This window comes from Amphiprion ocellaris, chromosome 7 (genome assembly GCF_022539595.1).
Source record: "Amphiprion ocellaris isolate individual 3 ecotype Okinawa chromosome 7, ASM2253959v1, whole genome shotgun sequence".
NCBI classification, from domain to species: Eukaryota; Metazoa; Chordata; class Actinopteri; family Pomacentridae; genus Amphiprion; species Amphiprion ocellaris.
The window spans coordinates 35,324,730-35,385,677 of NC_072772.1; the positions used below are offsets into that span (position 1 = coordinate 35,324,730).

Genomic DNA, 60,948 nt, shown 5'->3' on the forward strand with positions numbered 1-60,948 from the left:
CCACGGCTGAAGATGCGCCGGTAACCATGGTAGCAGCCCTGACGTCGGACCACAAACACACCTTGGAGACGAGGAACCTGACTGCGGTGAACCTGAGCGTCCTGATCATTGACAGTTCCTGACGTCACACGTTCCCATAAAGAGCCATAAAGAGGTTAACATTAACAGACACAGCCGGAGGGATTCATGAGGAACTAATCATCACATCTGGACCTTCGGGAGGACAAACACTGATAACGCCGGCGGTTACCGAGGGCGGAGCCTTTTATTCTGGTTTTATTTCACCTCGGCTACGACTTCTGAGGAAATCGTCGTATGAAGCGCGCAGTAAAAGACGTAGAGATTACACGTTGGTTTGCATCATTTTCAGGGAGTTCTATGTTAGTTTGTTGTGCTTTTGGGCTAATTGTGTAATTTATGTGTTTTTGTGCATCTTTGCAGATGTTTTGCATGTGTTGTTGCTAAATTTATGATTGTTTCACATCTTTTTATGGCAGTTCTATATCAAGAACACCAGAACACCAGAAGAACAACAACAACAACTTAACACCATGACTATACCAGAACAACACCAGAAGAACACCAAAAGAACACCTAAACAACACCTAAACAATACCAGAACTACAATCGCAATAACACCAGAAGAACACCTAAACAACACCTTAACAACACCAGAGGAACATCTAAACAATGCCACACCACCAGAACTCCAGAAGCAAACAACATCAGAACACCATAACAACACCATAACAGTACCAGAACAACACCAGAACAACACCTTAACAACAACTAAACAACACCAGAACAATGCCTTAAAAAGAGCTTGACAAGACCAGGACACCTCAACAACACCAGAACAACATCAGCATGTCTCTGTGGTTGTTTTGTGTCTTTTTGTAATTGGGGCCATTTAACACCTGTTTGTGGTTGTTTTATGTGTTTTTATGTCTTTTTTTTGGTACTTTCACATCTATCTTTGTTGGATTTACATTTAGAAATTAATTTTGGCTCATAAAGCTGCATCATTTCTGGATTTATGAGACTAATATTACTGTAGCTAGTGTTTGTTTGCTCTGCTTTGATTTATAGCTAATTTTAGGAAGTTGTGATAAACGTTTCCAGGATATTCTGTGGAAAATGCAGCAGGAGGTCAGAAAAGAAACCATTACTCATGATTCTGTTCTAAATGTGGCGACTCGCTGGCCTTGGAGGAGATGAATGGTGAGTTAGTCTGAGGTAAATGTTTGGGTTTTGCTTTGGACTCGGTTGGAGGAAGGTTAGCTTTAGGTTAGCTGAAGGTTCGTCTCCAGGAAGTGAATATAAGTCAGCGTGTGGAAGCTGGGAGCGGATGTTGTTCAGGTTTCCATATCGCCCGCTCAGGACACAAATAGACTCACACACCTCCCAGATAACGGACACACACACGAGGAAACACACTCGGGGTAAAGTGGGAAGTGATTCAGCTGCTTCCATAAATACCCAGCAGCCCTGGCGGCTGGCAAAAGGAAACCTGTTTTCTTCAAGAGGGTCGCAGGGCATCGCGGAAGCTGCTGGACATAAACAATGGAACGGAAAGGACAGCGATAGTGTGACGGACAGACGGACGGATGGCTGCTGGGTGTGGACCGAACACGGCATCAGAACAACACCTTAACAACACCAGAACTACACCAGAAAAACACCAGAAAAACACCAGAAATACACCAGAAATACACCAGAACTACAACATAACAACACCAGAAATACACCAGAAATACACCAGAAAAACACCAGAAATATACCAGAAAACACCAGAACTACAACATAACAACACCAGAAAAACACCAGAACTACAACGCAACAACACCGGAAAAACACCAGAACTACACCAGAACTACAACCTAACAACACCAGAACAACACCAGAAATACACCAGAACAACAACAACAGAACTACATCAGAACAACAACGTAACAACACCAGAACTAAACCAGAAAAACGCCAGAAATACACCAGAACTACAATATAACAACACCAGAAATACACCAGAAAAACACCAGAACTACAACATAACAACACCAGAACTACAACATAACAACACCAGAAATACACCAGAAAAACACCAGAAATATACCAGAAAACACCAGAACTACAACATAACAACACCAGAACAACACCAAAACTACAACGTAACAACACCAGAACAACACCAGAAATACACCAGAACAACAACAGAACTACATCAGAACAACAACATAACAACACCAGAACAACACCAGAAAAACACCAGAACTACACCAGAACTACAATGTAACATCGCAAGAACACCACCAGAACTACTGCAGAACAACACCAGAACTACAATGTAACAACACCAGTACAACACCAGAACTACAGCATAACATCACAAGAACAACACCAGAACTACTGCAGAACAACACCAGAACTACAACGTAACACCAGAACAACACCAGAACTACAACGTAACACCAGAACAACTCCAGAGCAACATCTTAACAACATCAGAACTACTGCAGAACTACACCAGAACTACAACGTAACACCAGAACAACAACAGAACTACATCAGAACAACACCAAAACTGCTGCAGAACAACCCCAGAGCAGCACCAGAACAAAACCAGAACAACAACGTAACATCACAAGAACAACACCAGAACAACAGTGGAACAACAGCAGAACACAGCACAACACCAGGCAGGACTGCTGTTCATTGATTTTAGTTCAGTCTTCAACACCATAGTCCCACCAAACTCCACACCAAGATGACCATCCTGGGCCTCAACGCCTCTCCGTGGGCCTGGATCTTGGACTCTCTGGGACTCTCTAGGAGCTGACTGTGGACTTTGGGAGGAGACAGCAGAGGAACCAATGGGACACTTGTTGAGAAGGTGTGCAGCTTGAAGTACCTGGGAGGGAACATTTCTGAGGATCAATCATGGACACCACAGCGCCTCTATCAACGCTGACAGCTGAGGAAGTTCAGGGTCTCTCTGAACATCATGAGGACTTTTTACTCTGGAGTGGAAACATCTCCCAGTGATACGGGAGCAGCACTGAGCCCTCAGAAGGTATTGAGATCTACCATGGTTCCAACACTCCCCACCCTCCAGGAGATCCACACTAGGAAGAGCCAACAGGACCATAAAGGATCCTCAACACCCTCACAATGAACTGTTGGAGTGGCTGTGCTCCGGCCGAGTTGGCTGTGTCTCTTTGTGGTTGTTTTGTGTCTCTCTGTGGTTGTTTTGCGTCTCTTTGTGGTTGTTTTGTGTCTCTCTGTGGTTGTTTTGCGTCTCATAGTTTTGATTTTCTGGCCTGTAAGGAAACAGATTGAAAGTTGACGTCTGGAGGTTTGTTTTGACAGTTTTGTTGCTGATTTGATCAAAGCTGAAGAAATAAGTGAGTTCTTCTTGACAGGAGCTTTGTTTATCTGCAGGATGTTGGAGGATCTCAGAGTCTGTCAGACTCAGTGGAACATCCATCAGAAACACTGCAGGTGTGTCATCTACACACACAAACACACACACACACAGACACAAACACACATGTGGACGTGTTCAACATGACATTTAAACATGAGGAGAAATCTCGACCTTAAACCGTCACAAAACACAAACAGGAAGCAGGAAGAGAAGCAGATTAACCAATCAGACGGAGGCTCAGACCTCAGCCTTGACCTTCACCAGGTGTGTGTGTGTGTGTGTGTGTGTGTGTGTGTGTGTGTGTTTCATGACTAATGTGGTTCAGATAATCAGCTGATTTTGTGCGTCTCCTCAAGGAAACAGAACATTTAACTTGAATAACAACAGGAATCATTTCATAACTTTATCATCGACTCATTTTTAAAAACAACAAACAGAACAAGGTATGAAGAATAAAGTATTCATGGGAGTGCAGCCATCAAGTTTACACTGTAAAAAAAGCATGTTTAAAAGCTTTACTCTAGCTTTTTTAATAAAGTTTTGTTATTTTAACTTTAAATCTGTAGATAATGACGCAAAAACTCTAATGACAAAAAACATTTCCAAAATGACTCATAATTTACCCCAAATGATTCAGACAAGGACTCAAATGGCTCAACAAATGCACAGAAAGACTTTAAAAATGTCCAAAATTAGTTAATAATTGCCTAAATTGGCTCAACTGGTCCAAACAAGATTTTTACAAGGTCCAGAATTTACTCAGAATATGAAAAAATTGACTCAAATTTGTTGAAATGGCTCAAAAATAGTCAAAACTGCCAAAAAAAACCCTTCCAAAGTGACTAAAATGTTTAAAAATGACTCTAAAATGTGGCCAAAGTGTCATTTACTGTCCAAAGTGATTTTAAAACATCCAAAATGGAAAAACATTTACAAAATGAGTTACAAACGGCCCAAACTGGATCAAAACTGTCCAAAATGACTTCATAAATGTCCAGGATTTACTCAAAAATGACTCAAAAAATATCCTAAATTACTCAAAGATTGCCCAAAATGATAAAAAAAACTGCCCAAAGTCACTCAGAAACTGTTAAAACCTGACAAAAAAAAATCCTTCCAACGTGACTAAAATGTGTAAAAAAAAAAAAAAATGACCCAAAAACATGTCCAAAGTGTTTTATTTTACTATTGACTTTCAAACATCAAAAATGGCAAAAACATCTGTAAAATGAATTAGAAACATTCCAAACTGGCTTAAATCTGCCCAAAATGACTCCAAAGTGACTTAAATGTGTAAAAATGACTCAAAAATGTGTTGAGTGTCTCATTTATTGTCCAAAATGACTTTAAAACATCCAAAATGTGCTAGAAACAGCCCAAACTGTTTCAAAAGTGTCCAAAATGACAAAAAAAATAATCACCCAAAGTGACTCAAAATTAGTCCCAAATCACCCAAAAAATGTCAAAAACTAAAAGAAAATAACCAAAATAGTTGTTTTTTTTTTTTTGCTGTTTTGTTAAATTTTACATCATTCATAAAAATAAATAAAAACCAACAGGCCAAAACTGTAAATAATGTCCATATGTTTTTAATCAGCTAAGAAATCTTTATTTTACAGTTCTTTACCGACTTTATTGGGGTTTTTTTGTTTTCCTCCATGCATGAAAGTATTTTCTGTAATTTTACTACTTTAAATCTTTTTTCTTGCTTATTATAAGAAGTTGTTGTTTCTTGTTTTAGTCCAGATTTAATCACTTATTCTGTAAATTTTACCAGATTTTATCAGTAATTTAACAAAATATCTAAAATCTGTACAGTCAGTTTGTTTAAAATCCAGTTAAATGTTCAGTTTTGTGTCTCAGAATAAAATCCAGGAGACGATGATGAATCTGGAAACATCTGAATCAATGAACTGAGCGGAACTTTCCGGTTCCTCGTTTCTGCAGGAGGATAAAAGATGACGCGCCGATAATCCACGTCATGTTTACACACAGCAGACGGGAATCTCCTGGAATTTTACTGGAATCTGCAGCTCAGAGTGTGAATGAAAAGAGTCCGACGTCTGTCTGGACAAAGAATCATCTGATGTCTGCAGCAATCACAGAAAATTTTACTTTAACGTCACAAATGTTTATTCACAAAGTTGAAGTTCTGAAATTATTTACTTTACAAAAATTCTTAAAATGTGTGCAAAATGACAAAAATCTGTCAACAAATGATTCAATATCTGACCCAGGTGGCTTGAAAATTGTGAAAAATTGCTCAAAGATTGAATAAAATGACTCAAAATGTGTACAAAATGACAAAAAAAACTTCCAAAGTGACTAAAAATGACTAAAATCACTTTAAAATGTCCAGTATGACAAGAACTTGTGCAAAGTGACTGATAATTTGTCCCAAATGACTCAGAAATAAACCCAGATGGCTCAACAAATGTCCAAAACTACTTTAAAAATGTCCAAAAATGGCAAAAGACTTTTCAAAATGAGCTAGAAACAGCCCAAACTGGCTCAGTTGGTCCAAAAATGACTTTTACAAGGTCCAAAATTTACACAAAATATGTCAACAATGACTCAAAATGTGCACAAAAATGGCAAAAACCTTCCAAAGTCATTTAGAAATGGTTAAAACTGACAAAAAAACTTCCAAAGTGACAAAAATGTGTAAAAATGACTCAAAAATGTCACCTGAGTATTTTATTTATTGTCCAAAATTACTTCAAAACATCCAAATTCGCTCAAAATTCTTGAATCTGACTTCATAAATGCCCAGAACTCACTCAAAAAATGACTAAAAAAAATTTGCCCGGAGTGACTCAAAATTTGTCAAAAATTACCCCAAAATGTCCATAATGACAAATGTCGAAATCTGACCCAAATGGCTTGAAAACTGTCCAAGATTGTCCAAATAAACTTAAAATGACTCTAAAATCACTTTAAAATGTCGAATGTGTCAAAAACTTGTGCAAAGTGACTCACATTTTGTCCCAAATTACACAGAAATCGACCCAGATGGATCAATAAATGTCCAAAATGGCAAAAAATATTCCAAAATGAGCTGGAAATGGTTCAAATTGACTGAACAAGGTTCAGAATTTACCCAGAATATGTCAAAAATGACTCAAAACATGCACAAAATGACAAAAACCTTCCAAAGTCACTCAAAAAACTGACAAAGAACTTCTAAAGTGACAAAAATGTGCAAAAAAAGCCTCAAAAATGTGTCCAAAGTGTTTCATTTATTGTCCAAATATACTTCAAAACATTCAGAATAACAAAACATTTCCACATTGACTTACAGTCCCTCTATAATTACTATGAAATGTCCAATTTGAGAAAAATTTGTCCAAAGTGACTCCGAATTTGTTCCAAATGACTAAGAAATGGACCCAGATGTCTCAACAAATGTCCAAAATGACATTAAAAAGTGTCCAAAATCAGCTAGAAATGGCCGAAATTGGCTCAGTTGGTGCAAAAAGGACTTTTACAAGGTCCAGAATTTACTCAAAATATGTCAAAAATTACTCCAAAATTGTCCAAATGATTCAAAAATGTGTTCAAAGTGTTTTATGTATCGTCCAAAATGACTTAGAAACGTCCAAAATGACTTAGAAACGTCCAAAATGACTTAGAAACGTCCAAAAGGACTTAGAAACGTCCATCTGATCTAGAAACAACCCGAACGGGATCAAAACTGTTCCAATGACTTCATAAATGTCCAGAACTCACTCATGATACGTCGAAAATGACAAATAATAACCTAAAGTGACTCAAATTTGGTCCCAAATCACCCAAAAAATGTCCATGATTTTGATTAAATGTCACAGATTTAAACTTTCAGGTGTTTAGTTCAAAGACCCTTGGAATTCTGAGTTTTTGTCATTTCTTGCTGATAAATTGCAATCTTATTTTATTTACGTTTTTTTAAAGTTAAGCTGAGTTTTGTGGATTTTTGGGTTCAGAAAGTCGAAAAAGTGAGTCTTCAGTAAACAGAAAGGATGAAAGTGATTTTAAACTCCGATTGAAGGAATCCAGCTGCTGATTAAAGTCGTTTTATTGACTCCAAAGTCTGTCAGTTTCTTCTGGTCCACACTCAGCTGTCTGGCAGTGAAACCTGAAACAAGCATGTTTTGCTTCTAAAAATTAAGTCAGAACTCCACTAAATATTCTGTGACTTTAATATTCTACTTTAAAAATGAATATTTGTTCTAAAAATGAATAAATTCAGTCCAAAGTGTTTTTTATCTGCGACTCGGACTTTCTGATCCATTTTACTGCAGCCGACGATCAATAAAACCGAGGCAGGTCCGTTTACTGACCGTTTCCATGGTGACCAGGTATCTGGGATGTCAGCATTCAGCAGTAATAAAACTGGACGTGAGTTTTACTGCAGCACAAACACAACGAGGAGAACACCAAACCCACAAAACGACCAACAAAGGAACACAAAGAGAGAAAAAAATCAACCACAAAGTGACCAAAATAAACACAAATAGAAGCTGATTCATTTCAAAGAGACACAAAACAACAAACACAAGAGACACAAAATGAACAAAAATACATAAAAAATGACCAAAAAAGCAACACAAACATGTGGAAAACCAATGGAAAGACAAAACAACCACAAAGACACATAAAAAATATGACCTAAAGGCACAAAACAACAAAAAAATAGATACAAAACCAATCACAAAGATGCACAAAATGACCAGAAAAAGACAAAAATAGAAGCTAATTCAACACAAACTGAAATAAAACCAACGCTGAGATACACAAAAGGACGACTAGATGCAAAATGGCTGCAAAGAGACACAAAACAAAAAACACAAGAGACACAAAATGAACAAAAATACACAAAAAATGACCAAAAAAGGAACACAAACGCATGGAAAACCAACAGAAAGACAAAACAACCACAAAGACACACAAAAAATATGACCTAAAGGCACAAAACAACAAAAAAATAGATACAAAACCAATCACAAGGACGCACAAAATGACCAGAAAAACACAAAAATTGATGCTAATTTGATGCAAACAACAATAAAACCAACTTTTAGACACACAAAAGGACGACTAGATGCAAAACGAACCAATCAGAGGCAGCGGTTGGAGTGATGTCATCAGTTTGGTTCATCAGAGTTCAGACTAAAGTTCATTTTTCTGTTCAACAGGAAGTTAAAGTGTCAGAATCAGCAGGAGGAGTTTATTCTGCATCATGGAGGAACAGAGTTGATCCATTCATTCATTCTTTTATTTCTCCGTTTATCCATCCAGCAGAGCTTCAGTCCGACTGTCGTCCTGCAGAGACGAATGAAAAGAAGAAAAACTGGACGAGGAAGGAAACGAAGAAAAACTCAGTTTGATTCGTCAACAAGCTTCTGTTTGTTTAAAACGGGGAAAAAAACATCCGGAACAACGTGTTTTTAACCTGTCTTGAACGCAGCGCTGAGAGATGATGGTGGTGTCAGTGAATGCAACACTAATGAGTGACAGTGTCAGTGAACGCAACACTAAAGAGTCATAGTGTCAGTGAATGCAACATTGTAAAGTCACAGTGTCAGTGAACGCAACACTAAAGAGTCACAGTGTCAGTGAACGCAACACTAAAGAGTCATAGTGTCAGTGAATGCAACATTGTAAAGTCACAGTGTCGGTGAACGCAACACTAAAGAGTCACAGTGTCAGTGAATGCAACACTAAAGAGTCTCAGTGTCAGTGAACGCAACACTGAAGAGTCGCAGAGTCTGTGAACGCAACATTAAAGAGTCACAGTGTCAGTGAACGCAACACTAAAGAGTCTCAGTGTCAGTGAATGCAACATTGTAAAGTCACAGTGTCAGTTAACGCAACACTAAAGAGTCACAGTGTCAGTGAATGCAACATTGTAAAGTCACAGTGTCAGTGAACGCAACACTAAAGAGTGTCAGTGAATGCAACACTAAAGAGTCTGTGTCAGTGAACGCAACACTGAAGAGTCACAGAGTCTGTGAACGCAACATTAAAGAGTCACAGTGTCAGTGAACGCAACACTAAAGAGTCACAGTGTCAGTGAATGCAACATTGTAAAGTCACAGTGTCAAGGAACGCAACACTAAAGAGTCACAGTGTCAGTGAGCGCAACATTGTAAAGTCTCTGTCAGTGAATGCAACATTAAAGAGTGTCGGTGAACGCAACACTAAAGAGTCACAGTGTCGGTGAACGCAACACTAAAGAGTCACAGTGTCAGTGAATGCAACACTAAAGAGTCACAGTGTCAGTGAATGCAACATTAAAGAGTCGCAGTGTCAGTGAATGCAACATTAAAGTCACAGTGTCAGTGAATGCAACATTGTAAAATCACAGTGTCAGTGAACGCAACACTAAAGAGTCTCAGTGTCAGTCAACGCAACATTGTAAAGTCACAGTGTCAGTGAACGCAACACTAAAGAGTCTCAGTGTCATGAACGCAACACTAAAGAGTCACAGTGTCAGTGAACGCAACACTAGAGTCATAGTGTCAGTGAACGCAACACTAAAGAGTCTCAGTGTCATGAACGCAACACTAAAGAGTCTCAGTGTCAGTGAACGCAACATTAAAATACTTCCTAAAAGTGATGTTTTATTTTTAATTTGATGTTTTTCTTTTGAAATTTAATTTTTTTTGCTGTTTGTCGATTTCATTTCTGTAACTTTGTCAGTAAAAACAGTTTCATTCACTAAAGATAAGTTATTTTTATTTATTCACGTCGATATTATTGATTTATTTTCATTTTACTGAGATAAACCTCTTTATTCTTCTACAATAAATCAGTTTATTTCATGGAACATTTAATCATTTATTACTTTTTATTCAGTTGACCTTTTATTTTCTTAACTATACATCAGATATTTAGTTTTGTTTGATTTTGTTGTTTTAAATCCATTTTTAACATCCAGTTTCTTATAAAGAACTTTGAGCTGCATCTGATCTGTTACAGAAATGGTTATAAATAAAGTCTGACAGATTTGGTGTGATGAAAATGTTACATCAGAGGGAAAACAAATTGAATGAAACACGAGAAAATCTCTCAGGGATCCAACATTTTGATCCCGATGAAGGAAAACTTGACTTCATAAACGTTTCTGCAATGAGATCTACTGTCTGCAGGAACGTTACGTTGGATTCTTGATTTAAAACATCTCTGAAAGCGACACGAAGCGACTCCACCCGGCAATAAATGGCCACAATCTTCCACCCAGTTAATCAGTGACATTTCCTGCTGCCTCGAACGCATCGTTTCACCGAGTCAAAGTCATTCAGACGCAAAACTGGACTGAAAAGTGCAAAATGACACCAAAGAAGAGTCACAGCAGCAGAAAGCAACCCAAAAATCCAAACTAAAGCAAGAAATGCATCAAAAATTCATCAAAATCTCAGAAACTTCAGGTTTCAAAAGGGAAAATATGTCAAGAAACATCAAGAAAATCACATTTAAACTTGTTTTAGTGTAAAATAAAAGCTAAAAAGTGACCATTCCTTCTAAAATGTAACCTACACATGACCTCTATTGTTGTTCTACGTTTTAATTCTGCTTTTTATCCATTAAAACCATATCTAAAGCTGGACTTCCTGCCTAAAACACCAACATACACGTCATTTTTGCCATTTTCTATGTTTTAAATCCACTTTTTGTCCATTAAAACCACATTTAAAGCTCCATGTCAGCAGAAAACATCAACCTGGACATGATTTTTCTCAATTTCAACCTTTAAAATCCAGTTTTTGTCCATTAAAACCACATTTAAACCATTATTTTAGCAGAAAAGACCAACCTGCACATGATTTTTATTGGTTTTCTACATATAAATGTCACTTTTAATCAATCAAAGCCACATTTAAGGTGATTTCTGCTCCAAACAACAACTGGAACACGACCTCTATCGTTGTTCTACATATTAAACCTGCTGTTTGTCAATAAAAAAAACACATTTAACCAACATAAATGTGATTTTGACCTCAAAAATCCAAACTAAAGCCAGAAATTCATCAAGAAAATCATCAAAATCTCAGAAACTGCAGGTTTTAAAAGGTAAAATATGTCAAAAAACATCAAGATCATTACATTTAAACTTGTTTTAATGGAAAATCAAAGCAAAAAAGTACAAAAATTATGACTCATATTTGAATATCTGTGTAAATAATATATTAACTGAAGAGAAAACTAAACCTCAAAATACTAAAACACAACAAAAAGCTGCCAGAAATCATCAAACCAGTCGATCAATTCACTAAATTCACCATAAATTTGGGTTTTTAGTGGATAATTTCAGTCATTTTTCAGGTTAAAATGCCACAGAGTTCAGTTCCTGCCTCACACTGAGACACTTTCCTCTTCTAACTTTGCTTTTCTTCGCCGGTTTGTTTGCTAAAGTCACCTTCAGTCATTTAACTGAGGAACGATTCGGATTAATCAATAATCAGAGCAGCTGCAGAGAAAATCATTTACAGCTTTGATTCACTTTCAGAGCTCAGAGTCTGCAGGAAATAAAGCAACCTGAGCAGCATTTTAGCCTTTTCTATGTGTTTAAACTGCTTTTTATCCATTAAAACCACATTTAAAGCTGAATTCCTGCAGAAAACACCAACAAACACAACATTTTTTATCCTTTTCTACATTTAAAATCTGCTTTTCTTATCAATAAAACCATATTTAAAGTTGAGTTTCAGCAAAAAGCACCAACCAGCACAGAATATTTATCAGTTAGAGAGTCTTAAATCCACTTTTTATCCATTAAAACCACATTTTAAGCTTTGTGTTGGCTATAAACTCCAGCTTACTCACATGTTAAATCTACTTTTTGTCCATTAAAACCACATTTACAGCTTTAATTCTGCAGAAAACACCAACCTGCTCAGGATTCTTGCCATTTTCTATGTTTTAAATCCATTTGTTATCAGTTAAAACCACGTTTAAAGTTCCACTTCTGTACAAAACTCGAACCTGCAAATGACTTCTATCAATTTCAACGTTTTAAATCCAGTTTTTGTCCAATAACACTACATTTAGACCATTATTTTAGCAGAAAACTTGAACCTGCACATGATTTTTAGTGCTTGTCTACATAGAAATGTCACTTTTAATCAATCAAAGCCACATTTAAGGTGATTTCTGCTCCAAACACCAACTGGAACACGACCTCTATCTTTGTTCTACATATTAAACCTGCTGTTTGTCAATAAAAAAACACATTTAACCAACATAAATGTGACTTTGACCATTCTCTATGCTTTAAATCCACTTATTGTCAATGAAAAAAACATTTAAAGCGCTATTTCTGCAGAAAACTGCAGCCCACACAAGACTTTCATCAGTTTCAATGGTTTAAATCCACTTTTTGTCCATTAAAATCTCATTTAAAGCTTCATGTCAGCAGAAAACATCAACTTGCGCATAATATTTCTCATTTTCTACATTTAAAGTTCACTTTCCATCAATTAAACCAACATTTAAGCTGATTTCTGCTCCAAACACCAACTGACACATGATTTTCTACACCTTAAAGCAACATTTAATCAAATAAAACCACATTTAAAGCTGGATTTCAGCAGAAAACTTCAGCCTCTTCACGGTTTTTATCCTTTTCTATGTTTTAAACCAACTTTCTGTCTTTAAAAATCACATTTAAACTTTTGCTTCTGCACAAAACTGCAGCATAAACGAGATTTTTGATCCATGTCATTGTCTTACATTCTCCTTTGAACCACGTCTGCAGCGTTTTAAATCCTTAAACTGATCAAACTTTTTATTTCCTGTTTTTTTTACTCACTCTTGGGACTCATGGCTGCGGATCAGCGGGACAAACTCAGATCTGAATCCGGGCTGCAGCGTCCGACGGTCGGACTGAGGCTTCAGCAGCTGTCGGTGATCGAAGCGGAGCTCTGGACGGAAACCGGAGGAGCTTTTTACCGAGACCGGGAGACCGGAGCTGCTGCTGCTGCGTTCAGGCGCGGTCGGAAATGTCGACACCAAAGGGAGCGGCGCGTTTAAAGGTCAAAGAGCCGATTCAGGTTGATCAGATAAAAACTGATCTGAGGCCAGAAGTCTGAATTCATTCACAGCTTTATGGAGCGTTTCATCATCTGGACCGTTTTAATTTAGAAATGTGGAAAAAATAAAGTAGAAAATTAATTTTCCGTCTTTATCTCGTGGCTCTGCTGCTCTTAGAGATTAAATCTAGTTTTAAAATAAACTAAAAGCAGCTAAAAGTTTGAACAAGACGCTGAAAAACTGTAGGATATTTTTTAAAAACAGATGTAGAGACGAATGTGCACAAAAAAGACTAAATGTAATTTAACTAAATGTCTGATGGGAAGTTAAAATGATCAGTAAAAGGTAGAATAAGTAATAAAACATTAAAATCAATGTATGAAACACAATAAAAAAATAGATGATGTTAAAACTGTAAAAATGTTTTAGATAATTTATATTAAAATATTAAAATATATATATTCCATTTCTTCAGATTTTTTCTTTTTCTTTTTTGCATTTTTGCACACTGTATATTTTTAATTACTTGTTTGTTTATTTTTTATTATTGCAGGATGTATATTTTAATTACTTTTTTAAAATATTGTTGCACATTGTATTTTTAAAATGAATTATTTTTTATAATTTTTTAAACACTATATATATTTTTTGTATATTTTTAAACACTTTGTATTTTAAATTACTTGTTTGGTTTTTTTGTACATTTTTGCACACTGTATATTTTCTTACTTTTTGCTGCATATTTTTTTTTAACATTTCACACATTTTTTTATATTTCCACAATGTTTTTTATACATTACATTCTAGCATATTTTTTGCTCTCCAGATATTTTTATATGACTTTTTAAATCTTTTTTTCTCACTGTATATTTTTTAATTTGCACTGTACTTTTTTTGCATTTCTGCATATTGTTTATGTTGTTTTATATTTCATTTTTAAAAAACTTTTTTGCAAACTGTGAATATTCTATATTTAATTTGTTTTCATATCTGCACTCTGTATATTTTTATAAATTTTACAACATTTGACTCTAAAGCTACGCTGCTTTTATTACATTTAAATCACCAAAAACATTATTATTTCACAGATATTTGCTGTTATTATACATATATATGTATGTGTTGTATATATCTCTTTCTTTTAACATTTTTGCACAGTCCTATTTAATTACCTTTTGTTGCATACTGTATATTTTATTACTTTAAAAATATATATTTTCTGGAAGCTGGATATATTTAAAATATTACACATTTTTTTAGATTTGCACAATATTTTTATATTATTTTTTCTCACTGTAAAAATAATTGTTATTTAACTGATTTTTACAATTACACAGTTTTACTGTATTTAAATCAGTTTTTAAAAAATCTAATTATTTTATAATTATTTGCTGTTAATTTCATCTTTTATTAAAATTTTTTTTAAAGCTACAGTTTTACACAGTTTTTGACCTTTTTTGTTGCGTCTTTGCTGCCAGATTTTCACCTTTTTTTTAAAAGCGTATTGATCCATATTTTGCAGTAAAGTTTACATTTTGTATCTGAATTCACCTCGTGTTCTACTGAAACAAGAAAATTAAAGGACATTTGTCCAAAATCTGAAAATTTTCAGGTTAATATTTGTGTTGTTTTTAATTTACAAGAACATATTTAACAGTTTTAACATTTAAAACTCAGTATGTTTCTCAGATTGTTCATTTAAGTTCAGCTCATGATTTTAAATCAGAACAGTCTGAGTTTATCAGGTCAGTGTGTGTGTGTGTGTGTGTGTGTGTGTGTGTGTGTGTGTGTGTGTGTGTGTGTGTGTGTGTGTGTGTGTGTGTGTGTGTGTGTGTGTGTTACATTCCTGCCTGGGCTGAGTCACCAGTCGGTCAGCTGGTAAAAACACACAAACCTCACAAAGCGCTGACACACAACAGCCCTCATTAGCTGCTCTCTACACACCAACCAGAAACCACAAAAACCACAAAACTTCCAGAAACTTCGACCTCCTGAGTCACAGCCAAACATATAAAACTGCAGATTCAACATTTCTGCTGAACAGTTTCCAGATCAGACCACTGGGGTGATATTCAAATCCTCAAATATAACTTTATTTAAACACACAGATGCACAAAAACGACCAAAAGTTAAAATTCAGGTTGAGCCAGTAGATGTTTCCAGAAGACACAAAACGCCTACAAAGGCGTTTTGTGTCTTCTGGAAACATGACAACATCTACTGGGTCAAAAATATACACAGAGTAACTCAACAGCCCCAGAACATGATACTGCCACCTCCATGCTTGATGGTAGGTTTGGTGTTCTTGCAGTTAAAGGCCTCAACATCTCTCCTCCAAACATATTTCTGCTCAGTGTGGCCAAATATCTCTTAGTTCAGGGCCTCTTAACTTCTAAAGAGTGATTCCAGTCGACTACAGCTGCTGACTCCTCTGGGCCAATTTAAATAGAACCCATTAGATCCACTCATTAGACTTAAATATGACAGTGGGAAAGTCTGAAGAGCTCAGCAAAGATCTGAAAAAGCTCAAAAGTTGCCTAAGTTGATGCAAGAAATGCCCAAAACTGTCAAAATTGACTCAAAAATGGCTTAAACTGACTGAAGAGATGTCTAAAGGGACATAAATTTTACTCAACAGTTGTCCAAAGTGAGTAAAAACACGTCTAAAATTATTTTAAAATTGCCCAAATTGATGCAAAAACTGTTAAAGTCGACTAAAAATTAATCAAAATTTACTTTCGATCTCAGTCAAGACTATTCCACAGTGGTGGTTCATCAGCTGTAGTCGAGTGGAATCACTCTTTAGAGGTTGACCCACCAGATGTAGTCATATTTCCAGAAGATCTTTAATTCATCTATGAAAGAACCAAACTGCATCAGAGTTCTTTTCACACTGAATTTCAACATCTCTAATGTCCCCATAATTACAGAAACATGCAGTAATTGCATCAGTTTTCCCTCCTGGCTGCTGCTCTCCCTCCAGAGTGAGATCTGATCTGTTATCAGTGAAGACATGAGGGTCCTTTCAGGGTTTCATCCGATCATTCATCACGTCACTGCTGCATCAGGGTCTTACACAACACATCAACATGACCTCTGAGGGGAACATCCAGGAACTTCTCACAGTTTTAAACCACATAAAACACTTTCTGATGTAACTCAGTGTGAAGTTTAACCTCCTGGGGTTCAATAAATCTGCTGCTCCTTCAGAATAAAAGCCCAGGAGAAAGAAAAAGACTGAAATCACATCAATCTTCTGCAATAGGAAACATCTGTTCACAGCTGCAATGACTAGTGCAGGAATATTTACTGGAATTATTAATATTGTGGTTGTTTTCTGTCTTTATGCGTATATTTTGTGATTTTTGGGGATCATTTTTTGGAATTTTATGTCTCTGTGGTCATTTTGTGGTTGTTTTGTGTATTTTTGTGGTTGTTTTGTGATTCTTAGAGTCTACATTGGCTCGTTTGTGTTACTGTTGTACAGTTTTGCATCTTTTTATGGTCATTTTGTGCCTTTTGGAGGTCATTTTTTGGACTTGTTTGTCTTTTTGTGATTTTTTTTGCAGTTTGTGGTCATTTTATATTTCTTTCAAGTCATTTTGTTGCTCTTGTGGTAGTTTTTTGTGTCTTTATGGTTCTTTTGTGTCACTTTGTGTCTCTTTGTGGCTGTTTTGTGTGTCCTTGTGGTTGTTTTGTGTTTCTTAGAGTTCTTAGAGTTAGCTTAGCTTAGCATAAACCCTGCTGAGACAAGCACAACAGAAGATGTGGTATAAAACCCTGCATGTTAAAATGAAACCTGTCAGTTTCTTCAGATCCTCTGAGTTGCAAAACCTCCAGATGTTTGTATGAAGGAAAGTTGTGAGTCAGCAGCTGCAGAATTATTAAAAGATCCTGTTTGGGTCTTTGTTCAGGTCAGTGGGTTAAAAAAGCAGAAGTCTGTACAGTCGGAGGCTTTAATTCGGCTGCTGTCACTGATTTCATGAGGTTTCATTTGCAGAAGGTTCACAGAAAGAATCGAAACTCAGTCAGAGCTCAGATCAGAGGTTTCAGAACTCGAGTTCATGGTTTATCTGCAAAAATACAGAATATTTACCAGTGACAGCTTCATTTTCTAAACACTATGAAGGTGTCACTTCTAACTCTGGCATCATTTTTACAAAATGAACAAGGAAATAATCTGTAGATTCATCAATAAATCCAATCATTTGTTGCTTAACATAGAGATTATTTTCAGAAACTCTGCTGCTTACAGATTATTGCACAGTTAACAATAAAATACAGTCACAGCTTCCTGCATTTACTTTCAGTACTGTTGCACATTTTCCTGATAAAGCATAAATAATTTTACTTCAGTGCAGAACTTTTGATCTCAGTCAAAGAAAATGTCACAAACACGGAAAAATGTGAATGAGATGCAGACACAAAACAACCGAAAACAGAAGCAAAACGACCGAAAATAGAACCAAAATTACCAAAAACAGACACAAAACAACCGAAAACAGAAGCAAAACGACCGAAAATAGAACCAAAATTACCAAAAACAGACACAAAACAACCGAAAACAGAAGCAAAACGACCGAAAATAGAACCAAAATTACCAAAAACAGACACAAAACGACCAAAAAGTGGTGCAAAATAACCAAAAATACACACAAAATGACCAGAAATTGACACAACACAACCACAAAGAGACACAAAACAACCAAAAATAGAAACAAAATGACCAAACAGACACAAAGTGACCAAAAAGTGGTCCAAAATTATCCAAAATACACACAAAATGACCACAAAGAGACACAAAACAACCACAAAGAGACACAAAATGACCACAAAGAGACACAAAACAACCAAAAATAGACACAAAATGACCAAAAACAGACACAAAATGACCAAAAATAGACACAAAGTGACCAAAAAGTGATGCAAAATTATCAAAAATACACACAAAATGACCAGAAATTGACCCAACACAACTACAAGAGACACAAAATGACCATAAAGAGACACAAAACGACCAAAAATAGACACAAAGTTACCAAATATAGACAAAATATGACTAAAAAGAGACACAAAACAACCAAAAAGAGTCACAAAGTTACCAAATATAGACACAAAATGACCAAAAAGAGACCAAAAATTACTAAAAATTGATGCAAAATTACCAAAAATACACACAAAATGACCACAAATAGACACAAAACAACCAAAAAGAGACACAAAACAACCACAAAGAGACACAAAATTACCAAATATAGACACAAAGTGACCAAAAAGAGACACAAAACGACCAAAAAGGGACACAACACAACCAAAAATAGACACAAAATTACCAAAATGAGACACAAAACGGCCAAAAACATACACAAAACAACCAAAACTAGACACAAAATGACCATTAGGTGATGCAACATTACCAAATATAGACACAAAACGACCAAAACAGACACAAAATTACCAAAAAGAGACACAAAACAACCAAAAACAGATACAAAACAACCAAAACTAGACACAAAATGACCATTAAGTGATGCAACATTACCAAATATAGACACAAAGCGACCAAAAAGAGACACAAAACAACCAAAAACAGATACAAAACAACCACAAGGAGACACAAAACAACCAAAAAGAGACAGAGAAAACTAAGAGAAGTTGACGAACAAACAACAACTAACTTCTTAAACATCCAGATGAGAGTAAAACACATTAACTTTAACCCGTTTCATGAGTCATTAGTTTCATAAAGGTGTGTGTTTGGTCACAGAGGAAGTGTGTTATCAGCTCTATCAGAAATATAATCCACATGATGAACGATAAACTAAAACTCTGCTGGTTCAGTAGATTTGTGTTCTGTTGACAGACTTGTTTTTAGGGTTCAGAGGATGGAAGAAGCGCTAAAAGTACTAAAAACTCAACAAAAATACTCCACTGTGAGTACAAAACCTGCATGAAAACCTCCCTGAAGTAAAAGTACAGAAGTATCATTGGACAAATGTACTGAAAGGATGAAAAATGAAAGCTGGTCGACATGTTTGAGCCTTAAAATGCCTTAAAAATGGGTGATTTTATGATAGAAGATGACAAAATATGTAGATTTCATTTTCTTCTGGTGTTTTTGAGTCATAAAAAGACACAAGGAGGTCCATTTGTGGACGTTCTGTGTCTCTTTTTGGTCGTTCTATGTCTGTTTTTGGACGTTTTGTGTCTCTTTTTGGTTGTTTTGTGTCTCTTTTTGGTCGTTCTATGTCTGTTTTTGGACATTTTGTGTCTCTTTTTGGTTGTTTTGTGTCTATAGTTGGTCATTTTATGTCTCTTTTTGATCATTCTGTGTCTGTTTTTGGTCATTTTGTGTCTCCTTTTGGTGAACTTCCAATTCGTTGTGGTTATTTTGTGTATTTTTTATGGTCATTTACACTGTTTATGCCATTTTGCAGTTGTTTGTGACCAAAAGTAGACACAAAACAACCATAAAGATACACAACAAAACACAAAACCACACAGACAGACAAAAAATGACCCAAAATAGAGGCAAAAAGATCTGACAAAATGGACATATTTGTCTCATTTTGTGGCAGCTTTAAGTCACTTTATGGTTCTTTTGCATCTTTGTTGTGGTCATTTTTGTCTCTTTGCTGTTATTTTGTGTGTCTGTTTGTGGTAATTTAAACTTTTAATGACATAAATGACCACAAAAAGGCATAAAACACTTATAATGAGACAAAGGTGACATAAAATAAGAAATTGACATATTTTAAAGTGTACTTTCTGGTCATGTTGTGGTTGTTTTATGTTTCTGTAGTTGTTTTTTTTTTGTCTTTTTGTGATCATATTGTTTCTTTTTGTGATCATTTTGTGTTTCTTTGAGGTTATTTAGTGTCACTTTGTGGTCATTTTATGTCTATTTGAGGTCATTTTGGTCTGATTGTGGTCTGTTTGTAGTGATTTTGTGTCTCTGTTTCTTACAAATGCTCTCCTGATTGTTAGTTTGTCTCCTAAACATCATGTTTCTTAAGGTTTAGTGATGAATAAATGTGTGGCTTTGTTTGTACTCTGCAGGTTAGTTTGTCCATTTCAACCTGCTTACAGCTGAAGGTGAAGCTCATGTAGACCAGATGTTCCAGATGTGTGTCGGATGGTTCAGTGTATTCTGGGTTCATTCTGACTGAATCCTGCAGAACAAACTGATGCTGATGTTGGCCGCAGCGTCACATTTCAGACCCGATCAAATTCTGTCTGTCGGACAACTTTCACCTCATAAATCATCACTTAAACGCAAACCAGCAGAATATTTATTCTTTTACGTCTCCTCAACTGTTTGACCTTTGAATACAATCTGCACAGAGTTTAGAATGCAGCAGTTTGAGACATGAGGAGTTGTGAGTCCATCAGTTTCCCACAACTTCAACACAAGGAGACACAAAATCTGAAATCAGAACTTCTGTGAGCTGAAAGTTTCAGTGAAGAAAGTTCATGAAACAACAACAGAGAAGAGACACAAAACAACAACAAAGAGACACAAAACGACCACAAAGAGACACAAAACAACAACAAAGAGACACAAAACAACCACAAAGAGACACAAAACGACCACAAAGAGACACAAAACGACCAAAAAGACACAAAATGACCACAAAGAGACACAAAACAACAACAAAGAGACACAAAAAAACAACAAAGAGACACAAAACAACCACAAAGAGACACAAAACAACAACGAAGAGACACAAAACAACCACAAAAAGACATTAAACAACAACAAAGAGGCACAAAACAACAACAGACACAAAACAACCACAAAAAGACACAAAACAACCACAATCAGACACTAAACAACCACAAAAAGACACAAAACGACCACAAAGAGACACAAAACAACCACAAAAAGACATTAAACAACAACAAAGAGGCACAAAACAACAACAGACACAAAACAACCACAAAAAGACACAAAACAACCACAATCAGACACTAAACAATCACAAAGAGACACAAAACGACCACAAAGAGACACAAAACGACCAAAAAGACACAAAATGACCACAAAGAGACACAAAACAACAACAAAGAGACACAAAAAAACAACAAAGAGACACAAAACAACCACAAAGAGACACAAAACAACAACAAAGAGACACAAAACAACCACAAAAAGACATTAAACAACAACAAAGAGGCACAAAACAACAACAGACACAAAACAACCACAAAAAGACACAAAACAACCACAATCAGACACTAAACAACAACAAAAAGACACAAAACGACCACAAAGAGACACAAAACAACCACAAAAAGACACAAAACAACAACACAGAGACACAAAACAACCACAAAAAGACATAAAACAACAACACAGAGACACAAAACAACCACAAAAAGACACAAAACAACCACAAAGAGACACAAAACAAACACAAAGAGATACAAAACAACCACAGAGACACAAAACAACCACAAAAAGACACTAAACAACAACAAAGAGACACAAAATAACCACAAAAAGACACAAAACGACCAAAAAGACACAAAACGACCACAAAGAGACACAAAACAACAACAAAGAGACACAAAACAACAACAAAGAGACACAAAACAACCACAAAGAGACACAAAACAACAACAAAGAGACATAAAACAACCACAAAAAGACACTAAACAACAACAAAGAGGCACAAAACAACAACAAATAGACACAAAACAACCACAAAAAGACACAAAACAACCACAATCAGACACTAAACAACAACAAACAGACACAAAACAACCACAAAGAGACACAAAATGATCAATGACCGATGAAATTATGTGAAAACAAAAAACTATATTGAGTTTGTGGAACTAGATCTTCCTTCCCAGTTAAATATTTTTTATTACTTCTTGTTTCTCAATAAACAGAAGTTTTGAAGTTTGTTCCTGAAAAATGTAATTGTTCCAACGAATATTTCTACGATATTTAAAGGGAATTTTTGAGTGTTTCCTGTTTAATTTCCAGAATTACGAACACAAGTTCATTTTATTTTGCTAAACTTTAAAAATAATAAGTTTCTCAAGAAGACGAAGTCATCAAACCCATTTTATTAAATCTCCTCAACTTAATTTTCCAATTAAATCAGCTAACGCAGAAATTTAAGTTGAATTTATTTGCAATATTAAGTCGATGCAACATTATTACGTCAACTCAACCCAGTAAATTAATATTGTTCATTTAAATCAGTAAATTAGAATTTATGTCTTAGAAACAGGGATCTTTAGTTAATTTTTTGGTGGTTTTTTGTATTTTTTACTTTTTAAATTCATGTTTTTTCTTTGAGTTATAGCAAATTTTACATCTAAAGAGTCACTGCATCCAAATTATCACAAAATAATGTTGAAAAAAAATCAAACGAATTCAGCAAAATCAGCACAAATAGACTCTGTTGCCATGAAATTCCACCTTTACACAATAGAGTTTGCAGCTTGAACCGGACCCACGTTCTGCTGAGGAACCTCCCCTTAAATGCCAACAGAACTGGCGAGCATACCCTTAGAACACATGTCAAAGCAGCAGCTCTCACCTTGTTTCTTCTTCTCCTGCTGTAGAATCAAACAGAAATAATCCAGACGGTCTGATCAGAACTCAGTGGAACATCTTTGAGTCCGTTCTGATGCAGGTTCTACTGAGTTCTACTGAGTTCTGCTGGGATTCACTGAGGCCTCATGTTCCTCCAGATGTTCCTCTGCTTCCTCTCTGCTGCAGAATTCTTCCTGCTCCTCCTCTGCTGTGTTATAAGTTGTGTTTACCAGGTTCTGTTGGGTTCTACTGGGTTCTACTGGGTTCTGCTGGTTCTCGGCGCCCTACGTTCTGCTGGTTCCGCCGGTTCCTCGTCCTCTGGCTCCTCGTCAGGCTCTCTGAGAGCTCTGCCGCTTGTTTCCTGTTTGTTTTATTTTCTAGCAGCAACAGGAAATGGTCATCTTTTCCTCTTCCTCCCCCACCAGCTCTCAGACACACAAACCAGTCGGTCTCCAGTTCAACAAACCAGTAAGAATCTGACCAATGGAACTGACCAATAGCAGTTCAGAGTCCGCATAGCCCCGCCCCCTCACTGCTTCCAGGTGAACCAATCAGAACGAGCAGCTGCCTCATGTACACTGGGTTTATTTACTTTCTAGAGCTGCTAAAAACAACAAAAAACAAATGTTCTGTTGTAAGAGTGAACATAGTAGTCTTCATGTACTGTAAGAGTGAACATAGTAGTCTTCATGTACTGTAAGAGTGAACATAGTAGTCTTCATGTAGTGCAAGAGTGAATGCAGTAGTCTTCATGTACTGTAAGAGTGAACATAGTAGTCTTCATGTACTGTAAGAGTGAACGCAGTAGTCGTCATGTACTGTAAGAGTGAACATAGTAGTCTTCATGTACTACAAGAGTGAACATAGTAGTCTTCATGTACTGTAAGAGTGAACGCAGTAGTCTCCATGTACTGTCAGAGTGAACATAGTAGTCTTCATGTACTACAAGAGTGAACGTAGTAGTCTTCATGTACTGTAAGAGTGAACATAGTAGTCTTCATGTACTGTAAGAGTGAACATAGTAGTCTTCATGTACTGTAAGAGTGAACGCAGTAGTCTTCATGTACTGTAAGAGTGAACATAGTAGTCTTCATGTACTGTAAGAGTGAATGCAGTAGTCTTCATGTACTGTAAGAGTGAACATAGTAGTCTTCATGTACTGTAAGAGTGAACGCAGTAGTCGTCATGTACTGTAAGAGTGAACATAGTAGTCTTCATGTACTACAAGAGTGAACATAGTAGTCTTCATGTACTGTAAGAGTGAACGCAGTAGTCTCCATGTACTGTCAGAGTGAACATAGTAGTCTTCATGTACTGTAAGAGTGAATGCAGTAGTCTTCATGTACTGTAAGGGTGAACATAGTAGTCTTCATGTACTGTAAGAGTGAACATAGTAGTCTTCATGTACTGTAACAGTGAATGCAGTAGTCTTCATGTACTGCCAACATCTGGGGAAATGAACACTCAGTTAGTGATAATATCCCCACAATAACAGGAAATCCTTAGTGTTAGCATGCTGTAAGACTAATGTGGCTTACATTAGCTTTGATGGTAGTAGCAGTAGCAGTAGTTGAAATAGTACTAGTAGTAGCTGTAATAGTTGTAGAAGTAATTGCAAAAGTTACAGTAGTTGATGTAATAGTAGTTGTAGTACTAGTAGATGAACCAGTAAGAGTAAGGGTAGTAGTTGAAGTAGCAGTAGTAGTTGTAGTAGTGTGTTAATAGTAGTTGTTGTAGTAGTAGTAGTAGCTGTACTAATAGTTGTCGTAGTAGTCGATGAAAAAGTAATAGTTGTAGTAATAGTAGCTGAAGTAGTATTAGTTGTAGACGATATAATTGTAGGGGTAATTGTAGTAGTAGTAGTAGTAGTAGTTCAAGTAGCAGTAGTAGCAGTAGTAGTAGTAGTTGTAGTTGTAGAAATAGTAGTTGAAGTGGTACTAGTAGCAATCGTAACAGTTGTGGGGGTAATTATAGGAGTAAGAGTAGTAGTAGTAGCAGTAGTAATCATTGTAGTAGTAGTTGTAGTTGAAGTAGTAGCAGTTGTATTAATAATAGTAGTAGTGGTAGCAGCAGTAATGTGACTAACAATAACTTTAATGGCAGTAGAACTAATGGCAGTAATGAGTTAGTAGTAGTAATACGAGCAACAGTAGTAGTAGTAGAAATCATAGTAGTAGCAATTGTTGAAAAAGTTGTAGGAGTAATTGTAGTTGTAATAGTATTACTAGAAACACACTCAGTGCTTTAAATTACAAATACAGAGAGAGTTTTCTTCCTGAATCTAAACAGTATTTAAAGCTGCAGACACTGAAAGAACAGAACTACAACCAGGAGTTATACAGTTGTGTACTTAAAGTAGTTGTAGTAGTAATAATAGTTGTATTAGTGGTAGTTAAAGTAGTGGTAGTTAAAGTAGTTGTAGTAGTAGTAACAGTTGTCGTGGTAGTAGTAGTAGTTTAACACACTCAGTGCTTCGAATCACAGACACAGAGAGAGTTTTCTTTCTGAAACTTGAACTTTATTAACAGAAACTGAGCTCTAAGTCTTTAAACTGAGTTCTATGTTTGGTATTTGAGTTAAAGTGAGATCAGATATTCTGGTTTTTGGACTCGTTTAGTCAGTAAAAAGAAGTTTTAACTTTCAGAATGTATTTATTGAAATGTAAACGTCGTCTCTGGAGTCTCTATTAAAACGTGATGACAGATGTTGGCGTCCTGCAGATTTTCTCTGAAACGGATCCAGAAATATTTCATTCATCGCACAGAAAAGCAGAAAAAAGGAAGAAACCAAGCAGCTGTTTCAACATCTGGATCATATTACTGGAAGGTTCCTCAAAGTCTGAAGAACTTTCATTTCGTCTCTTTGTGGTTTTTGTCTTTCATGTAAATCTGCGGTTATTTTCAGTAATAATATTAAATAAATTAGTCACTTTAGTTGGTCTGAAGTGGGTTTTCCTTTATTAAAATCTAATTATGGTTTAAAAATGAAAAAAGAAATGAGGCACGAAAAAGAAAAAATACAAATAATATTTGTTGCACACAATGAAGGTGAAATGTTATTTTTGTTTTTATTTCTACATTTTTTTGATTATTTACTATATTTTCATTTTCTTTTTCTTTTTGTATTTAATAATGTTTACATTTTTATTTTCTTATTTATATTCTATTTTATTTAATTAATTAATTTTAATTTACTGAATAATAATTTAAAACTTTTTCCTTATTCATATTGTACTTTAATAATTTTTTTTATTAATAGATAATTTACATTTTCATTTTCTTATTTTATTCTATTTTTTAAATACATTTTTGTTTACTTAATAATAATTTGCATCTTTATTTTCTTTATTTATATTCTTTAATTAATTAATAATTTAAAAAATTTATTTACTTTTGTACGGTGGCCGAGAGGTGCAAACCAAATTTACATAATGCAAAACACTTTTACAACCTCCAAGACAAATTTACAAGCGACAAAACACTTTTACAAGTCCAAAAACACTTTTACAAATCCAAATGTAACCGGAAAGGGAATGTCCCAACTCCGGGATTGAACCGGAAGTGACAACGAGGAGCGGCTAATGCACTCTGTCGGTCTGATCTGCGCCATTTAAACACTCTAAAGACCGACCACACGCAAAACAAAACCGCGTCAATCGGTTCATATGTTCCCCACAAAACGGGCAAAACATCACCCGCTCGCTTGGTTCACCATCAACAACAACCAAAAGTTGCATTAGCCGCTCCTCGTTGCCACTTCCGGTTCAATCCCGGAGTTGGGACATTCCCTTTCCGGTTACATTTGGATTTGTAAAAGTGTTTTCGGACTTGTAAAAGTGTTTTTGGACTTGTAAAAGTGTTTTTGGATTTGTAAAAGTGTTTTGTCGCTTGTAAATTTGTCTTGGAGGTTGTAAAAGTGTTTTGCATTATGTAAATTTGGTTTGCACCTCTCGGCCACCGTACTTTTATTATTATCCTAATTTGATTCCAACTTATTTTTTTAGGTTTTATTTTCATTTGTTTTTAATTTATTGTGCACTTCTGTTTTATTTTTTGTTCACCCGACTTATTATCTAAATATTTTGACATGTATTTATAATTATTTGTTTGAATTAGTTTATCAATATCTATCTAGAATTTGGACAATTTTTTATTTATTCATATTTTTTAAATTTTTTGTGTGTTTATTTTTTCACGTGTTTATTTAATGTCCCTTTATTTAAAATGTATCTATTTATGTTCATTTTAAAAAACTTTATATTTTAACATTTAATTCCTTATTTACTATTTTATATTAACTTTTTTCTTTTTACAAATAATTCTGCATTTATGTGTTAAGATTTTTTATTAATTGTTCATTTATTCACTATTTTTGGGAGGATTTTTCAGTAATTTTCCAAACTTTATTTAAAATTTGTCTAAATTTTTTTTTTGACTAATTATTTATGGACTGAATTGATCCATATTTAGGGTTTGATCAGAAGTAATCTGCATGGTGAGTTTATTTAATATATTTAACTGGAGAACATGAAGCTCTTGATTGGCTGGTTGTTGGTGAAATGCATGCTGGGAGTCGTAGTCCTTCAGAAACAGCTTTTTTTTCACATAGTGATGATTTGTCGCCTCCTGGTGGCAGAAAGTCAAACTGCAGGGATTCAAACAAAATAAAGAGAATTTGGAACTCCAAAGTGTTCAAAATTACAGAAATAAATAAAAACATCCTTCCTGTGAGAAATAAATCAAATAAAAATGGCTGACGAAGACCCATAGAAACAGTCCAGATTCAACAAACAATTTATTTACAACAGAAACAGAAATTTTCAGGTTTTCGGACAGAAAATAAAAACGATATTTAGACGTTTAGTGGTTCAGACGTAAGCTTTGGAGCTGCTGCTTTCTGAAGCTGCTGCTGATCTGTAGATGTTCTGACCTCGACCGGAGCTGGAATAATACAAAAACTGCCTGTAAACAAACAAACAAAAAAACAACAAACATGACTTACTCACACATATTACAAACACACAGACACCAGATTTCTACATTAAAAAAAAACGAAAGACAGATTTTATGGTCAAACAGCAGAAAACTGGTTCAACTTTTTTTTTGTACTTCTGAAGACAAACTGAAAACTTTGAACCTTTTCAGACCACTGTTTCACTGTTTCTGAGCCATGCTGCATTTATTTATTCATCCAGGAGCTTTGATTTGAAGATTTGTTTCTACCTGACAGGAGGGCCAGAGTTTATCCTCCTGCAGGAGCAGCAGAGCATCGATCCTCCCAGTAAAGCCAAACTGGAAGCTGCCCAACCCAGATACAAACCAGCACCGAGCTCGAAGCTGCAGGACCAACAATCAGCATCATCGGCATGTATAAATATAAATATATTTACTGTCTATATAAGTAGAGTCTGTGACTGACCGGACGCCTCCATAGAGAGGATCATAGAAATCCTGGATGACTTTGGCAGCGTACCAGGAAACTGCAGTCAGAGTGAAAACACCTGAAGAAGAAAAACAACAGAACAAACATAAGTTAAAGCTAGTCAAGGTTTATGTTGTACTAACTTTGTTCTCTGTTGTAGAGATTCAGGGAAACTAACTCACTAACGTTCCTAAAATGACTCAACAAGAGTCCAAAATACCAAAAACTTGTCAAAAAGGAGTTTTAACAATCGGTCGACATGGTGCAGAAGTGTCCAAAAAAGACTAAATGTGTCCAAAATGACATAAACCTGCCCCAAAGCAGCCAGAAATCACCCAAAGTTGCAGAAAAATGGTGCGAAACACCTCAACAGTGTACAAAAATACATCTGAGACAGTCCAAAATGACTCAAAAATGTCTAAAATGTTTTTTAAAAGTATAAAATTACTTAAACTTGGCCCAAAATGATTTAGAAATGCTCAAACATTTCTAGAAGATCACCTGAAATGACAAAAACTCTAAAAAGACTCAAAAATTGTCCAAATGTCACATCATGATGCTGCCACCACCGTGCTTCATATATGATGCCGCCACCACCGTGCTTCACATCATGATGCCGCCACCACCGTGCTTTACGTCATGATGCTGCCACCACCATGCTTCACATCATGATGCTGCCACCACCGTGCTTCACATCATGATGCTGCCACCACCGTGCTTCACATCATGATGCTGCCACCACCGTGCTTCACATCATGATGCTGCCACCACCGTGCTTCACAGTGGGGATGGTGTGTTTGTGATGATGTTCAGTGTTTGGTGTCCAAGAAGAACATCATCTGATACAATCCTTTCTTTCAATTCAGTTTTATTTTTATCGCGCAGTTTCACGTGTGTCATCTCACAGCGCTTAGTGTGGTACAGTACAGCCCTTAGATTTAGAAACAGAGAACCCAACAATCCAAAGATGCTTTTGGATTCCCTTTGAGCGATGGTGGGTAGGAACCAAAACCATTGGGAAAAGGAAGAGAACAAAAAAACCTCCGGCAGCACCAGGCTCAGGGAAGGCAGATATCTGCCACGACTGGTTGGGTTCAGTTGGTTTCGGTTGTTTTAAGATATTTCAACATCTACTTTATTTACTGTGTTCTCGTATTTTCATTGTTTCCTACCAGACAGGATGAACATGACTCCTCCACTCAGTGCGATCTGGTCTTTGACTTGATCTGATGTTCGGCCGATTTTGGTGCATTTCAGTCCGAGAACCGAGAGGATGATGGCGGCGAAGCCGAGCAGCAGCGAGATGATCATCAGAGCTCTGCAGGTCTGCAGGTGAACTGCAGGTGAATCAGAGTTTACAGGTGTGACCACAGGAAGACAGGAAGTACCTTTAGAAAAAGTAATCGGAGTACTTCCTACCAGGGAGTCCCAGGACCGTCTTGAAGCGGCTGCACTGGACGGAACCGAGCGACGTGGCGGCGCAGCTCATCCACAGACCTTCAAACGTCCACTGGCTGCTGCTCACCGACTCGGCCTGACTCCTCACCTTCCACACCTGGGAGGAGGTGCAGCTGGACTGGAGGCACCAGGAGACCACGCCCAGAACCAGACCCACCACCTGGAGGGCCACTGCCATGCTGCTGGACGGACCCACGCACACCTGGAGATACCTGGAGGCACCTGGAAGCACCTGGACACACCTGGATACAACTGGAGGCCTGAGGAACACCCAAGGAACACCTGGAAGAACCTGGAGACTTGAGGAACACCTGGAAACTTGAGGAACACCTGGAGACTTGAGGAACACCTGGAGACTTGAGGAACACCTGGAAACCTGAGGAACACCTGGAGACCTGAGGAACACCTGGAGACTCGAGGAACACCTGGAGACTTCTGGAGATCTGAGGAACACATTATAGAACATTCTTTTATCAAACATTCCCCCGATGTTCTATGAAACCCACAGAAAAAATGTTCTCAAACCAACATTCAGGAAACATTTTATTGAGCATGACTGAATGTTTTCCGTACAGAACGTTCCATAATGTTCCTGTCATTTGATATATTAAAAGTAGAACATCATGGAACGTTTTTCTAGAATACGGTTCCACAACTGAGAAAGGATGTTCTCAATGCAACATTCAGAAAAAAATGTTTTGAAACTGTTGAAGACCTCAGATGGAACATTCTGCCTTTTTGTTGAAGGAACACATTATAGAGCGTTCGTCTACAAGTTGATTCTAGGATGGTCTAAATACAACATTCAGAAAAACGTTTCATAGATCTTATAAATACCTCAGATGTCAGAACATTCTTTAGAAGATGTTCCTGTACTGTTAACAAAGGTGGAACATTCTATCTAAAATGTTCTAAAGACATTCTTTCGCAAAAACATTTTCACAATGTTCCGTGACAACAAAGGAGCTCTCAAACCAGCGTTCAAAAATGTTCTCCAGATGTCGTCGAGGCCTCAGATGACAGAACGTTCTATAATGTTCCTGTAATGTGATAAAGATGGAACATTTTGCCTTTTAGTTGAGGGAACGCATTATAGAACGTTCTTCTATATGATGTTTCCACAGTGATCACAGCAGAAGGATGTGTTCAATGCAACATTCAAAAAATGTTCCAGATGCTATTGAAGGAACAGATTATAGAATGTTCATCGATAAGATGAGTCTAGGATGTTCTAAATGCAACATTCACAAAATGTTTTAAAGATGTTATTGAGGACTCAGATGACATAACGTTCTTTAGAAGATGTTCCTGTACTGTTAACAAAGGCAGAACGTTCTACCTGCAATGTTCTGAGGATGTTCTTCAGTAAAACATTCTCACAATGTTCCGTGACAACAAAAGAGTTCTCAAACCAATGTTCAAAAAAATGTTCTCCAGATGTTGCCAAGGCCTCAGATGACAGAACGTTTTTATACAGAATGCTTTAGAACGTTCCTATAACGTTCCCAATGATAACAACAAAAGGATGTTTTCAATACAACATTCAGAAAAATTTTTAAAGATGTTATCAAGCCACCAGATGACAGAACATTCTTTAGAAGACGTTCCTCTACTGTCCTTTATATAAGAAGGTGGAACATTCTGCATTTTTGTTGAAGGAACACATGATAGAACGTTCATTTACAAGATGATTCTAGGATGTTCTAAATGCAACATTCACAAAATGTTTTAAAGATGTTATTGAGACCTCAGATGACAGAACATTTTGTAATGTTCCTATACTGTGGTACAGTGAAGGTGGAACAGTTCCACAATGATAACACAAGATGAATGTTCTCAATGGAACATTCCAAAAATGTTTTCAGCCTCAAATGACAGAATTTTCTTTATGAGACGTTCCTGTACTGTAAAATATTGACAAAGGTGGAACATTCTGGCTGCAACGTTCTAGGGATGTTGTTAAGGGAACCCAGGGTAGAATCTAAAAAACGTTCCAACGATGTTAGATGATAACAAATGAAGAACATTCTTGGTACAACGTTCAGTTTTGAGAACATTAGATGTTTACCACCAGACATTTAGAACATCTTTAGTTATCCTGCCTTTAAGAAGAACATTCTGGGAACTAAAGGAAAAACGTCTACTGAAAACAGTAGTAGAACTTTAAAGAAGTTCCTCAGAATGTTTTTAGAACATAAAAAATGTAGCTGAGTTGACCCCTCAGTTTGGGTCACGTTCTTCACGAAAACCAAACAAAGCAAGAACCTGAAATGTTCCACCTGTGAGGTAAAATAAAACACATCAGACTAGTGTTCTATGTGTTTTCATCGAGGTTCTTACCGTCGCCTCAGACTCTGAGGTTCCTCTTGGTTCTGGTTCTCTGCAGCGTTTCTGATCTGAACAGTTTGGTTGTTTCTGATCCTCTGAGGTTTTTTGCTGCTGGATTTCAGGTCGATGAACTTTGGGGAACTCCTCTGAACACACATCAGAATCGATGTTCAGTTTCACCTCCAGCTGGTTGTTGGGAGTCAACGGATCCAAAAACATTCCTCAGAAACTCACACGAATGTTTAATAATGGCGCCTTTTAGACAAGAACTTACAGAAAAGACTTTCATGTCAAAGTGAGAACAGATCTCTACAAATTAATGTCAGTTAATTAAGAATATAAAACATGAACTAAAATTCCTGTTGGTCTCCATCAGTCTAAACATCTGGACGCTGAAGTTTTACCTCATTCTTCTATAAAACTGATCAAACTCTGTCATGATGCTGCCACCACCATGCTTCACATCATGATGCTGCCACCACCGTGCTTCACGTTATGATGCTGCCACCACCATGCTTCACATCATGATGCTGCCACCACCATGCTTCACGTCATGATGCTGCCACCACCGTGCTTCACGTCATGATGCTGCCACCACCGTGCTTCACGTCATGATGCTGCCACCACCGTGCTTCACGTCATGATGCTGCCACCACCGTGCTTCACGTCATGATGCTGCCACCACCGTGCTTCACGTCATGATGCTGCCACCACCGTGCTTCACGTCATGATGCTGCCACCACCGTGCTTCACGTCATGATGCTGCCACCACCATGCTTCACATCATGATGCTGCCACCACCGTGCTTCACGTCATGATGCTGCCACCACCATGCTTCACGTCATGATGCTGCCGCCACCGTGCTTCACGTCATGATGCTGCCACCACCATGCTTCACGTCATGATGCTGCCGCCACCGTGCTTCACGTCATGATGCTGCCACCTCCGTGCTTCACATCATGATGCTGCCACCACCGTGCTTCACATCATGATGCTGCCACCACCGTGCTTCACATCATGATGCTGCCACCTCCGTGCTTCACATCATGATGCTGCCACCACCGTGCTTCACATCATGATGCTGCCACCACCGTGCTTCACATCATGATGCTGCCACCACCATGCTTCACATCATGATGCTGCCACCACCATGCTTCACAGTGGGGATGATGTGTTTATGATGATGTTCAGTGTTTGGTGTCCATCAAATATATCATCTAGTCTGATTCCCATAAAGCTCCATCCTGGTCTCCTCAGACCAAAGAACCTTCTTCCAGGTGTCTTCAGAGTCTCCACATGTCTTCTAGTGAACTCTAGTCCAGATTTAATTGGAACTTTTTCCAACAGAGTCTTTCTCTTTGTCTCCATAAAGCTTTGACTGGTGAAGAACAGACAACAGTTTTTGGATGAACAGTCTCTAACATCTCAGCTGCTGAAGCTGGAACTCCTTCAGAGGAGTCATAGAAGTCTTGGTGGCCTCCATCACTAGTCTCTTTCTTCTCAGTCTCTCAGTTTTTGAGGACTTCCTGTTGTAGTCAGATTTCTTCATGTTCCATCTTCCTTCTATTTCTTAATGATGGATTTAACTGGACTCCAAGAGATCTTCAGGAACTTGGAAATGTTCTTGTATCATCCTGACCGACACTTTTCAACAACCTTTTCTCAGAGTTTGTTGGTTCTTTAGTTCCCAGTTGTTGGTCAGTTAGTCTGAACTGTACCTGTGTGTTGTGTTTGTGTCCATGTGACAGTTGGTGGACTTCAGACTTTCTGTTTATCAACTGCATGTTTGCAGTTTTACTCATCGTGAGGTTTGAGGTTGATTCAGACTTTAACCTGCAGACCACAGAATGATCCAACTGTCTGACTGGAACAATCTCCATTTTAGCAAAACATCCAGTAATCAACACATGGATCTTAAATATGTTGGATTCCACAGGATAATTATGAACATCCAGAACCCTAGAAGTGTTTTACTCAACCTATCATGACCATGTTGACTATTTCTATAAAAATAAAACACAGTCAAGAGCTAAACAGTTTTGTGCAGATATTTCCTACAAATAAATAACAAGCTGTTTAAATAGATCTTGGCTGTTAAATGTGAGGCAGATTCCAAGTCTGATTTCATCATTTTACAGTTTTTATTTGAAAGAAAAAGCGACAAACATAAATAAGCAGAAAGACAGATGAAAGGAGATGGAGTTCGTGTCCGAATATAGTCAGTCTTGGAGAAATGTTTCTTTTCCTGATTCTGTCCCGACTTTTCACAATAAATACCACATTCAGTGTTTGTCTAATTTCAGTGTTTCCACATAGAAATCTGCTCCACAAAACTGATCAATTGATAAAAAACACAAATAAATCACTTAATAATCTGCAAAACATTTCAATAAACAGAATCTTTTGGGGGGTTTTGAGGCTAAAATGGACTTTTGGTGTCTTTATTGGACAAATAATTACCTGATTGATTGTTAAAGGAGGATTTTTAGTTGCAGTTGTGAAGTTTTCTCAGTTTTTTGTCTTTACGGGGGAAAAAACTAAACAAAACCAGACGTGAACGTTAAATCCAGACTCCCACCCGTCTCCTGGGAGTCGCAGAGATTCTGTGCTTCTGTCTGTACATTTTTTACATCTTTACAGGTTAGTTTTTTATTTCCCATCATCGTCGATCAAACCGAACCTCCTCGGTCTCCTCCCCCTCCTCGTCCTCCTCCGGTTCTCAGCTCGTGCCAAAGTTTAACAAAAGGTTCTCGGTTCTTCCAGATCAACTCGTGGCCGAAAAGTATGTACCATCTGAGGAGAGACGGAAGGAAACGTTTTAGAAAATAAACTAAAAAAAAGTTGAAATGATTATTAGCCATCACAATCTTTGTTTGTTCCACCTGGATGAATGTGAATCAGGTCAGACTTAAATATTACTTGTTTTTACTTGAACTTCTTACAGTACGACGCCTACCAAACCCTTTTTTTTTTTTTTACTGAAATGGTTCTGATTCTGGACATATTAAAGACTTTTCGATTGTTTGTCAGCTTCCTGAAGTTGTGTCTTTTGTGTTTGTGAGATTTTCTGGCTTTACAAGTTTCAAATTTATCCTGGAAAACTACTGATGTGTTTGCAGTGTTAGCAGGTCGAAGTAGCTAAGGAACTATACAAGATTCATCTTTAGTCCGAACAGCTGTTGTGTGACACCAACTGCACATATTCCTAATGTTCTGTCATCTTCATGCTGTGGTTCTGCTTTAAACGGATTTGATTGGTGAACAGCACAAAAACTAACTAAACCTCATCAGCATGACTAAAATGTGACTAAAAGTAAAAACCATGTACGGGGGGGTCTCAACTTAACGTGATTGTTGCCATAAGCGGGAACTCACATACTGTGACTTATGTGGCAACTACCGGCGAATGTAACGTAGTCTTCCTCGCATAGCGCCGACAATGTGTTTGTCCTCTTCGTTCGCCAACTAGTTCCGTGTGAAATTTAACGTTGCAAACACCGTACGTCGGAATGATGGAACATGATTTTCTTAGATGGCGACATAACCACGAAACGCTGTAGGTCAAGGACGTCGTAAACCGAGGACCTGGTGTTCTTTTAAAACTACTCTTTATCACAAAAAGTACTTCATAACTTAATTAAGCAGGGGAGTAACAGTTCTTTTTTTTTAATTGAATTACTTTTCACTTTAAAAATCAACAAAACACATAACTTGCACATGTCGGAGCCATGTTTCCAGCTGCAAATGAAGACATAATGACACCGGAGTTATTGCTGGTCACGGAGGAATATGCCTGAATAATACTTGGCATGGACAATTTTGTGAGAGATTGCAGAGAGCAAAAGTGACAATAAACACTAATGAATGACTTAATAAATCGAGCCAGCAGCTGTTTTCCATCATTAACTTAACTCACATTCCAAACAGGGCTCCTCCTAAATGAGCGCCGTGGTCGAAGAACCTCCATCCCAGCACCAGACCGGCCGTATCCATGGCAACGATGGCCTTCAGAGCCTGTGGACGGGTACAGAGGACGAGGTTAGGGTGGACGGTGAGGGTTGGTAAAGGGGTAAACCAGGTGAGGGGTTCTTACGTTGGCGGCCGTGAAGGTGAACATGGGGAAGAAGATGATGGCCAGTTTGGCTTCTGGCATTTTGGTGCAAACGGCAGCCAGGACCGTCATGATGGCGCCGGACTGGAACCAGAAACACGTTTATGAATCCTGAAGTCCTACAGAGTCGGTACTGGGTGGTATTTTCATGATTTAAATCTTCTTCTTGTTGCACTTTAATACGAAGCTACATTCACTTCTAACCAGCCAAAGAGTCGAGAGAAGCTCAATAAATAAGTGATTTTTGCTCTTCTATCGGTGAATTTTATGGAAATATAAACACTGACGCTTATTAACAGTCAGAACCAGAGATTAGAAATAGGTCATGATAAATATCCATCAAATTGTGCAGCAGAAATTATGTTTATTGCAATTTTCTACTTTAGTTTTGGGACAACTTTTTGTTTCTCTGACTGCCGTGTTAGGGCTCCTTGTGGTTGTTTTGTGTGTATTTGTGTCCCATTCGTGCTGTTGTGTTTCTTTGCAGTACTTTTCTGTCTTTCTGTGGTTGTTTTGTATCTCTTTGTCATCATCTTGTGTCTTTTTTTGGTTGTTTTTGTAAGTCTGGGGTCTTTTCGTGTCTCTCTGCCGTTGTTTTGCGTCTGTAATTCTGCGTGTCTGTTTGCTTTCTCAGTCTTTGTGATGGTCTTCTGTCTTTTGTGGTCATTTTGTGTGTTTTTGTGGATATTTTTTGTCTCTTTGTGTTTGATTTGTGTCTCTTTATGGTGATTTAGTCTCTTTTTGTGGTGATTTTGTGTCTTTTTCTGGTTGTTTCGTGTCTCTTTGTGGTCATTTTGTGTCTCTGGTCTTTGTGTGGTTTTTTTTGTGGTCATTTTGTGTCTTTTCCCAGTTGTTTTGTGTCTCTTTGTGGTCTTTTCGTGTCTTTTTCTGTTTTTTTGTGTCTCCTCGTGGTCTTTTCATGTCTCTTTGTGGTTGTTTTGTGTCTGATTTGTGTCTCTGTAGTCATTTTGTGTCTTTTTTTGGTCATTTTGTGTCTTTTTCTAGTTGTTTTGTGTCTCTTTGTGGACTTTTTGTGTCTGTGTTTGATTTGTGTCTCTTGGTGGTCATTTTGTGTCTTTTTCTGGTCATTTTATGTCTTTTTCTGGTCATTTTGTGTCTTTTTCTGGTTGTTTTGTGTGTCTTTGTGGTCTTTTCGTGTCTCTTTGTGGTTGTTTTGAGTCTCTTTGTGGTTGTTTTGTGTCTTGTTGTGTCTCTTTGTTTGATTTGTGTCTCTTTGTAGTCATTTTGTGTCTTTTTGTGGTCATTTTGTGTCTTTTTCTGGTTGTTTTGTGTCTTGTTGTGGTCTTTTCGTGTCTCTTTGTGTTTGATTTGTGTCTCTTTGAGGTCATTTTGTGTCTTACTGGTTGTCTGGTCTGTCTCTTAGCGTCTTGGTTTGCTGACAGTTGGTTTGTGAAACTGCTAAACTCTAATAATTTCTCCTCTGCAGCAGAAGGAGCGTTCATTCTTTTGTTTCCCAGAACTTTCTAAAAGCAGTTTGTTGGTTCTTACCGCTCCGAGTGATGGACCGAACCTCCCCGTGGCCGTCTTACAGACATAACTGACAAACGTGGAAACAACACCTGGACACAGAGGGAACAGAATCAATGATCTCAGTCTATGAACCACAAACACGGCGTTTTTACTGCATTACGTTCATCCTGCAGCACCTGCAGACAGGTACACGGCCATGAACTGCTCCCGGCCCAGCATGGAGACGGCGCTGGTGGAGAAGCTCCAGAGGACGTACATGTTGGCGGCCATGTGGAAGAAGGAGAAGTGGCTGAACGTGGAGAGCAGCATGGGAGAGCAGAGAGTCCCTGCAGGAGGTCAGAAACTCACATTTACTGCCTGATGTTTTAGAGAGACCCTGAACGCACCGTCGGCGGACTCACTGGACGCGGGGTTAGCGGTGAAGTATCGGATCATGAAGCGCTGCAGGGACGGGACTCTCCAGCAGCAGAAGACGATGGCGTTAGCAGCAATGATCCCTGGGAGAAAAAAAACAGAACATTATTGTTGTTCTGTATGAGACTTTAACTGTCTTTTTGTGTCTCTTTGTGGTCTTTTCATGTCCGTTTGTGGTTGATTTGTGTCTTTTTTTGGTCATTTTGTGTCTCTGAGGTCATCTTGTGTTTTTTTGTGTTGATTTGTGTCTCTTTGCGTTTTCTTTGTGGTTGTTTTGTGGTTGATTTGTGTCTCTTTTTGGTCATTTTGTGTCTGAGATCATCTTGTGTTTTTTGTGGTTGATTTGTGTCTCTTTGTGGTCTTTTCGTGCCTCTGTCATTTTGTGTCTCTTTGTGGTCTTTTCGAGTCTCTTCACAGTTGTTTTGTGTCTGTATTGTTGTGTGTCTTTGTCATTTTCTACATCTTTGTGATGTCTTTTGTTGTCATTCTGTGTCGGGATGTAAACATGAAACCGTGTCGCATTATTATTGTTCTGTATTAGACTTTAACTGTCTGTGGATCTACAAATATTTAAGTAAAGTTCCTTTGACTTCATTTACAGATTGTTAAACTAAAAACATCTGAGGAGTTCTGAGACTTTACAGAGAAGTGGTGCTTCATTTAAGTGCTGGTGTAAAACTTGTACGTTCTGCTTTTCTTCCCTGTTTCTCTGCTGTCCGTCGACTCACCTGTTACCGTCTTCTGTCCTTCACTCAGGCTGTTCCACCATTGGTTGATCTGAAACACAAACAGCCAATCACAACTTCGCTTTGCTTCTTTATGTCCTCATTTTGGGTCTTTTTATCGTCCTGACATTATTTTCTTTAACAGTTTTGATCACTTTTAATAAAAAAAAAAATCTTCATCACCTTTCAAAAAAAATCATCCTCACCTATTTTTGTTTTTATCGTCTATATGTCTTTTCCTCACCTCTTTGTTTACATATCTTAAATCCTCCTCACCTCTTTTCTTACATCTCCTCGTTTCTGAGGTCGAACTCTCTCCAGCCAATCGGCTCGGATCTCGTCGAAGTAACTCTGGACTCGAGACTTGAGCGACTCGTACTGCCAGATGGCCGCCGAGCCGAAGGAGCAGCCTGTAAACTGACATGGAGTTAACACCTGTCTGTGACATCACCGCTGACTTCATCACCTGAAACTACAGGTAAACATCACCCACATATAAACAACATCCACAGGTAAGCAAACACCTACAGCTAAACATCCACCTACAGGTAAACATCCACCTACAGGTAAACATTGCCTACAGGTAAACAACGCCTACAGGTAAACAACGCCTACAGGTAAACATTCACCTACAGGTAAACATTGCCTACAGGTAAACAACGCCTACAGGTAAACAACGCCTACAGGTAAACATTGTCTACAGATAAACAACGCCTACAGGTAAACATCCGCCTACAGGTAAACATCCACCTACAGGTAAACATTGCCTACAGGTAAACAACGCCTACAGGTAAACAACGCCTACAGGTAAACATCCACCTAGAGGTAAACAACACCTACCCCCACGGTGAAGACGAACGGTCGGAGCAGCCGGCCGAAGGCTCGCGGTGAACTGGGCGGAGCCTGCTGGTCCAGGTGGGGGGCGGGGCTCCGTCGGTGGGCGGCGGCCTCAGAGAGTTCTGTGTGGGCGGGGCCTAACTCCTCCTCCACCTTCTTCGGTTCTGGTTTTCTGGTTGCTTTCCTGAAGCTGCATCTCTGCTGGAGGCTGTGAGGCCACCTGCTGGACGGACACAGAACTTCAGCCACAGAAACACCACATAGAACTGTAGTTTATATAAAAAATAATTATTATAATTATATAATACAGGAAATCCTCATTATCACTATTAGCCAGCACTTTGATATTGATATTTTTAATATGTTTTTGTTAAACTTCAATTCTTCATAACAAATGTTTTTCTTCAGTTTCATGAGCTTCAATCAGTGCTGCCCTTTGCAAAAAGAGTTCAGAGTTCGACTTGGTTAAGTTTGAAGCTTTTTAAGGACAGAGCTTTGAGAGTACCAGAGAACTTTAAATGATCACAGAACAAAAAAAAAGCACAGCAGCATAACTAAAAGAAAACTGAACAGAGGAAGTTAGCATCCGTTAGCTTCTCTCCTGCTCTGTGCTCACGTAAGCTGCATTTTAACACTCGTGTCGTCCTGTGGGTCAAAATGACCCATGTAACCACAAACTGTTGAACAAAAATAGATACATCAGGCCTGGTTTATTGTCTATGAGAGACCTTTGTATTATTGTATCTTTTTTTTTAAGCTCTGTTTTGTAATTCTTGTGCTTCTTTCTGCCTCATCTCTATCCAGCTGCTGTAACATTTAAATTCTCCTGTGAGGAATCAATAAAGTTTATCTTATTTTTATGTGTTATTAAAGACTGAAAGTAAATTCAGAGTAGATAAATCAATACACAGTGAGACTATATTTTTAAAGCACTAGCAGTTCTCCTAAAGGTCCCAAACTCTTTATCTAAAAGGTGTTTTTATTCCCTGAACTTTAAAACTACTTTTTAACTTAACCAAAACAAAGATGGCGGTGTTCCAGTTTGACTGGTGATCAGGTTAACTGGCGATAGTTTCCGTCTCCAGATGTTTCGTCCGCAGATTCGTCACGATCAGACCTGGATTTACGTGAAATAAAGATACCAGATAAAGAAGACCTCGCCGAAAAACGTCGGCATCACTGCTTAATAAAGTCTATATCCATGTAAATATGATCTACAGACAGTAAAAAGAAATGTGCGGACCGAAATTAAAAAAAACACGTATTTTTCAAGTACGGTGAGAGGATTCGAAACCACGTAATCCAGCGATAAAATTACGAGACCACCGTTTTATTCATTGTGCTACCGATCAGCTCTGCAAGCATTCTGCTTCATCTATATGGATCACTGTCATCCTGCCAGGTGTTTAACACCTGGTGATTGTTCAGGAATCATGTCCATGTCAACTGGAGATAGTCACGACTTAACACAGGCTTCCTGGTTAAGAACGAGTCACAAAACTATTTATTGTCTCACCAAGAAAACCCACAACATAGAAGCACGTCCACTGCTGTGTTGTGTGTTATTTTGTGTGTTCAGTGGAACAGATCCAGAGCAGAACTTCAGGTTTAACTCGGGTTTGTTCTCAGAAACACTCAGACCCTCAGCAGCCTCCCATCAGAACAACATGCAGCAAAACATTAGCTTGATTTGCTAAAATGCATCAGAACAAACTGAGACCACGTTGTTTAGTCACTCAGAAAACAATAAAAACACGTTCAGTCATCCACGTCCTAACCGTCATTTCAGAGCACTTTAACCGCTGACAATATTTTTTTAAAAAGGAAGTAAAAGGATCCGACCTGGTCAAAACAAACAATATATTTGTGTGATTTGTGTCTTCCCAAACACCTTGGCTGGTTTAGAAATGGCAGAAGATACTGTTAAAGATGTCGCAGAGGAAGAATTGTGGTGTTTGACAGTATTTGATTTAATGACATGTTCCTAATCCACCTTAGAGTACATGTAGGCTAAATATACAAATATGGCAGCACAATATCTTCAGAGTCCAACAGGAATATCTGTAGCTGTAACGTTCAAATGTGACTGTAGTCACTTCAATACATGCAATAGGTGCTCATGGCTCACTGTGTAGCACGAATAAACCATTGTTTGTTTTGACCAGATCGAATCCCTTTACTTCCCTTTAAAAAAAAAATATTGTCAGCGGTTAAAGTGCTTTGAAATGAGGGGTTAGGACGTGGATGACTGAACGAGTTTTTATTGTTTTCTGAGTGACTAGTTTAAACAACGTGGTCTCAGTTTGTTCCGATGCATTTTAGCAAATAAAGCTGATGTTCAGGCTGCTGAGGGTCTGAGTGTTTCTGAGAACAAACCCGAGTTAAGCTCGAAGTTCTGCTCTGGATCTGTTCCACTGAACACACAAACTAACACACAACACAGCAGTGGACATGCTTCTGTGTTGTGGGTTTTCTTGGTGAGACAATAAATAGTTTTCTGACTCGTTCTTAACCAGGCAGCCTGTGTTAAGTTGTGACTATCCCCAGTTGACATGGACGTGTTTCCTGAACAATCACCAGGTGTTCAACACCTGACAGCATGACAAAGATCTATGTAGATAAAGCGAAATGCTTGTCGAGCTGATCGGGAGCACAATAAGTAAAATAGTGGTCTCGTAGTTTTATCGCTGGATTACGTGGGTTCGAATCCTCTCACCGTACTTGAAAAATATGTGCTTTTTTATTTCGGCCCGCACGTTTCTTTTTACTGTCTGTAGATGATATTTACATGGATATAGACTTTATTAAGTAGTGATGCCGACGTTTTTCGGCGAGGTCTTCTTTATTTGGTATCTTTATTTCACGTAAATCCAGGTCTGATCGTGACGAATCTGCGGACGAAACATCTGGAGACGGAAACTATCGCCAGTTAACCTGATCACCAGTTAAACTGGAACACCGGCGTCAATCTGACACAAACCGACTGTCTTAACCATGAAAATAGTCACAATTCCTTTTTATTGCCTTGAAAATGTCGTGTTGTTTAAATTCAGATAGTTAGAAAAGACTTTGAGGATTCTGGAGATGCATTTAGAACCACTGTGAGTGCTTTTTTAAAACGATCTTTAGAGCTCTTCAATTATTATTTATACAGAAACCGTTTATTAGCTCTGTGACCCGAACACAAGCTAATATAAGAGGAGGGTAAACCGGGGCTTAGTGACCGCTTTAGCTCAATATTTTCAGTAAATAATGTCAAAAATGAGATGTTCAATAAATAATTAACTGATAATTACATAAATAAACTGCCCACATATGAGTGAAGCGGCTTAAATCTGCTAGAAAAACAAACAAACACCCGGCAGTTCGCTCCGTTAGCCGCCTGCTAACGCTAGCCGGCTGCTTCTAACTGTCCTTGAAGCTAACGGAGCTAACTCCGAGCAGCGGGGCTCCGTCCGTCTGCTGGACGGAGAAGGACACTCCTGTCCGGCTGCGGGGACTCACCTGCCGTCCCTCACGGAGCTCCGTAACGTGTCTTCTCCGGTCAGCCGGAGCAGGACGGAACAGTTCCTCCACGCCATAATGGAGCCCGGAGACTCCGACTGTCAACCCCGGCTGGTGGTTCATACCCGGGTCAACACGGAGAGCAGGGCCGGGGGGTCACAGCGACACCCGGAGGACAACAGGTGGTACTGCACCAACCGGAAATATAATAATACTAATAATACTACTACTAATAATACTACTACTACTAATAATAATACTACTACTAATACTACTACTACTACTACTACTACTACTACTACTACTACTACTACTACTACTACTACTACTAATAATAATAATAATAATTATTATTATTATTATTCTTATTATTATTATTATTCTTATTATTATTATTATTATTATTATTATTATTTTAGTCTTTTTAACATTGTTTCTTTATATAGACTTGTACGTGTTTTATTTTCTTTTGTTTAATCTGGTGCTTATCTTTTCGTACAGTAACTTTTAAATCTTAATTACAGTAGAATTTGTCATTGTGTGTTGTTCCTAAATTTTATAAAACTGGTTAATGTTTGTTCATGTGCACCATGTTTATTAAATTTAAGATAAGTTTTATTGCCCCCACAGTGAAAGTAGGGCAAATTTTTCAGCTCTGTACAACAACAAACCGTCCCATAATAAAAGCAAAGTACACAACTAGGCAAAGATTAAGTCAAAAACATGACAAAATTACTGATTAAAACACACCTACACATTCACACATATGAAAAAACAAGACATTTATCTATCTCATATTTAAAGATGATCATATTTAAAATTATTAAATCAAATTTCATTAAATTAAATTTTAAACCACACATGATTTGTGATTTATTGGCCCTATATTTGTCTAATTTCCTTTCAATTAAATTTAGTACATTTCAATTCAACACAATTTCAAAGTAATTGTTAATAAAACGTCACAAAACATAATTTAAGAATATCTGAAATTTTATCTCTAAAATATGTCAAATTATTTATAAAATGTGTGAAAACAAACTGCTAAAACTGTCAACCATGCTGATAATGTATTCATCTGTTTGAGTTTTTTAAAAATTAATATTAAAAATTGTCTAAATTCTGCGATTTCAGCTTCTTAAATGTGAATATTTTCTATTTTGTGAGTTTGGAGTGTTTTAGATATCACCTTGTTGTAATAATGGACTTTTAACTGTTTTCACGACAAAGAAAGTGGGCATACTTTGTCATTTCTTCCCCTAAAAAAAAAATAAATTAAATCACAGTTAATTTCAAAATCCTCCACAATTTATTTAATTCAGTTAAATTCGCTAGATTAAATTTCAAAATACAGATGAGGTATGATTTAGAATTTCCTCACTACAATATTAATTAAATTTAATTAAATTAAAGAATTAAAAGGAGGCGTATTTTATTCATTTTTTTATACCAACGTTCAATTCAATTAAGTTTCAAAGTAAAAAGGGGCACTATATTTTATTGCTTCTTCTCCCTACATTCTATTATATTAAATAAATTTCAAAATAAAAGAGGGTATATATTAAATTAATTTTAATCAATAAGCTGACCTGATATGTTATTTGTTCCCCTTGCATTAATTTGAATTAATTTTCTAAATAAAAATAGGGGCATATTTATCTCATCCCCACATATTCTATTAATTTAATTTAATTTAATTTAATTTAATTTCAAAATAAAAGAGGGTGTAATATTATATTTAAATATTATATTTAAATTTTAATAAATAAGCTGACCCGATATGTCATTTGCCTTCCCCTCAATAAATTAAATTACATTTCTAAATATAAAGGGGGCATATTTTATTATTTCTTCCCCTTACATTCTATTAAATTGAATTAAATGAACAAATGAAAGATGCTGTTTTGTTCCCCCTACATTAAATTAAATTTAAAAATAAAAATGGGGACAAAATATGTAATTTATTCTCCTAAACTAAATTGAATTACTTGAAATAAATTAAACGTAGGAGGAAGAAATCTTTACAATTTCCGCTTCCGGAAGTGGCCAGCGCCTTTATTTTGAAGGCGTCCACCAACGCAGCTGTTTCCGCTGCTTGTGTTCGGTGTGACTCGGTTCGGCTCCGTTCGGCTCAGCTCGGCTCGGCTCGGGACAGACCAGCAGCGGTAGTGAACCTGTGATGGCGGCCCCTGCTCTCTCCGGTCGGGCTGGCTCGGCGGGCAGCCTCGGGAACAGCCCCACCATGGCGGGCGGTCGGCTGCCTCACGGCGGAGGCGGAGGCGTCGGGCCCGAACTCGACTTCAGGTCGGCGGCCCGCATGGAGGACCTGAACCGACTCATCCAGGAGTTCAGCAAGCACGACCAGCGGGAGTACGACGACCAGCGGGCTCTGGAGATCCACACGGCCAAGGACTTCATCTTCTCCATGCTGGGTGAGAACACACCGACACAAACACACCGGGCTGGGCGCCGTTATCCGCCGCGGAGACGGTAGCGGGGCCGCGGTAAACGGAGCCCGAACCGCCGGGCTCCACCTGCTCCGGTAAACAATGCCCGCAGGTGTGGACCGGTGGTGCAGATGTGGTGTAGAGGCGCATCTGGTTACCTGTAGTCAGCTGGTGCACATCTGCTTAACCTGCGGCACATCGGTGCTGCGTTCAGGGTCCAACAGACACCGAGCAGCTGGTTTTTAGGTCCAACAATCAGCCGTTTTCAGTAAATCTGTCAAAATAGAACTGTTACTGGAGTTTCAGGAAGAAAACTCTCTCTGTGTCTTTGATTTAAAGCACTGTGTTACTAGTATTACTACTTCAACTTCTACTACAAAGATGGTTTCTCCAAAACTGTAAAACTCCTGGTTGTAGTTCTGTTCTTTCAGTGTCTGTAGCTTTAAATGCTGTTTAGATTCAGGAAGGAAACTCTCTCTGTGCCTTTGATTTAAATCACTGATTGTGTTACTAGTACTACTACTTCAACTACTACTACCATAAAAACATTTGATTTTTCCATAGTTGTAGTTCTGTTCCAAGCAGACTGTTTGGGTGTCTGTAGCTTTAAATTCGTCTGAGCTTCAGGAAGAAAACTCTCTCTGTGCCATTGATTTAAAGCACTGAATGTATTACTAGTACTACTACTTCAACTACTACTGCAAATAATGTTTGTCCATGACTGTATAACTCCTGGTTGTAGTTCGGTTCTTCCAGTGTCTGTAGCTTTAAATGCTGTTTAGATTCAGGAAGAAAACCCTCTCTGTGTCTTTTTTTTAAAAGCACTTAGCGTGTTACAGCTACTTCAACTGCTACTACTACTAATACCATTACTACTACAAACATCACTACTACTATAATGACTACTAATAATGCTGTTACCACCACTACTTCAACTACTACTACGAGCACCATTACTGCTACTCTTACTACTTCTGCCACTTGTACAACTATTGCTGCTACTACTACTACTACTACTACTATGACTACTACTACAACTTTAAGTACATGACTGTATAACTCCTGGTTGTAGTTCTGTTCTTTTAGTGTCTGTAGCTTTAAATTCAGCTGAGCTTCAGGAAGAAAACTCTCTGTGTATCTGTGATTTAAAGCAGAATGTGTTACTAGTACTACTACTTTACTATTACTACCATTAAAGCTAACATTAGGCACGTTACTACTGCTAACACTACTAGCAAAGCTAACACTAGCTACGTTATTACTAGTACTACTACTACAATCAAAGCTACCATTAGACACATTACCACTGCTAATGCTACCATTAAAGCTAACATTAGCCACATTACTCCTGCTAACACTACTAGCAAAACTAATGCTAGCCACATTACCACTACTACTACTACTACTACTACTACAATCAAAGTTACCATTAGACACGTTACCACTGGTAATGCTACCATTAAAGCTAACATTAGCCGCATTACTACTGCTAACACTACCAGCAAAGCTAATGCTAGCCACATTACTACTACTACTACTACAACCAAAGCTACCATTAAGTACATTACTATTGCTATTACTGCCATAAAATGTAACATTAGCCACATTACTCCTGCTAAAACTACCATCAAAGCTAACGTTAGCCACGTTACTACTACTAATACTACCATCAAAGCTAATGTTAGCCACATTACTACTACTAATACTGCCATCAATGCTAATATTAGTCACATTGCTACTTCTAATACTACCATCAAAGCTAATATTAGCCACATTGCTACTACTACTAATACTGCCATCAATGCTAATATTAGCCACATTACTGCTACTAATACTACGATCAATGCTAACATTAGCCACATTACTACTACTAATACTGCCATCAACACTAACGTTAGCCACATTAGTACTACTACTATTACAACGACCATCAAAGCTAACGTTAGCCACATTAATACTACTATTACTACTGCCCTCAAAGCTAACGTCAGCCACATTGCAACTGGTAGTTTTATTAGTTTGTTTCCACAGATCTTAAAAATAATTTGACATTTTATTAAAAATGTTAAACATTTTATCAATGATATTCTGATATTTTAATCGTTAAACATTTTATTAATATTTTTATTTATTCATATGTTCAGACATTTTCAAAAATATTTTTCTGACATTTTGTCAATAATTTTAGAGCATTCTATGAATATATTTTCAGTCACTTTTTAGTAAAATTTCACACAGTGTTAGAAGTATTTCTCAGACATTTTATCAATAACTTTAAACTGCTTATGAATGCATTTTCAGACCTTTTCTTTATATATTTCTAATATGTTATTGCTTTTTCAAACATTTAATGAATCACTTTATTAGACATTTTATTAATTAATTATCTGGTTTCTATAAAATATCAGAAAATTGTGAAAAATTTAGATCCTAATAAGTGTTGTTTTGTCCAAAAATATTCAAAGTACTGTCATAAAGTAGTAAAGAAACTAGAAAATATTCACATTTAAGAAGCTGCAGACACAGAATTTAGACAGTTTTCATTACAACTTTGTCAAAAGCAATTAACGAAACATCCAAACAGATGTCAGTTAATTAGCAGTAATTAGTAGTTGGAGCTTTAATCATCACCCCAGTCCTAATATGAACCTTTCTGATCCTCAGAGCAGCTTTAATTAAAGTTTCTTTAGCTTCATCGTCCAGATGTGAGACAAAGTGACAGTTGAGTCGCTGATCTCCGTCAATTAAACTTTATTAACAGCTCTGCTTCAGTTAAACTTTATTAACAGCTCTTCTTCAATGAAACTTTATTGACAGCTCTGCGGTCAGATAAGAGTTTCATTCCAACGCTGGACTTCCTCCAACTTCAGGTTTTAAACAGAAACAGTCATTAAGTGTTCCCCGACTCTCTGCCAGATGTGACGTCCTGTTAGCTTTGCGAGGACAGATGTGCTTCCTATCTGACATCAAGCAAACAAACAGCAACAACAAAATGTCCAAAAACAACAACCATTGGTGCTTTTTTTTCTTGAAGTTTACGAAATAATTCGTTGTTTTCTGTCTATTTTTTGGTTGTTTTTGTCATTTTTGGTTGCTTTTCAGGCACCTTTGGGATGTTTTGTGTTTATTTTATAGTTTTATGCCCATGTTTTTGCAGTTATTTGGCTAGTTTTGGCTGTCTTATTTTTTATTTAATGGCTGTTTTGCATCTGATTGTTGTTTGTTGTCATTTTTTTGGTAGCTTTGTGTCTATGTTTGGTCTTTTTTTTAGCTACTTTATCTATTTTTTGTTGCTTTTTATTGCATTTGGCTGTTGTGTTTGTGTTATTTGTTGAGTTGTTTTTCATTTTATGGCAGTTTTATTGTTTTATTGTCATTTTTTGGTGGTTTGGGAGCAATATTTTTACTGTTTTGGCTACTTTTTGTTGCTGTTTGGCTGTTTTCTTGCTGTTTGGTGTTTTTTTGTGAAATTTTTTTGACAGTTTTGTGTCTGATTTTGTTTTATTATGGCTTTTTGGTAGTTTTGTGTCTATGTTTGGTTGTTTCATGACTGTTTGTCTATTTTTTGTTGCTTTTTAGTCACCGTTTGGCTGTTATGCGTCTGTCTTTGTTAATTTTTCCATATTATGGCTGTTTTGTGTCTAATCTTGTCTTATTGTCATTTTGTTGTAGTTTTGGGTCCATGTTTGGGGATTTGTTTTTGCTGTTTTTGTTGTTTTTTGTTGCTGTTTGGCTGTTTTATTGCTGTTGTTCAGTGTTTTTTAAATTTTTTGGCAATTTTGTGTCTGATTTTGTTTTTTGTCACTTTGTAGTAGTTCTGCATGTATGTTTTGCTGTTTTGTGGCTGTTTTGTCTATTTTGGATTTCTTTTTAGTCAGCTTTTGGCTGTTTTTGTGTGTGTCTGTTTTTGGTAGTTTTTTTTTCGTTATATTGCTGTTTTGTGTGCAATCTTCTTTTATCGTCACTTTGTGTTAGTTTTGGGTCCATGTTTGGGAAGTTTTTTTTTAGCTGTTTTGTCCATTTTCAGTTGCTTTTTAGTCACCTTTTGGCTTTCCTGTGTCTGTTTTTGGTTGTTTTTTTTCCTTTTAGATTTTTTTGGTAGTTTTGTGTCTATGTTTGGTTGTCTCATGGCTGTTTGTCTAGTTTTGGTTGTTTTTCTGTCGCTTTTTGGCTGCTTTGTGTTTGTTTTTGTTTTGTTGTCACCTTTTTAGGCTCATTTTAAGTCTGAATGAGCGTGCGACTTTAAAAGACTAATTAGATAAGATAAAGTAACCCTTTATTAATCCTACAGTGGGGAAATTTCCATTGTTCCAACAGCAAAGATCGTGCAAGATAAGCAAAATAACCAAAATAAACCAAGATAAACATAAGTACTAATTCTAGAAATAAGATTATTGCACATGCCAGTGATAAAAAAATAAACCAAAGCAAGTAATTTTCCTCCAAAGAATCAAATTAAAGTTGATTTTATTTGTTTTCTGAGTGTATTTCCAACAGACGACACTTGTTTTTTTCCTTTCTTGCATCATCCAGAATGTCTCTGACTTTGATTTTACTGCTGTTTTCATAACTAAACCACACTGAACCGGATACGGATCATGATCCACCATACAGACTAGACTTGGTTATCCCAGAGAAGCTAACGGTTCAGTAGACACAGTTTAAATATAGCTGCTTCAGGTGAACTGCAGGGTGGATTTGAACAGAGCAAAGAGGAGACGACGAGAGAATAAAACACACTGGATCGATAAAATAAATGCAGGGTGGCTCAAAAATGTAACATAAATAGTTCGCTCTCCGTCTAGTCATGGTTGTTCTGTTTCCATAGTGGACTTTATATTGCAGTAAAAAATGTGAAAGAAGCAACAACTGTCCAGAACTGAGCTCAGAAGGTTGATGAGCTAAAACCTCTAAGACCTCGAGAGGCTTTTATTTATTTATTGAGCCATAACTTGGACGAAGGTAAAGAAGAAGTGGACTTTTGTTCCGTTAATAACATCTCAGGAAGACGGACAGTGAACACGGTTAATGAATAAATAAAATAGAACTATAAAGATGATAAAACCTCCAAACAGACAGTGTTTTAACTAAACTACAGAGCAGGAATGCAGTTGACAGCCAGAAAGTGAGCGTGTCCATCTGTTGGCTTCACTTTCAGCTCAGCAGAACAGAAAACCCGTCCAGGCCGATCTGGTCCAACTGTCGGGGCTGACCCGTCCACACTGGTGCAGCCCGAACTCAGCGAGAGTCCCAGAAACTGATCCGGACCTGCCAGGCTTAAAATAAAATTCAAAAACAGACCTGTTCTGAGGCCAAATGAGATCTGAGCCTCGTGGGACCTGATCCAGAACCTATCGATGAACAATATGTTCATCAAGATGTTCTTGTGTTGCAGGTACATGGGCCAAATGTGGCCATCGAACAGGCCAGGGGGGTCTGGCACCGTGTAGTTCCTAGAGCACCTCCTCTTTTTGCATTCTTCATATGGGATGGAAATAAAGTAACATTGGTTTAGCACGTCGATCAAAGGCCTGTAGGTGTAAAGCAGGAAGCCATAATTTGCTGTAATTTAAGGGTGTCATGATCCGAGTCATTTAATATTTAGTATGTGACGATATTTAATCCCAATCTGATTCCATTTTCCAAGATAATACACACTTCAAGTATAGTAGACTAACTGTAGTACTTGGTTGCACCACTAGGTCGTCCTTTTTTATACTAACTTATAGTAAGCCAATTAGGTGTTTCAGCTAATAAAGGGGCACCATGACAAAGTCTTCTGTAATGCTTAATTCATCTTTTAAATAAACTGATTATTTGAGTGATTTAGTATCTTGTGTTTGTAGATACATGATACCATTTTTTGAGTATTGTTGATTAACTGTAATACTTGGTTGCACCACCAGGTTGTCCTATTTTATACTGTACTAAGCCGTGGATATGGTTTAGCTAGTCAAGGGGCACCATGATAAAGTCTTATAGTCTAATTAATTAGTAAAGTAATAGATTATTTGGTTAAAAGTTGTGTCCACCCTATAAATTACTACATAGGATGTCATAACCATTTTTTTTTGCCCCATATCTTTTAGAAATCACTCAATATTTAGTATCTGCCGATACCCGATACTATTTCCTTGATAATACACGCTTCAAGTATTGTAGACTAGCTGTTGTACTTGGTTGCACTAGAAGGTCTTTCTATTTTATACTATAGTATGCCGAGGAGACGGTTTACCTGGTAAAGGGGCACCATGGCAAAGTCTTATAGTCTAATTAACTGGATCAATAAATACACTAGTTTGTAAAATAGTAGATATGTGGTTAAAAAATTGTGTCCACGCAATAAATTACTATATGGGATGTCCTGACCAACTTTTTTTTGCCCCATATCTGTTAAAAGTCACTCAATATTTAGTATCTGCTGAGATCCGATACCATTTCCTTGACAGTACACACTTCAGGTATTGTATACTAGCTATAGTACTTGGTTGAACCACCAGGTTGTTCTATTTTATAGTGTAGCAAGCCGAGAAGATGGTTTAGCTAGTAAAGGGGCACCACGACAAAGTCTTCTATGATGCTTAATTACCCTTTCAAACAAACATACTATTTTAGTTATGTTCGGCGATACACGACACCATTTTAAGTATTATCGATTAGCTGTAGTACCTGGTTGCATATCTGCTGATACCCAATACTATTTCCTTGATAGTACACACTTCAAGTATTGTACATTAGCTGTAGAAACTCTCACTATTATCGTAGCGACAAGAAGAAGCAGGCAATTCCATGTTGGAAAGCAGTAAGCATTGTAGGGTTAAGGTCGGAATAGGGTACCATGACAAAGACAACTCTGATGACAAATGACCTCCATCTAGCGCACACTAAGTATGCGCTAGATGGAGGTCATTTGTCATCAGGGCTGCTTTGTGCAGCCCTGGAATTCCTATTCTAGTTGTTTTTCTGACATTTTGTCCTCCTCTGTGTTTAGGAATGGTACAGAAGTTGGACCAGAAGCTGCCGGTGGCTAACGAGTACCTCCTACTGTCGGGCGGCGTCCGGGAGGGTGTGGTGGACATGGACCTGGACGAGCTGAGCGTCTACGCCCGTGGAACAGACTACGACATGGACTTCACCCTGTTAGTCCCGGCGCTCAAACTCCACGACCGCAACCAGCCGGTGACGCTGGACATGAGGCACTCGGCGCTGGGCCACTCCTGGCTCAGCCTCCGCCTCTTCGATGAAGGAACCATCAACAAGTGGAAGGACTGCTGCACCATCGTCGACCATATCAACGGCACCACCAACTACTTCTTCTCCCCGACGCTGGTGGCCGACTGGTTCTACCAGTCCATCTCACTGGTGCTGCTGGAGGTGCAGAAGAAGCCACAAAGGGGGATGCCGAGGGTGGAGAAGGTGGAGCGGAACGGTACCATCATCTCCGTCATCCTGGGCGTCGGCAGCAGCCGGATGCTCTACGACATCGTCCCTGTTGTGTCATTCAAGGGCTGGCCGGCCGTGGCTCAGAGCTGGCTGATGGAGAATCACTTCTGGGACGGGAAGATCACAGAGGAGGAGGTGATCAGCGGGTTCTACCTGGTTCCTGCCTGCTCCTACAAAGGCCGAAAAGAGAATGAGTGGCGCCTGTCGTTTGCCCGCAGCGAGGTGCAGCTGAAGAAGTGCATCTCGTCCAGCCTGATGCAGGCGTACCAGGCCTGCAAAGCCATCATCATCAAGCTGCTGTCGCGCCCTAAAGCCATCAGCCCGTACCACCTACGCAGCATCATGCTGTGGGCCTGCGACCGCCTCCCCGCCAACTACCTGGCACAGGACGACTTTTCTGCCCACTTCCTGCTCGGCCTGATCGATGACCTGCAGCACTGCCTCGTCAACAAGATGTGCCCCAACTACTTCATCCCTCAGTGCAACATGCTGGAGCACCTGTCAGACGAGACCGCCATGCTTCACGCCCGCAAGCTGTCCTCCGTGCGCTCCGACCCGGCCGAGCACCTGCGCACCACCATCGAGCACGCCAAGGCCGCCAACAGGCTGACGGTGGAACTGCAGTGGCGAGGCAGTGCCAACAACCTGCCGTCGCCGCAGTCGGACGCCGGTGGCGAGAACCAGCCCGATGACCGGCTCGCCAAGAAGCTGCAGCAGCTCGTCACGGAGAATCCTGGGAAATCCATCTCAGTCTTCATCAACCCGGACGACGTCACGCGGCCGCACTTCCGCATCGACGACAAGTTCTTCTGAGACTGAGAACCTTTGCCTCCTCTTTATCCTCTTGGCCTTCCTGCTCCTCGCCCGGTGCCCCGCCTCCTCTGAAACTTTATTTTTTACATTTTTTATGTTTCTCTGCCACAGAGTGAAGTGCGGTGATCGTCCAGTTGTGTCTGCCACAGTTTTTTATTTTTATTTTTCTATTCCCCATCCCCCCGTCCCTCCTCTTTCACTGTGTGCCCTGTGTTTTTTACCTGCTCGATGCCTTTTAAATAGACAGCTGATTTATTAGCAGGTTGTTTTTAACAATGAAGGACGGGACATAAATCCACCTTTGAGAAAGAACTGCTGTCAGGACGGTAGTTTGATGAAGATATCAGGGATCCTGGAAATGAGACGAACCTAGCACCTCCTGACAATGTCATGATATCTTGTGCACTCCAGCCAGTGGTTTTGAGAGCCGTGTTTTCTTTACATAACTGACAAAATTACATGATTTATCATCCAGAAATGGTAACAACCGAAAGAATTGTTAGATTTTCAACTTTCAGACGGTTTTTGAAATACTCATCTGCTACGTGTCATCAGGAAACTTGACCAAATCTTAGTTTAAAATTCTTAAATATTTGAAAAATTGCTAAATATGAACCGTTAACTCTCACCAGATTCTATAAATAACAAAAAGTTCTGCGCTTGTTGGTACAACGGTGAGTCCATCAGCGACTCAGCTGTCACCAACAGTCATGTGACAAAAATTCAGGGATTTTTCAGCTAAACTCCGGCTTTTACATCTTGCAAAATGTCTTGAATCAACTACAGGTTTGGTTAAGGGTCATTATTTTTGGTGAATTTTAAAATATCAAGACTTTAAGCTTAGATTTGGTTACGTTTGCCAACAAAACTGCCAATCTGTGATCACACGATTAGTTCATGGACCGTCTAATGGTTGAAAATCCAACGATTCTTTTGGGCTTAGCAGTTTCAGCCTGATAAATGGTGTCATTTTGGTTATTTTTAAAAAGTTAGCACACCTTCAAAACCCTCAAAACACAAACTTCTACAACATTTCAATCTGACTTTGCTCTTTTAAACAGCTCAGATTCAGGAATTGCGATGAGTCTCGAGTCCAGCAGTGAAGGCAGCAGCGTTGGTTCTGGAGGTGGGTTTGGTCCATCTGAGGAATGTCTTAGCCCCGCTGGGGGACAATGGTACTAATGTCTTAGAAAGTAACTGTAAATAGCGAAAACACTGACCGATGTGTGTAGACAGAAAGGGAAATAGACTGACTATGATTTGTGGACTACTTTTTTCGTCTAATTTTGCACAGAATGTAAAAAAAAAACAACACCACTTTTCCTCTCGATGGAGGACGTCGTGTCGTCCTGGTTCTGGAATATCATATCAGTGACACTTTACTGGTAAACGGTTGCACTGCATGCTTTAAATGTGTTTATTAACCGATGGAACTGCAGCTGGGTCACACTGGAACCAAGTCTTGACTTCAGAAATGGTGATCTGCTCAAATCCATCTCTTCAGAGCTGGTTCAAAAAAGCATCTAAACTGTTAAAATTCTGATGTTTGAGAGTTTTACGCCTCCTTCCAAGTGCAAAGCTTTATTTTGCAGAAACTGGAGGGTTTAAATCAGTGCACTGTGCAGCTCTGAACACTCAGGTTAATCTGCTGCGTATCGACCGACCAGGTAAAGTGTCACCGAATGTTCCTTTAGACATATTATCACCGACATCCCGTCACTTTCTTCCGTCTTCTCTGTTTCAATAATATAAGCTTCACTGTGTATTTTTAAACCCTACTGATATTTTTTTCTGTTCTGCTGCTTCCGTCTGTATCAAGGGTTCGACTCAGGTTTCGACTTAACCAGCTCAGGGTTAAATTATATTAATCGACCCGACAGCAGCCTGGGAACCAGGTTCTAACTACTGTTTCTGCATCTGAAACCCTTAAACTTGCCTTTATTATAAAGAATTGGGACCAAGTTTCATCCTGGACAAGAATGATGAAGACCATAGAGATTAAGATGTATACGTACCACTCAGTAGTTACAACATTCATCCGTCTTCCTGCAAATTCTTGAAGGTCTGCGTGATATAAACTTCCTCACCAACAAGCTTGCATGCTCAACAGTAGTTGAGTCGAGCAGTAGAGTCCTCCAAGCTGACTAAAATAGTAGTACAACATCAAAAACTAAGAGTCTTTATTGACGACAAGGACGTATAACAAAGGCGTTGTTCTTGCCGTCTTGAGAAGGTAAATGAAGTCCGTTTAATATTTTATGCATCTCTGTGCTGGTTAAAATTCACGTCTACTGTGATACAACCAAATACAAGGGCAGTAGAGCGCAATATGACATCTACGGGTTGGCAAAGGAGTATAAGGGTTTAAAACTGGCCATCTTGAGACGTTAAATAAAGCCAGTACAATATTTTCCCATTGCTGCCTGAAATTTGTGATTTACGAAAGTATTTCCAGAATACTTTCTTGCTGTAAAACAACCAATTTACGTCATGTGGACCCTTGCATCTTCCTGTACGTAGGAAGTATAACCTCGACCTCATGCTACTTTCTAGTTTGCTAAGCGCTACACTACTACTCCTAAAGCACTACTTTCCACGTGCAGCATAAAATTTGTGCGAGCATGACATATGTAGACACTAAGTTTTAGAATTCACTGAGCTAGAATTTCCTCAAATTCGTCCTACATAAACTCTATATCGTAGAGGCCCCAGAATACAGCCCTGAGGAACTCCGCTCAGATTTACACTCCGCAAACATCCAATTACCTCAATGAAAAGCACAACTTAATGCTCAGTTGTACCTCTTCAAGGTAAGATGGGATTTATACTGTGGATCTATACCTGGAACGGAAACTTCAAGCAGACTAGAAAGTAGTAAAAGAACAACAACTATGCATCTGCAAGGGAGTTTAAGTGAGGCTTAAATCTGACTGATTTGCCTCGATGTCTGGAAGTCTTGAGGCGTCCAAGATGCAGCATTGGTTGGTGTCATAGACCACACAGAAAATATGGCTCTGGCTCTGGAAAGTGAAGCTAATTCTTTCTGACAGCCTGCAGGGGGCAACTCTTCTGATTGCAAAAGACGAGACAATATCCCAAATTCTCGATTTATTACCTCAGTGAACATTTTTCCAATCAGTTTATGGTCTCAATCTCTAGTTTAAATCTCCTTCAACACAGCATGGCATCAATTTACTAAACTGTGTCCTCATTTAGAGGAAAATAGCCGATAAAGCACGGTATCCTTTTGACCGGTGCTACCTTGTGATCCATAGTTCTCTTTTCATGTGTGGTTTAAAACAAGCAAAATGGCGATGGCCAAATTCCAGACGTGAAAACAGTCGGCCACAAACCAAAAGGAAACATCATGGCGACTTCCTGTGGCTTCCATCCATTGGTGTGTTGGGTCTTCTGGTTCAGGTTGACATTGTGTAGTCGTAAAAGTTGATAGAAACGTTCTGATGACGCTACAGCCATCTTTCATCTTCGCACATTGCAGTAAACTCAGAGAAATATGCAATTAGATGAATGTTTCACTAGTCTTACTCATCTTAGACGTTTAGACTTGTTGATGGGAAACCTGCTCATTACTGACCTCGCTTTGTTGGGTATTTAATTGAAACTTGTAGCCTCGGTTCACTTTAACAGTCCACTACAGCTACTAAACACTCCAACTGAGGCTAAAAGTTAAGTAATAACACTAAATTAGAAGTCTTTGACATTAACAAGGCTTTTTTAGAGCATCCTGGCCATTGTAGTCGGTCCTGAGCTGGTTGCGTTGAAGCCGAGTCGTTCCCAGTTTCCGTCTGTTCGTTGCCACAAACATTTCGAGGAAAATGCCAAAAAAAGAACAAAAATAACAAAGCAACTCCTGCAGACGTCTGCCCGGCAGCGTGATCTCCATATATCCTCATCCTCAAGTGCAATTAGTGAAAACACATGGAACACACACATGTACACTTCATGTAGCATCACCACACTCCAGTAGGTTAAATGACACTCCTTCACTCCCACCAGGGTTTCTCACACCATTAAAGTGCCGCACACTCTCCTGCTCGGTGGAAATGTAATCAGTGTGTTCTTCTGAGCTTCGTGACCTTCGACCTCTCTGTTTGTTCAGAACCTTTCGACTGTGAGTTTTTATTTTCTCTGTAATCCTGCTGCTCTGCTTTATTCTGATGATGGATTTCTTTATGCAACGTTGACTTGGATGGTTTTGCCCTTTGGATGGCAGCTCCTCCACCGTTCTCCTAAAATTTCTCTCTATAAGTATCTCTAATTTGTCGTTGTAGTCCTAAATGATATCGACCCTTTTGTTAAACCAAGCAGCTGTAACTTGAAATGTTTGCGCCACAATGCCATGAATTCAGTTTTTCATCAAATGATACAAAATATAGCTAAAAATTGTCAATTGTTTGCTGTATTTATTGGTCACAGAACTAAATTTGGGTGTTTGGGTGTTGAATAGCAATGATTTGAAGCCTTGTCATACACCAGATTTTGGCTAAATGAAGGATGATCTGAATTAATTACTCACAATCGAACCCTGATGAGCTCCGTTAAGATTTAAGCAAAGCTCTTATAATTTGAAAGAAAAGTGTAACGTTATGCTAAGTTTTCAAATCTTTGGTGCTGGAATTTCCTCAAGTTTGGACTTAAATTGCAGAGTTTGGCTGAGATGGAGCACAAATTGAAAATTTAGAGGCCCTAAAATCGAACCCTGAGGAACTCTGCTTAGATTTACACCGTGTCTCTGATCAAGGCTTCATTTTAATAGAGCTTAGAACTCAGTTTTAGTTCTTGGAGTTTGAATTCCTTCAATTTGGGAATTATTTTGCCAAATTTGACTGTGATAGAGATTAGGTTGAATTAATAGAGGCCTCAGAATTGAGCCCTGAGGAACTCCGCTCAGATTTACACTGTCTATGATCAAGGCTCTAATTACTAAAAGAAAAACACAGATTGGTGCTCAATTTTAGTTAGAATTTAGCCAGAACTCCCTCAAATTGGGACTGAAATTGCAAAATTTGGCCGAGATGGAGCAAAGGTTGAATTAATCGAGCCCCTAAAATTAAATCCTGAGGAACTCCGCTCAAATTTATGATGAGTCTCTGAGCAAAGCTTCAATTTAATACAACTTAACACTCAATTTTAGTTCTTGGAGTTCGAATTTCTTCAGTTTGGGAATTGGTTTGCCAAATTTGGCTGTGATAGGGTAAATTAATAGAGGCCCCAGAATCGAACCCTGAGGAACTCTACTCAGATTTAAACTGTATCTATGAGCAAGGACCTGAATACCTGAAGGAAAAACATAGATTTGTGCTCAATTTTAGTCAGAATTTAGCTAAAGTTTCCCCAAGTTGGGACTTAAATTGCAGAATTTGGCTGAGACTAAGCACAGATTGAATTAATAGAGGCCCTATAATCAAACCCTGAGGAACTCTGCTCAGATTTGTACTGAGTCTCTGAGCAAAGCTTCAATTTAATACAATTTAGAGCTCAGTTTTAGTTCTTTGGGAATTATTTTGCCAAATTTGGCTGTGACAGAACAAAGGCTGTATTAATAGTGTTTAAAATCAAACCCTGAGGAACTCCGCTCAGATTTACAGTGTGTCTGTGAGTAAGGCTCTAATTACCTAAAACAAAACACAGATTGGTGCTCACTTTTAGTCAGAATTTAGCTAGAATTTCTTCAAGTTGGCGCTTAAATTGCAGAATTTGGTTTGAATTATTAGAGGCCTTAAAATCGAACCCTGAGGAACTCCGCTCAGATTTACACTGTATCTATAAGCAAAACAACAATTTAAGACAACTCAGAGCTCAGTTTTAGTTCTTGGAGCTAGAAATTCCTCAAGTTGGGATGTATTATATCACAAAAACCAAGAACACAAACTGAATTAATAGAGGCCCTGGAATTGAACCTTGAGGAACTCTGCTGTCCCAAAACAAAGCTTCAATTACCTGAGAGAAAAACACAACTGTGCGCTCAATTTTAGTTGTTACAGCTCGAAATCCTTAATTTACACGTAGGAAACTTCACTCTTTGCAGTATTTGAGGCCTCAGTTTTCTGGTGTACACAATTTAGCATTTAAGATGATGCCAAAAAATACAAATCATTCAACTTTCTGACCTTCTAAAAGACGGCAGCTTTAAGTGTTGTGCAGAAAAGATGCATCTTGTGCTTCTTTTCTAATATTGTGGGTAAAGTAATTACTTTTGTGCACAGAAAAGTAATTTTATATTGCGTGCAGAGTTATGTACACATGAAATAACATTAAAATTTATCATTCGGGACTCCTCTGCCGTTGAAAAGTAAAAAGCAACTGAGGCAGAGAGACGATGAATTCTAGTCATGCAAAGATGGCGCTGAAAGGAACATATGAAATATTAAAGCTACATCTCATCAGTTTTTCCTCTCTGCAGCTTCCAGAAGTGTTTAAACAGTTTAAAAACTTTAACCTGCTGCTTGGTTTAACTGAATTTTAAAAGAAAACACGGCGTTTCTAAGCGTCGTTTTCATGTAGTTTGATCTGTGGTCACCAGGAGGCCTCAGTGAGCTCAGTTAGTGATGGAGGGAAGCTGCCGTCTGAAGGAGAACATCCGTTTCCTCCTGTGATGTTCAACTACTGTTGTAAATAGCACTTGATAAAATAACTCAAACTCCACAACGACTCCTGTCTTTCATCTCCAATTCACCAAGAACCATCTGGACCAATAAAGTCCACCAGAACCGGTTCAGAACCAGATCCATTGTTCTGGTCCTCCAGGATGGCCAACTATCTCTGGTTTACCTGAAATTATTACATACAAATATGAAAATAAAGTAGTTTTTTGTAAACTTTCATACCTGATTGAGCAAATTTGACAAATTCCACCATAAAAATACAAATATTAATATTAATAGATGGTCCAGGTAGAAACTGTTTGATTTTATTTGATAATTATTTTCTCTATTATGGGATTTTTT

At 38.1% G+C, this 60,948-nt stretch overlaps 4 protein-coding genes across 8 annotated transcripts in view; 1 reads left to right on the top strand and 3 right to left on the bottom strand.

Annotated features, from left to right (window-relative positions):
* Positions 1-23,292, bottom strand: part of exoc3l2b (exocyst complex component 3-like 2b) — a 64,856-nt gene extending 41,564 nt beyond the window's left edge. The window contains exons 1-2 of one of the 3 annotated variants that reach the window (XM_055012315.1): positions 13,215-13,334; positions 8,518-8,725 (exon numbers count right to left, since the gene is read on the bottom strand). The gene's annotated coding sequence lies outside the window, so the exon portion shown is untranslated. Of the gene's footprint in view, positions 1-8,517; positions 8,726-13,214; positions 13,408-22,992 lie in introns of those variants that run through there. The other 2 variants (XM_055012314.1, XM_055012316.1) reach the window with 2 other exon arrangements.
* Positions 23,293-27,763: 4,471 nt separating this feature from the next.
* On the bottom strand, positions 27,764-32,543 carry LOC111579694 (claudin-19-like). Of its 2 annotated transcripts, XM_055011875.1 has the most exons (7): positions 32,208-32,259; positions 30,236-30,310; positions 29,829-30,197; positions 29,582-29,746; positions 28,407-28,488; positions 28,211-28,324; positions 27,764-27,949 (listed from the first exon to the last, which is right to left on the bottom strand). In XM_055011875.1, exons 3-7 carry the CDS (start codon positions 30,043-30,045, stop codon positions 27,856-27,858), a joined length of 672 nt encoding a protein of 223 aa, XP_054867850.1. In that variant the 5' UTR covers positions 30,046-30,197; positions 30,236-30,310; positions 32,208-32,259; the 3' UTR covers positions 27,764-27,855. The 2 variants fall into 2 exon arrangements, with proteins under 2 accessions (XP_054867850.1, XP_054867849.1); XM_055011874.1 differs by having other exon boundaries at positions 29,829-30,310; positions 32,208-32,543.
* A 1,769-nt stretch (positions 32,544-34,312) lies between these two features.
* Positions 34,313-43,435, bottom strand: LOC111579678 (presenilins-associated rhomboid-like protein, mitochondrial). Of its 2 annotated transcripts, none has more exons than XM_023287057.3 (10): positions 43,278-43,435; positions 39,777-39,996; positions 39,213-39,353; positions 38,940-38,988; positions 38,199-38,294; positions 37,974-38,123; positions 37,816-37,886; positions 36,289-36,390; positions 36,112-36,209; positions 34,313-34,988 (listed from the first exon to the last, which is right to left on the bottom strand). In XM_023287057.3, exons 1-10 carry the CDS (start codon positions 43,352-43,354, stop codon positions 34,865-34,867), a joined length of 1,128 nt encoding a protein of 375 aa, XP_023142825.1. In that variant the 5' UTR covers positions 43,355-43,435; the 3' UTR covers positions 34,313-34,864. The 2 variants fall into 2 exon arrangements, with proteins under 2 accessions (XP_023142825.1, XP_023142832.1); XM_023287064.3 differs by having other exon boundaries at positions 39,777-39,993; positions 43,278-43,434.
* Positions 43,436-45,349: 1,914 nt separating this feature from the next.
* LOC111579668 (nucleotidyltransferase MB21D2) lies at positions 45,350-60,649 on the top strand. The gene is made up of 2 exons (XM_023287046.3): positions 45,350-45,709; positions 52,716-60,649. Exons 1-2 carry the CDS (start codon positions 45,457-45,459, stop codon positions 53,978-53,980), a joined length of 1,518 nt encoding a protein of 505 aa, XP_023142814.1. The 5' UTR covers positions 45,350-45,456; the 3' UTR covers positions 53,981-60,649.
* Positions 60,650-60,948: the final 299 nt, after the last annotated feature.

Excerpts from the sequence above, each read along its gene's own strand:
- LOC111579694 (XM_055011874.1), bottom strand. The coding sequence starts at position 32,353 with ATGTGTGTTCAGAGGAGTTCCCCAAAGTTCATCGACCTGAAATCCAGC. Across the intron at positions 29,747-29,828 it reads GACGGTCCTGGGACTCCCTG|TTCACCTGCAGACCTGCAGA; the intron begins GTAGGAAGTACT and ends ATTCACCTGCAG. Across the intron at positions 27,950-28,210 it reads AACTCTGGCCCTCCTGTCAG|GCAGTTTTTGTATTATTCCA; the intron begins GTAGAAACAAAT and ends GTTTGTTTACAG.
- LOC111579678 (XM_023287057.3), bottom strand. The coding sequence starts at position 43,354 with ATGGCGTGGAGGAACTGTTCCGTCCTGCTCCGGCTGACCGGAGAAGAC. Across the intron at positions 38,989-39,212 it reads GAGGAGATGTAAGAAAAGAG|ATCAACCAATGGTGGAACAG; the intron begins GTGAGGAGGATT and ends TTTGTGTTTCAG. Across the intron at positions 38,124-38,198 it reads CACCGCTAACCCCGCGTCCA|GGACTCTCTGCTCTCCCATG; the intron begins GTGAGTCCGCCG and ends GACCTCCTGCAG.
- LOC111579668 (XM_023287046.3), top strand. The coding sequence starts at position 45,457 with ATGGCGGCCCCTGCTCTCTCCGGTCGGGCTGGCTCGGCGGGCAGCCTC. Across the intron at positions 45,710-52,715 it reads CTTCATCTTCTCCATGCTGG|GAATGGTACAGAAGTTGGAC; the intron begins GTGAGAACACAC and ends CTCTGTGTTTAG.